General features: G+C 37.9%; 6 protein-coding genes, 1 long non-coding RNA gene and 1 pseudogene across 7 annotated transcripts in view; 2 read left to right on the top strand and 6 right to left on the bottom strand.

The window, feature by feature from the left end:
- On the bottom strand, window positions 2,682–7,073 carry LOC18780513 (ubiquitin-conjugating enzyme E2 36). Its single transcript, XM_007212129.2, has 8 exons — window positions 6,835–7,073; window positions 6,705–6,732; window positions 5,802–5,888; window positions 4,908–4,966; window positions 3,644–3,685; window positions 3,482–3,555; window positions 3,214–3,311; window positions 2,682–2,956 (listed from the first exon to the last, which is right to left on the bottom strand). Exons 1-8 carry the CDS (start codon window positions 6,868–6,870, stop codon window positions 2,919–2,921), a joined length of 462 nt encoding a protein of 153 aa, XP_007212191.1. The 5' UTR covers window positions 6,871–7,073; the 3' UTR covers window positions 2,682–2,918.
- Window positions 19,198–19,599, bottom strand: LOC109948005. The gene has a single exon (XM_020559895.1). It carries the CDS (start codon window positions 19,597–19,599, stop codon window positions 19,198–19,200), a length of 402 nt encoding a protein of 133 aa, XP_020415484.1.
- On the bottom strand, window positions 29,184–33,310 carry LOC18778952 (bifunctional riboflavin kinase/FMN phosphatase). The gene is made up of 10 exons (XM_007213821.2): window positions 32,762–33,310; window positions 32,459–32,648; window positions 32,001–32,131; window positions 31,447–31,516; window positions 31,015–31,080; window positions 30,549–30,700; window positions 30,387–30,464; window positions 30,097–30,233; window positions 29,740–29,832; window positions 29,184–29,454 (listed from the first exon to the last, which is right to left on the bottom strand). Exons 1-10 carry the CDS (start codon window positions 32,862–32,864, stop codon window positions 29,293–29,295), a joined length of 1,182 nt encoding a protein of 393 aa, XP_007213883.1. The 5' UTR covers window positions 32,865–33,310; the 3' UTR covers window positions 29,184–29,292.
- On the bottom strand, window positions 34,580–40,380 carry LOC18780619 (14-3-3-like protein D). Its single transcript, XM_007211811.2, has 7 exons — window positions 40,159–40,380; window positions 39,338–39,644; window positions 39,136–39,223; window positions 38,414–38,523; window positions 38,186–38,334; window positions 35,096–35,151; window positions 34,580–35,013 (listed from the first exon to the last, which is right to left on the bottom strand). The coding sequence occupies exons 1-7, from the start codon at window positions 40,229–40,231 to the stop codon at window positions 35,011–35,013; spliced, it is 786 nt and encodes a 261-aa protein (XP_007211873.1). The 5' UTR covers window positions 40,232–40,380; the 3' UTR covers window positions 34,580–35,010.
- LOC109948243 lies at window positions 46,575–48,084 on the bottom strand. The gene is made up of 2 exons (XR_002270848.1): window positions 47,759–48,084; window positions 46,575–46,770 (listed from the first exon to the last, which is right to left on the bottom strand). It is a non-coding gene; the product is annotated as an uncharacterized LOC109948243 (long non-coding RNA).
- On the top strand, window positions 61,335–62,330 carry LOC18780749 (mitogen-activated protein kinase kinase kinase 5). The gene has a single exon (XM_007213110.2). It carries the CDS (start codon window positions 61,335–61,337, stop codon window positions 62,328–62,330), a length of 996 nt encoding a protein of 331 aa, XP_007213172.2.
- On the bottom strand, window positions 69,154–69,761 carry LOC18779922 (annotated as a pseudogene).
- The window catches only part of LOC109947958, a 2,440-nt gene continuing 562 nt past the window's right edge, over window positions 69,956–71,833 (top strand). The window contains exon 1 of the mRNA XM_020559833.1: window positions 69,956–71,769. Coding sequence (XP_020415422.1) covers window positions 70,887–71,769 — 883 coding nt within the window. The 5' untranslated portion in view covers window positions 69,956–70,886. The remainder of the gene's footprint in view (window positions 71,770–71,833) is intronic.

Here is a 71,833-nt window from a genome sequence, read left to right as displayed (position 1 = left end):
AGAGGTGATATAGTCCCCCAGCACCTCCCCAATCTGTCTTCCCATGGCTGCGTCATGAACTCAGGAGGGAGCCCCTGTAGCTGGACCCAAAATTCCTGCTTAATCAACTGAATTCTAGAAGGTTGAACCATGCCATCGGCCTCTGCTAAAACCAAAAGGAAATGGTTGAAAGTCCATGGACCTCCACCCAGTATCCGCAGTCTGTCTTCCTTTGTCAAGAATGAGAACATGAACAAGTTTTCCTCTAGCCTCCCAATTTGAACTCTCACCTTGGGTCGCCATAAAGCCGTCATCGTGAGCATGAAGGCCTCCGGATTGAACGCCTTCTGTGTAAGCAATTTGCTGATAAGAAGGAAGTTGGAGGTCCTCAACTTATGCACTGAACCTTGTTCGACTACCACCTCCTTTTGCTCCTCCGCTCTTAGGGCAAAACGATTAGCAAAATCTGTCACCATTTCTTCCATTAAGCACAGTCCCGAACCCACTGTGTTGCACACCTGAACTAAAGCCACCCAAGCGTTTGTACCAGCACTCTGCAGTCTTGACATGAAATGGAACCACCTTAAACCTTGTACATAGCCTACACAGCCGACGTCAAAGAGATTTATCTCCTAGCGTATTCTAGGTAGTCCTAGAAACCTAAACTCCCTCCAAAATTTATTAATCAAGAAATTGCTCATTCCCATTTCTTAATAACAATGATGAGCACATATATTGTTTATATGGATAATTCTCTCATGCCAAAAGTTTTTACAAGTTCTCATAATTGGTACTCAGCCATCATTCTTCACTTGAGTTCATAACATTCATCTCATTAACTCATTATTAGGGTGAGCATCATTTGGTTTGGTCCGGTTGATCTCTCGAATTGGAATCGAAACCAAAACAAACAAAGTTTGATTTGATTTGGTTTTCATACAAGTGTCTAGAGGAACATAAACAAACTAGATCTATACAATTATGGTTTGGTTTGGCCGATTTTCAGTGTGGAAGAAGAGAAAAAGAGGAAGAGGTGAATAAGAGAGAAATAGATGAAGAGATAAAAGAGGAAGAGAGAGATATATATATATATATATAAATAAATAAATAAATAGGTGAAAAAGAGGGAAAGATGACGGCGCAACAAGAAGAACGGCTATGGTTCACCAAAAAGAGAAAGAAATAGGTCTCGAGTTGTTATTTAGTTGGGTATAAATTGGGACTAAGACATTTGGGTATCACTTGGGTTAAGGTATATCCAAATATTACTTGAGGTTACTAATGTTTTTAAAAAATATTAATTAAGCTTACTAATAAATTTGGATATAAATTAATAAGTAAACTTAACATAACCAGTCCGTTTTAGTTTGGATCGATTTTCCCAGGCAAGAATCAAAACAGGAACTGATCCAAAATGATTCAATTCGGTTTTTGAGCCTAAGTTGACTTTTTTGGTCTTCACAGTTTATTTTCAATTTTTTTGAATCCAGTTCGGCTCGCTTCACCGATTCATTGGTTTAAATGCTCACCCCTACTCATTTTCAACCACCATCATCTCCTTTATACACTTATGAAAATTCTATTCGTGGCTTGAGTGCAATTTTGTCACCATATCAACCAGATGCCTTAAAGAAACACCATTACTTCTGCAACTACGTATACACACCTAAGTTCTTTTCCCTTTAGTGCAATATTGGAATCATTGACTCTACAAGTGGAAGGGATCATTCGTTGAAGGACAAGAGTTCAATTCCTCCCTGTAACTTCAAACTTATTGGGGCCAAATACTTCAACAAACAAAAGGTCTAATAGCTTTTTTTTATTTAAAAAAAAAAAAGTCATGAAAATAGACATGAATCCTGCTAGGGACTTAGGTTATGGGATCTTTATTTCCACAGTTTCTGCATGGGTAAAAAGAGGTACTGATCCAATCAGTTTCACTTCCAAATAAAAAGTTCGAGGGGCTATAATAATCATATCAAATTATTACTATTTGAAAGATGTATCATAATCCAGTCAAAGGATGGATTGGAGGTTCTTAAATCTATAGAATCTAGTGACGAACCCAATACAACATGCTCCATGGGTTTTAACTCTAACAAAACGCGTGCCATTACTGGATCTGAAGAATATGAACTCCAATAAAATTTGCCATCATATTCATTCCAATTTAACTAGCCAGTGGAATTTAGAAGAACGGTAACCTATGCATGAACGGCAATTCTACTTTTGAAGTTGTGGTGGAAAGACGCGTTTGGAAAGACTTTCTGAGAAAAAAAGAGCAAACCACTAGAGCCTGTTCTCCCCAGGGCCACAAGCTACACAACCATCGCCATCACTACCATCACCACCACTACCATCACCACCACTGTTACCAAATACCACCACCAGCGGCACTACCCAGCAATAGCTCCGCCATGGCGCCTAGACAAGCATAAAAAATAAAAAATAAAACAAAACACGCTCAACAGTGCATCCACTCAACAGACGAGATAATATACTTTGCCGGCTTGGTATTTTCATTTGAGCACCTTAGTACAAACCAATTGACAAAAATTCATTTCCCAATAACCAGAAGAAAAAGAAAAACCCTAAACCCTCTAGAAAATATCAATCACAATCTGTCATCGGCCTCAGTAACCAAATGTTGTTTTTTCAAAACAAAGAACTTACGGTATAATTGAGATACTAATCAACATTGGCAACAACCAACACATTTTGAAACCCATGATTCAAAAAATAGCAATTGAGATCTATCTTGGCATTATGGTCGAACAAAGTTTAAGCTAGCCTTTGAGGAGAATGAAAGTGATTATCAACAAGGACTGATGGGCTTGAAAATCTCCATGTTTAGTAGTACATATGTTATAAGACTAAAGGCATACATTTTGTTCAACATGCAATCGAAAAATGAAATTCTGAGCAATAAGCTCTCGTCATTATTCACCACTTGCATACAAACGGGTCCACTCCTTTGCTGCATAATTCAAGGGAAAAAAGAATTACTACACGTAACAAAAGTATTCTGCAAATACAGGTTAAAGGTATGGAATTTATGTTCAACAAATAGAGTAAAATGACAAAAGGATGAAATAGAGAAAATTTTCGAAGCTCTGTACAAAGTGACAGATTTGTTAAGCCTCTGCTGCCGTTAGCCATGAAACTTTTAAAATTACACGGGGCTAATATCCCAATATAAACCAAACTCGAGAAGTGGAACATAATTGATAATACCTGTTTCAACAGCTTCTGCTTCATTTGTCTTCCAGTGCTTTGCAATGTTCTCGGAAAGTGGATCATCCGGGTTTGGAGCACTCAGAAGTGCTTGGACACTGATCCAGTGACATAATAAAATTGTGTTACTAGTCAATTTATATATCATGATACAGGAACATGAGAATACAGAGATAACATATTTTAATTTATTGTGAGAATTAACTTCTGTGAGATCCCATTTCAGAACAGAGCTGAAATGTTGTATTCTGGTAATGCAAAATGTCACCTCAGCAATACTGTTCGGATTTGGAGGGCTGGACTCCATTTGTCCTTCAGGATATCAAGGCATATCCTCCCAAGCTGCCAAAAGAAAATCCTTCCTACTAAGAAACATAAGAGTTGAAACAATGGAAAGGAGTGAAAGGAGTGAAAGGAGAAAGCTACTTGCCTTATCAATGTTGGGATGATATATTTTGGTGAGGAAACGAACCTGTCAAGGGGAAAAAGAATAATAGAGGACAAGACACTGTTCAGCATTTGACATTACCAAAACACCTATGGTGAGCTGACGTAGTGCTAAGAGAGCAATATTTTTATGGAAACAAAACCAACTTCCTCTTTACAAAATTTCAATTACAATTAAAATGTCTATAGGCCAAAAGCATGAAACTCAGCAACTGAAGGTTAGAAGATATGTAAAGTATCACTTTCAGTAAAGTTATTAGATAAACCAGAACTTGGACACTCAAGTCTACTTTCATATTCCCAAATTTAATAACGTTTTGCATGAATCCATCCACAAAGCATCTGGGGCTACGTGCACAGGTCAACTTGGCAACTGGAAAAGTTCACTGTAAGAACATAATAGAGAACATACATATATATTTGCTGACAATAAAGTAACTGTTTTTTATACAAAAGCTGTACATCGTACAAATTAATGGAAGTGACCTGCCAAAACCAAATTGATCACAAGAAGTATGTTTTCCAATACCATTGGCATATTACAAACCTATACCATAAAAAACCCTTCCATATTATTTTTTTTATTTGGTGTAAGAACCTGATTTCATAAATAAAAAGAACATTTCAAACAGGGAGAAGTTGTCATTGGACATGCTTGACTACTCAAGTACAACTGCGAAATATTTTTGTAAAAACATCCTCACATTACATAAATGAATCTAAAACACAGCAGCAGTCTAATCTTTTAAGCTCGAAAAGAACTATACCCAAACTCATGAAGATACCAACACCAAGAAGAAAAGGCCACACTTGTTTTGCCAATAAATTAATATGTTCATGGAACATGCATCGGCGCACACACACCTATTATAAATTCTAGATGATGGACTATGAAACACCTTTTATTAGAATCTAGAGGCAGCACAAGCAAATATTATGAAGATAAAAATGTTTCAAAATATTATTCAAATTAAAAATACATAAATACATAAATCAATAATATCACATAAATAAGAAGTTTAAAAACAACTGAAACCACGTGCATTTCTAAGGGTAAAAACTCTTAACTGTAAAATGGAAAGGTTGGGGGATGCAAGTCAGGGAACAGTTTTACTTCCCAAAACTAGACAATCATCTGAATTAATAGGAACCCCATGACTGAAACTTTTAACATTACTAATAATGAACATCTATTAAAACACAAGTATCAACATATGATATTATTTTTCACCCAATTACATATTTACCTTGGGAGGTGCCATTGGATATTCTTCGGGCAAAAACAATTCCAACTTGAAAACCCCACCTAAGTAAATCAACAAATAAAAGAATATGAAAATGGCATACCATGAGGTGATTATAAACCTAAGTATCTAAGAAACAAAGTGATACAATTTGTTGTACAATTGCATAAAGATAGGTAACTGTTTAATGGCTATGTTTGATACAGATACAGTAACATGTTAGAGAAGGTTGCCCAGCAAGCAAGTACATACTATGATTTCAGAAAATTTGGTGGCATTTGAATGGCCAATGCAATTTGTTAAGAGAATTACAAAAGGAATACTAATATCTGGCTAGTCGATAAGTACAATTTATAAGTATCACCTGTATAACAATCAATAAAACTTTTGAACCAAGAAGAAAGACTTTCTCTTCCTCATAGAATCCTTCGGCACACACTCCATTATTTCAAAACAAACCCTTAATTTGAGTTTAAAGAAAAACAATTAGAAGAAAAAGGAAGGCAAGTGAAGAGGGAAAGACTAGCCATATCATCCTTGTGTCACAGCCACACATTCCCTCCTTATTCCAGAAGAAAATGTAATCCAAAATCCACGAACCTATAGAAACTTTTCATGAATTCTTGAGTTGCAATTTGTCTTGTGACAATCACTTACATTAGTCATGTGATGATCACTCACAAAAGCAGACAAATACTATTTAAGGTTATCATATGCAGAAATTTCAAGTTAAAGTTTAGATAATATTAGGAAGAAATAGCAATACATCAGCAGACATATTGAAGAACAAACTTTCAGTTTCTATCACAATAAAACAGAAAGTAAAAGGTGAAGATTAAAGGGGGAAAATCCTTCACTGGAAAAATTAAATTAGAGAAATAATGTGTGCCTAATCACCTTCATAAGGAGATTGAGCTGGACCAAGAATCATTACGTTAAAATATCGCATGTTTTCTTCTGAAGGAGAAGCACTAATGCCCGGAGCTGTAAAACAATATCATTAATTTGATGAAAAATCATCACAGAAACTTTGAAATTTGAATGTCAAGGTACCATAAATTCACAACCCTAAACTAGAAGGCTTAATTAATATTATTCCATCATTTCTAGACTCTTTTAAGATATATATGAAGTTCACTACTGCCATACGAGGGAGATCGTAAGAAAGAGAATATGAATCATAGCATAGTGATGACAAGGTTGACATAGGGTACCCAAACTTAGAGGCCAAGGTAAGCCTTAAAAGTTAAAAGGGTGCTGTCATACTATGCTCACAAAAGGGACTACCAGTAGTCATGACTCACGAGAACACCTACACAATTCAAAAATCAAACATACATATCTGAAATCTAACTCAGTTGGATCAAACACATAAGGTGAATGGGAATCCTTTGACACAAATCAATACATATGTATATCCCCTGAATTCTTATGGCAAATAGGATGCACAGTTTCCATGTGTCTGTAATTCGAAAAAGTAACCATACCTACTATCTACGGATTTGGTCTTAAGTTGCCTTTAACTAATGCAGAACTCAAAATAGAAGTGGTTAATTCATTTGCCAGAGGAGGCCCAGGAAACTCTCCTGACAAAAGGCATTTTTTCTTGTTTAACATTAAATCTAGAACCTACTTCTCATAAGGACTGAAGCACCCAAGATTATCCAAAATTACAACAATTAAAGTGTAAACCTAAGAACTCCACAGCTATATCTAAATTATTACCATAATTTAAGTTTAAACAACAATTTAATACATATATAATGTGTGCGAGAGAGAGAGAGAGAGAGAGAGAGAGACCCGGTTCACTGAGAAGCCTCTGCGTCTCCTAATGAATCAGAATCACAGGCAAATCATAAGCGCAAAATCAAAAACCGAAAGTGAAAGATTAATTAAATTAATGGAGAGATCGGAGGGTTTAGAAGTGAACCTTGATAATTCTTCGAGGGAGATTACTGTTCGCCATCAAGTCTCTTCTTCTCTTTGGGAAATTACTATTCCAGACGCGGAAACACAGAGATGCAGAAGAGAAGAAGACTCAGAAGACTCAGAAGAAAACGGAGATCTGGTAAATTGGTAATATGGTTTTTAACTTCGAACGAAAGCTTCAATTTTGCAACTCGCCTCTGCAATTAATTTTTTTTTTAAACTTCCAATTATACCCTTGATATGTTGACGCCAGCTTCTCAATGCAATTTGTACGAAGTTCTACAGCTTTTTTCCTGAAATAAAAATATAAAAATAATATTAAATGAATATTAAAAGGCAAAAAGATTTGGCTGGGCTGGGCATGAGTAACACTCCCTTGATAAAAATTTCGTACCATGAAAGCCCTCCTAACATTTAATATGATCATTGATCATTAATCATTACAAAACGATTCAGACCAAAAAAAAAAAATCATTACAAAACGATAAGGCCCTAAAAAATTCATTGTTACATTAGCTTAAAAAGATTATTCAAGTTGTTTAGAGTGAATATGCTCCTCACTCTACATCCGAGTTCGAATTCCCCTTCTTGTAGTTTAGATTAGTTTAAAGCAGATTATCCCTAACAAAAAAACTTTCAATATTGCATGGCTAACAAAATGATAAAAGATGAGATAAAAGCTTTTAATATTTACTCCCTCAAGCAAAGTCCTATGTTCGAGTCATAACATTCGTATAGTGTGTGTGAATTTAGTATACTTCGTCTCAATAAAAAAGATCCTTTAAAAAAAAAAAAAAATCCTAAGAACGGTTTCCTCAAAACAAAAAGAAAGACAATTTTAGTATAAAATCATGCGCAATTCCTCACAAGCCAGCCAAAGACTCTTTTCTTCTAAAATGATATGGATTGCAAGTAGAACATCCGTTTCAGTAATTTCCTATGTGCATTTTCTCCTCCATTTTTGCTTCATCAACATTCATTGCTGCGCTGCTGGATTTACCTTTATATTTTATTTTATTTCAGACCAATTAACTCACGAACTAACTTCCATTAAAAAACAAAATTTTTTGTTATTACAAAACACATAAAATTCAAGATCAATGGTTGTTGGGAGATTCAGGAATTTCCTCTTTTGAGGTCAATGTATAAAAGCTCATAAATTCTTTTAGACAAATCTAGATGCACCATATTATTACTAATCAATCTACAAATATTGAAGACCATATTATTATTAACCAATCTTACAAAGATTCAACACCTAAAGTAAGCAACTTTAAATTTATAGTAAATTGAGCTTAGACCCATAGAATTCATCTTAAATCACCTACAACCCTTTCCTTTAGTTTTCTATTTCAAATACCCAATTTTTTCAAATAATACCCGATGACTAGGATCCAACTAAGCAAGTTATCTAATATAACTTAAAATCTGATTTATTGTATTTTTAGGATTCCAAAACTACCCATATTTATAAGTTAATGTGTTATGGGGGGTGTAACTAATGACACCCGTTCAATTTGGAAATATCTCCAAATAGTTGTAATGGATGTAGGAACTAATTTAGAAAATTATTTGAAATTAAATACTAAATTCCACATTAAAGTATTAGTAATCTATTTTGACTAGTAATCTATTTTTGAATTAATGGTGTTTTCTTTCTATGAATTATGACTAGTAATCTATTTAAAGTATTAATAATTTAAATTCAATATTAAATTTAGGAATTAATTTTGTTTTCTTTTTATGAATTATACAACCAGTATTCTTTTTTATTATAGTTTAATGAATAATAGTGTACATTCTAATTATGTTGAAAAATAATTTGATAATCTGTTTATTGTTTTATTTTTAAAATATTTTTTTAATGAACCTATTTTTTCTCCAAATATTGTACCTATTTTTTTTTCTTTATTACTTGTTTTATGAAAAATAATTTGATTTTTTCTCTCAAAATAATGTACCTATTTTTTTTTCTCTAATAATGTACCTAGTAAAACAATTTACCTAGTATAATGAACCTATTTTTTTCTGTAATAATGTACCTATTTTTTCTCTCAAAATAATGTACCTAGTAAAACAATTTACCTAGTATAATGAACCTATTTTTTTTTTTTTGGTAATAATGTACTTATTTTTTCTCTCAAAATAATGTACCTTTTTTTTTTCTCTAATAATGTACCTAGTAAAACAATTTACCTAGTATAATGAACCTATTTTCTATCAATTATTGTGTACCTATTTTTAATATATGAAAAATGTACGAAAATTTCAATTACAAAGTAATTGACCTATTTTTGTTAATATTTTTTGGTAAATAATATACCTATATTTTTATAAGGATATATTTATATTTATGTTTTTCATATGTACATTATTGGATATGTCATTTACATATTTTTTTTTTATTTGTAATTTTAAGGGGCCATATGTTAGAGGGAATGGCAACCAAAAAAAAGGGGTGATTGATATGCTATTAATAGGGAGTTTTAATTACAATTATGGCAGTTAATGAAATGCTTGGAATAAATTATAAATAAAATATGAAGTCTGATGGCAAGGATGTAAAAACATAGGAATACTATGACCTATTATATCCTACTGGTCATTTAAGTTTGAAATTGGGTTTTACACATAGATTTATAGAATGATGGATATATGTCTAGAAAATAAAAATTGTAGGGACCTATATTGGACAAGCCCTTAAATTTATCACCCTACTAAGAAAACTTATAAATGTTGCAGCTACAAGGTAAAAATATGTGAAAAACTCCAATAATTACTTGACGAAAAAAGTGAAAAAAATTAAGACAAAAACTAGACTAGTTCTCGACCAAAAAAAAAAAAAAAGCCCAGACTAGCTAAATATAATAACCAAAAAAAAAAACTAAACTAAACTAACACAAAAACTAAACTAATTAACCAAAATATTGTTTATTACTTAATTAAAGCATACAAAAGCTAGGGATATATGACAATCATTATTAATTAATTAAAGCATAAAATAAAAAAAAAGGATAGGAATGCTCTAAGAGCACTTTCACCCCTATGAGCAAGGGCAAGAGCAATTACTATTCACTTTAATTTATTTTCTATTTTTTATATTTAAACGATTAATTTTGATAAGATTTTTGGTTGTCACATGTCACTATTTATTATAAAGTTCTCATATCAAATTTCAAATAAGATTTTCAGATTAAATTTTCAGATTAAATTTTAGGATAAGATTTTAGGTTGCCACGTGTCCATATTTATTACAAAATTCACATCTTACTCATCATACAATTGAAATACTCTCGGTCCTCATAGTCCGACATAATTGAGTACAAGGACGACTAATCATTGGTGAAGGTGGTTCTACTAGATCATGATGTGGGGAGGTATATTTCTTCGGAGGATGTAATAGTGCCATTATTTTCTACACAGAGCGCACCACAGGAACTGACTGCGGGCATATTGTTCACTTGAGGAGCCATGTGTAATGTTTTTCCTCTTTTTTGTTTTGCCTTAAATAATCTATTAAAAAAATTAAATTGTAAATGCAAGAAAAAAAATTGACATTAAATTGAATAAAACAACAATTTTTTTTTTTTATCTCGTTGCCAAGATTTTTACCTATTTGAACGTTTGTCCACGAGCCTCCTGCTTCGATGGAAGAGGCCATTTGTATTTTTACATAAATGTAATTTAGTAGTAGAAAATTTGGTGTGGAAAGTGAAAAATATTGGAAGGAGAAGAATTTGTATGAAGATTTGGTGTGGAAAGTGAATAATATTGGTAGGTATTTATTGAAAAAAATTTCAGAATTTTTTAAAATATTTTTTTTACAAATTTTTTCAATTTTTTTAGCCAAAAAAATGGGCAGCTGTTGGATTGGAGGAGATTTTCGGATCGGAGCCTCTAGGAGAAGTCACGTTGCTTGTAGCCTTTGGTTTCTTGCAGCACTGATGCAACGCTGGTGTCAGCGTTGATGTCATTTGCCTGAAGGCAATACGATGGGCCAGATCTCCCCATGGGCTTGCCCGATCTCGTAGGTCCCAAGACTGGGTCTTGTGCACTTCCTTCCATACCTAGGCCCCCTCATGCCTAGGGTACACTCTTGTAGTGGACTTGCTCTAAGGCCACCTTCATCGCAAGCCCAAACCCAGACAAATGGCAGCCCCAGGCCACAAACTCTCCCTCTAGCGCGCAAGGCCCAACCTAGGCAAGCCCACATGCAAAAATTGATTGGTCTGTTGCCCGAAGGCTGGTGATGTCAGCGGCTGATTTTCAAATTTTTTTACTGGTAGAGCGTGGTTTCAAATTATTTTTACTGTTGGCGCATGTATTCCACTCGCCAACAATAAATTTTTTTTGAAAATTAGCCGCTGACGTTAGCGTTGACCCACCGGCCCACATAATCCAATGGCTACAAGCCACGTAGCTTCTTCTTGGGCCTCTAATCCAAAAATCTTATCTAATTCAAAGGCTGTCCAATTTTTGGCTTAAAAAAAACAGAATTTATAAAAATAAAAAAAATAAAAAGGAAAATTTTTCTATAAATATCTACCAATATTATTCACTTTACACACCAAATCTTCATACAAATTCATCTCCTTCCAATATTTTTCACTTTCCACACCAAATTTTCTAATACAAAATTTCATTTGTGCAAAAATACAAATGGCTTCTTCCATCGAAGCCAGAGGGTCGTGGACAAACATTCGAAGAGGTCAAAATCTTGGCGACAAGGTAAAAAAAAATAATTGCCGTTTTATTCAATTTAATGGCTTTTTTAAAAATATATATTTATTGCATTTTCAATTTCATTTTTTTAAAAAATTATTCAAGGCAAAACAAAAAAGAGGAAAACCATTACACATGGCTCCTCAAGTGAACAATGCTCGTAGTCGGTTCCAGTGGTGCGTTCCGTGTCTGAAATAATAACACTATTACATCCTCCGAAGGAAAATACTCCCTCACGTCGTGATTCAGTGGAACAACCTCTACCAATGATTGACTCGTCCTTGTTCTCTACTATGTCGGACTATAAGGACCGGGAGTATTTCAATTGTATGATGAGTGAGTAAGTATTTCAATTGCATGATGAGTGAGATGTGAATTTTATAATAAATATAGACGCGTGGCAACCGAAAATCTTATCCGAAAATTTAATTAAAAAATTTTATCTGAAAATGTTATCTGAATTTTTAGGTGAGAATTTTATAATAAATAGTGACAAACCTTGCCTTGCCTTTGCCTTCCCCTTTGGGGTGTAGGTGCTCTAAGGGGGTTCAAACCCTTACCTCCAAGCTGCACGCGAGCTCTAGAACCACTGAAGTAAAACTTTTTGTTGTTTTAATTTCATACAAGTAACTTATATATATAGCGAGTATGTAGTTCCAAGGAAGGAAAAAAAATTTAAAACTCTTCATGCATGCAAAACTTTCTCCAAAGCCAGAGTCAGTCAAAGTCTGAAAATATATATATATATATTTTTCTTTTCCTTCTTCTTCCCACTCCCTCCCTTCCTCTCTGTCTTTGTCTCTGTCTCTCTCTGTCTCTCGGTCTCTCCCTCTCTCTTTTTCTTTCCTTCCTCTCTCCCTCTGTTTCTTTGGCCAGCCATCCAACCATTTGGAGGGGTCACATTTCTTCTCCCCAAGCCATGGTTTCTGGTTTGTAGGGGTCAATTGACCCCCCTTAACCCAATGCGGATCCGCCCCTTTAAATGCTAGTGGAGGTTGAGACGGAAAAGGCGACTTTGATTCAATTGAAAGTTTGAGGGGAAATGTTTAGAGCATCAGAAACAAAGCTAGGAGACTACTTTAGCATACGACGTGAAAACAAAACATAAAATGAAATCCTAATGGAAAGAACTTGAACTAGGTCCTTCTAGTGTTGGAGTAGGTCCTCCATGCTCATGATTGTGACATCGGCCTTATATCTAACCCTTACGCGCGCTAACCTGAAACCATAAGAGGATCAAAGATTAACGTCCCACTAGAAGACTTCACGGCATACTTTAACTTACAACAAAGAACCATGCTCTCTCTCTTAGATCAAATTAGAAAATGAGGGAAAAAAATTGGACCTGTCCATTTTGAACTTCCTCCGGACCGACAACTAAAATGTAGTTGTACTGTGCTATTTTAGTTTGTCGTACTTGCAAACACAAGAACAACATCAATAAACAAACACAAGGCTGGGTTAAACAAGGTTTGCTTCAGGTATTATGTCTCGGTTTAGCAAAGAAATTGACAATGTCGGAGCCATATTCATAACGAAAATGATAAGTGTTGCCCTCACTATGTTCATGCAGTGCAAGAGAGACTGAATCTCTAGGCTCATCAGAATGGTATTATAACAGGCGTCTTCATCTTGTCATCTTCACTCTCCGCTGAGTAATATAGCTTAAAGCAATCAGGAATCAAGTTGCAACCACAGCCTTTTTCCAAAATGGTAACTATGGGAGCAAATTTCCCTACGAGAATATTCGATTGGAAAGATTTCTTTTTTTTTTTGTCGCCGACTCTTTCTCCCTGCAAAATAGAACAAATAAGAGGACCACACCCAGGGGGTGTTGGCCAAAGGCCCTCCGATGCCTAAATTAGTTCAATTGAATCGTATAGAAAAAATAGCTAACAAGGTACGGAGATATGTTTATGGTGTAAACTGGGAGACCGGAGCCTCATGTAAAAGAGAGAGAGAGAGAGAGAGAGGAGGTGGCTAGGGTCTGTGAGGGGAAGATCTCTACAGAGTTTTTGTAGTAATTCTGACGTATCTCAATCCTTGTGAGTAACCAAATATTTGTAGGGGGCTTCGACGAGGTTGGTGTATTTAGGGATTTGATTAATCAAATCCCTAATTAAGTCAAATACACCCAATCTGAATCAAATAACCTCCCAATTAATTCAGGTAACTCCCAATTAATTAGGAATTGTGGTAGGAATCAAATCAATTCTTGACCTAATTAGGTAACATTCAATTTATTTAGGTAATCCCCAATTAAATTGAGTAACTCCCAATTAGGTTGAATAATCCCCAAATGGAAGGAATTATTTGACCTAGGGTTCTGATTTAATTCGGTTCCCACAAATGCCTCCCAGCTTCTACATGGCGCGTAGTGGCATGTAGGAGATGTGAATCAACTATTGGACTGTCTAACTGTACTTGGGCTTCCTTCTATGACTTGGGCTCCTGAGTGGAGGAGGTTGGTGATCTGCCCCCTTCTCTGGATGTTGAGAGAGGGGAGCAGAATGGTCCAAATTCTGATGATCTACTAGTTGGGCAGGAGGAGTGTTCTGCCAGACTCTTCTTAAAAAGGTAGGTTGTTGTTAAGTATTCAAGAAACGAAGTTCCTACTTCACGGGCGAAAAATGTATCTTCGTTGAGGAAGAAATAAGTAGAAGTTGCCCCCTTCATCTGCTAAGGTTAAGCACCTCTTGGGCGCAGACAATAAGAAGGTTGGCGCTATGCGAGACACTTGGAACGTTCCGCTCAAGCCTCCTGCTGACAAACTTGGAAATCATGATCTGTTCCGTGAAGTAGTTCGCTCGTAAACTAGTTCACCTTCTGAGAAGCAAAGAGATGTTGGTATTCCTCTCCGAAGTTCAAGTCATTTGCACCAATCAAGGGATGAAGATCAAATTGGGAGGTGTGCTCATCCGCCCAACATTTGCGATCCAGCTGATGAGTCACGAGCAGTCAAGCATGGAGTTGATTCAGCATCATCGACTCTTTTGGAGGTGAGGATGGCGGCGGTTTGAAAAGGCCAGAAAGTCATCTGTCCGGGTGAAGGGTTCTTCTACAACGTTAGCGGCTGATCCCAATATGGACAAGTCCAGCCTGCAGGGGATGCAGACGTGTCTGATCTGCTGAAGACGAACCTCTTGTCAAGCCCGTCTGCTTGCTTCAAGCTAGTTTATCTTGAGACAGTCTCAAATCTTTCCTTGGAAAAACAAAGGGAAGCAATATTTCATCTGCTTTAAAAAGGAGTAGTTCTTGTTGCTGAAACTATTTTAAACTCGTCTGCTGTGGCTCCCTCTTCTGCTGCTGACTTAGTTAGTTGAAATGATGCCTACTTCCGTCTTGAGCACAAGAATGCTGACGTCTACCATGAATGCATACAAGTTGGGCTACTTGGACTGCTCAAATGGAAATGATCCCTTTTATACTATTGGAGATGGAGACATCGGAAAGCTCTGTTCTGACTTTCTCCCTATGCAAAGTGATTAGGTTAATGATGTGAACATAGAATAAGCTGAGCAGGAGGCCGAAGAAGCGGTAGCTGAAGAGGATGAAGCATAGGAGAATGCAATAGATGAGGTAGTGGCGGACGTCGCAAATCAAGCATGTGGAGCTGCTGAGAGCGCGGCTGATCAGGCAGATGCCTAAGAGGCTGTAGATTAGGGATCTTCTGCTAGTCGTTGCCCTGCGTCTCTTGAAGGATGCTACTTATGGACAATTGTGTGACTATCCTGTCTCCCTTAGGAAACGAATAGGAACCTGGATACCTCCCTCAAAAAGCATGGTAACCTTCTTTTAGGAAATTCTTGGCGCACCCTACATCTCCCTTAGGACGCTTCTTAGCGGGCTGTGTCTCCCAAAGGGCGCTTTCGATCGTCGCCCTGCGTCTCCCTTAGGACGCACCTTATGGGTGACTATTTTGCGGTGATCTGCCTGCCAATGAACTGTGAGCCGTTGTCGGTAACCAGGAATTGTGGGTAGCCAAACTGGCAGATGATGTTTCTCTAGATGAATCGCTCTACATCGGCTTCTTTAGTAGAGGATAGATCTTCAGCCTCAATCCATTTAGTAAAGTAGTGTGGATGGTAAACTTTGATAGGCAGGTTAGAGATCGACTTGTACCGCTGACAGCGATCACACTTCTTGACATATTTAACGGAGTCATGGCGCATGGTAGGCCATAAGTAGCCTATGTTTAGAGCCTTCTAGGTAAGTGACCTGCCCCTAGAGTGGTTGCCACATTCACCATCGTGAATTTTGCAGAGAACTTCAAGGGTTTGAGGGTACTTTATAAGGTGAGATGAAGGCCGGAGTATGATTTGCGAATGAGCTTGTTGCCGTGCATGTAGTATCTAGCAGCTTTTTGTTGGATCTTTCTAGCTTCGAACTTGTCCGTTGGCAGATTTTCATTCACCAGGTAGTCGACGATAAGGTCTTGCCAGCTGGGGTCCTCATCAATCTGCATTGTGTCGATCGGCTTTATCTCTTCAATGCTTGGTCGGCCAAGGTGTTCGATTGGGATGGAGCGTCTAAACTGGGTATCCAGCGCTGACCCTAGGCTTGCCAGTGCGTCAGCATGCGCATTCTCTGCTCGGGGTACTTGTTGGATGGTGAAGGTAGTAAACGCCTTCAACAGCTCTTGGACTTTGTCAAGGTATAATATCATCCTTGGGTGCTTCACCATGTATTCACCTGACGCTTGATTCGTGATCAACTGGAAATCTGAGTAGATGGCTAACTTCTTGATTGCGAGCTCCTTTGCGAAGCACAGGCCAGCGAGCAATGTCTCGTATTCTGCCTCGTTGTTCGAGGCCGGGAAGCCAAGTGTGATAGCTTGCTCCAATAGTGTTCCATTTAGGGTGGTGATGACAACCCCTACTCCAGCTCCCTTTTGGTTCAACGCTCCGTCTACACGTAACTACCACATGTCTCTAGGTCGGCTAGGTTCAACGGAGGTCCCGTCTGCTTTTGAACTTTCCTTCTTTTTGTTGACGAACTTCTCTTCTTCGACTGATGAAGTGAATTCTGCAACTAAGTCTGCTAAAGTCTGGGCTTTTACTGCAGTTTTTGGCCTGTAGAGGAGGTCACATTGGCTTAGCTCTATAGCCCACTTCATAAGCTACTGAGAATCGTTAGGGCTTTGGAAGATTGATCTCAAAGGAAAGTCGGTCATGATGATGTCTCGATGAGCTTGGTAGTAGGGTCGCAGCTTTCTCGCAGAAACTACAAGAGCCAAAATGAGCTTCTCCAATTTTGGGTAGCGAGTCTCTGCATCGAGGAGAGCTTTTGACGTGTAGAATACCGGATGTTGGGACCCAGTTCTTCTCGGATGAGAGTTAAGCTGACGGCTGAGTTGGACACTGCCAGGTACAAGAACAAGTCTTAACCAAGAATTGGCTTTAAGAGCAGGGGAGGTGAAGTGAGGTAAGTCTTCAGACTCTGGAAAGCTAATTCGCACTCCTTATCCCATTTGTCTCTTTGTCCTTTCTTCAAAGCTTTGAAGAATAGTCTACACTTGTCGGTAGATCTCAAGAGGAGGTTGAGCTCTGCCCGTCAGACTTTGTATTACCTTCACTGTTGAAGGCGACTTCATCTCGCGAATGACTTTGATTTGACGTGGGTGTGCGTCGATACCTCGTTGTTTGACTAGGTATCCCAAGAATCAGCCAGAGGATACACCAAATGTGCATTTACTCGGATTCAACTTCATGCGATATTGGCAAAGCAGGTTGAATGCCTCGGTAAGATTTTTGATGTGATCTGCACATTCTGGGGCTTTGACCAGCATGTCGTCCACGTAGACCTCCATAGTTTTGCCGACCTGCTCCTTGAAGATTTTATTCACAAGCCTTTGGTAGGTTGCTTCGGTGTTCTTCAGCCCAAAAGGCATCTTGTAGCAATAGGTCCCTTTCTCGATGATGAAAGAAGTTTTCACCTTGTCATCCTCGGGCATCAGGATTTGGTTATTGTCGGAATAGGCGTCTATAAAGCTAAGCAGCTGATTGACAGAAGTGGAATCCATGAGTTAATCGATTCTTGGCAATGGGAAGTTGTCTTTAGGGCATGCCTTGTTGAGGTCTGTATAATCAATGCAGACTCTCTATTTGCCTTTTTCTTGTTTTGCCACCCGAGCAACGTTGGACAGCCACTCAGAGTAGGAGACCTCTTCGATGAAGCCGGCAGCTAGGAGTTTGTCAATCTCAGTTTCGATGATAGCGACCCGCTGGGGAGCGAAGTTGCATCTTTTCTGCTCCATTAGCTTATTGGCAGGGTTGACGTGGAGTAGATGGCATATGATGTTCGAGTCGATGCCAGGTATGTCTGACGGCGACCATGCGAACATGTCTTTATTGTTCTGGAGGAAGGTGGTCAACTCCACCTTCTCATCTAGGCTTAGGCGCGAGCCAATCTGCCCTTTCCTGTCTGGCTGGTCAAGATCTAAGGGTATTAACTCGACGTCCTCTTTGGGCTTCCATCCTTCTTCAGGAGAGACCTCTGGACAGATTTCCTCGGCTTGGTCCTGACGCTTTGATTGCTATAAGAAAGCAAGATTTGGTTGTTCAACCTCCTTCAAATCTGCCTAGCTCATAGGGAGGAACCATGCTTGTTTGTTTTTCTTCAACCCTTGGGCCGATCATTTCCTTTCCATTGCCTGATCACTGTTGATTTGGCCGACACCACCCATAGGGATTGGGTACCGAATTTTCTGATATGTAGCAGAGGTGATGGCGTGGATCTTGCCGATACATGGTCTGCTCAGAATGCCGTTGTAGGGTGAGACCTCATTAATGACCATGAATTTTTGCGAGCTAATTACAAGTGGGGAGTAGACATCGAGGTCTATCGTGCTCATGGTAACCGTTGTTGCACCATTAAAGTCGGTTAGCGATTTGGCTGATTTGTTGATCTTTGTTTCCAAGCCCATCTGCTGGATGACTGCCAGTTGTAGGATATTGGCCGCATTGCCCTTGTCTGTATGGATTTGGTCGACCATGGCTTGAGCGATTTGAATGCTGATGACAAGGGCATCGTTATGCGGCATGTCGAGGCTGATAAGATCTTTCTTTTGGAAGCCGATAACAGGATCGTCTTCTGCTAGTGGAAGGTCGGTCGAGATTTGGGAGATCATAGTGGCCTGTTTGATCTTCTTCTTCTTTTCCTTGCTAGTCAGCCTAGACTCCTCGGAGTCGGTCAGGATTGTGTTAATCCTTATGACCTTCTAGGGTGGCTCCTTGTCGGTGTCATGATCTTCAATCTGCTGGATGGCCTGCTTTGCAATGAATTTCGTGCAGTGACCTTCTCTCACGAGTTTTTCAAGGTGCGGTTTCCAAGCAAATCAGTTGTTTGTAGTGTGCATGTGAGTTCTATGGAAGGCACAATATTTGCTAGTATCCCTCTTATCCGGATCTCCTTTCAAGGGTGATGGTCTCTTTACCCAAGGTTTGTCCTTCACTTGGGCTAAGATTTGATGTATGGGGATGGTGAACTTGGTGTAGTTCTCTCCTGTCGTAGCGTCCCCTTGTGGGTGTGATCTATGCTTGTCCTTGTTCCTGTTGCTAAATCCGTTGGTTCTTTGGCTTGCCCGCTTAGTCGGCTGACTTTCCTGCTTTGTAGACTTATTTACGGCGATTTGATGGTCATCCTAGAGAGCGTAGCGTTCCACGGTCGCGTAGAACTCTGCCAAAGTCTGGATGGAAGTGATAGTCAGCTCGTGGTACAAGTCGTGCTCGGCTGGAAGGCCTGTCCTAAAAGCGGAGGATGTGATTCGGTCATCACATCCTGCAATATTGGCCTTTTCTGCTTTGAATCTCTTGATGTAATCTCGAAGGGATTTGTCGGACTTCTTGCGAAAGTTGTACAAGTGGTCAGGGTTCTTCTTGATTGTCCGGTAAGAGGTGTATTCTTTGGTGAAGACGTAAGCCAGCTCCTTGAAACGGATGATCGACCCGGATGGCAGGGTGTGGATCCAGTCTTGGGCTGCTCCTGGCAAGGTCATTAGAAATACCTTGCACATCAGCGCGTCTTCAGCCTTGTAGAGGATCATGACACTTTTGAAGTGTTTTAGGTGGCTCTCGGGATCAGAATCCCGTTTGAAGTGTGTGAACAAGGGTGTTGAGAATCATTTCGGAGGAGCAACATGCTCAATTTCAGCAGTGAAAAGAGTAGAGTTCGCCTGGTCCATCTCCTTACGTAGTGCATCTTCGAAGTTCCCACTGGTCTTCAAGTCTCCATTCACAAGCTTCTCAACGTCTTCCGCACACATTGCTGGTCGGTCATGTCGACGACCTTCACAATTTGGGCGATGCTGATTGACTTCCTCGTTGATTTGCTAGGGTCGACCTTCTCGCCTGCGTTGCCTAGGCGGCGTGTTGGTAGACTATGCTTGTGAAGGATTTTTTGTAGCTTGTCTACGAGAATCGACTCTTCGAGAGTGAGCAGCGGAGCATATTTTCTCATGATCCTCATTGTGAGGGTTATCTAGTTGACTTCCTTAGGGGCCTAGCCTTTCGTGAATGCTCCTTTGTGAGTGGAAAACTGAGCGCTTTTCTTCACGATCCTCGTTGCAATGGTTGTCTGGCTGACCTCCCTGAGGGTCTAGCCTTTCGCACACGTTGTTCCTTAAACTCAATCTGCTCTGAGTGTGGCTCGCAGATACTTGCGACATGTTGGCAGGATGATCACGTTGTTGTCCCTCGCCTTGTCTGCTCACTCCTGCTCGACCTACTTGGTAACCATTGAGCTGCCTATCGGCGTGTTCGTCCATCCTTCTCTCTTTGCCCGGTTGTCCAAGGCTAAGGTTTCGAGCCAAGCTTATTTGGTTGAGGAGCTGCCTCATTAGATTGCTTTGGTCGTCCATTCTCTGAGCTAGCTGGTCAACTTTCAGATTAAGGTTTGCTTGACTTCGTGGATCGGGATGAGAGAAGTGCGTGAAGCCCTATTGCACACGAGCTAGGGCTTCATGGGAGGTGTATGCGGGAATGTACGTCGAGCGTGGAGGCAATAGAGGGAATGCTTGACGTTCTAAGACTGGGCCTAAGTCGGCAGTGGTAATGAGCCCACTTTGATGGGAGGTTCCACTATGTTCGGCGGTGGTGGCCGGTTATGTGGTCTCAACTGCGAGTCCGGTAGGTGACACGGTGGTGAGAGGTGGTGGTGCCACCATGTCGATCGCGGGATCGTAGGTGAAGTGGCTTTGGGCCGTCGCGGATTTAGCCATCGCGACGGTTTTGCCTCTCGTCTTCTTGCTTCCAACCATGGTTGTTTGGAAGGTTTCGGTAGATTGGAAAATAAGTTTGGAGCACGCTTTGAGTATATCTCGTGCTCTCAATGAAAGCACCAATTTGAGAGAGCAAATTTCCCCACGAGAATATTCGATTGGAAAGATTCCCCTTTCTTCTTCACCGCCTCTTTCTCCCTGCAAAATAGAACAAATAAGATGGCCATACCCGAGGGGTGTTGGCCAAAGACCCTCCAATGCCTAAATTAGTTCAATTGAATCATATAGAAAACAATAGCTAATAGGGTACGGAGATATATTTATGGTATAAACCGGGCCGCCGAAGCCTTATGTGAGAGAGAGAGAGAGAGAGAGAGGAGGTGGCTAGGGTCTGTGAGGGGAAGATCTCTACAGAGTTTTAGTATTAATTCTGACGTACCTCAATCTTTGTGCGTAGCCAAGTATTTATAGGGGGCTTCGACGAGGTTGGTGAGGTCTGTGTATTTAGGGATTTGATTTAATCAAATCCCTAATTAAGTCAAATACACCCAATATGAATCAAATAACCTCCCAATTAATTCAGGTAACCCCCAATTAATTGGAAATTGTGGTAGGAATCAAATCAATTCTCAACCTAATTAGGTAACATTCAATTTAATTATGTAATCCCCAATTAAATTGAGTAACTCCCAATTAGGTTGAATAATTCCCAATTAGGTCAAATAATCCCCAAATATAAGGAATTATTTGACCTAGGGTTCTGATTTAATTCGGTTCCCACAGTAACAGCAACAAGATGAAACGTCAAGAGATCATGAAACAAAAAAACAAAAATGCGATCATTATATAGCTGTAATGTTGCCAACTGATGATCTATGCTCAATGCATCAGATACAATGATATCTATCAATTCGGTCCATAAAATGCACCATCCCTTTCATTCACCTGCGCATGCAACATGACTAACGATGTAAGCACGTCCAGACACATTCAAGAAATTATGGGGGCACAACTGTAGTGCTTTGAAATGTACAGATAATGGACCAAAACAGCAACAGCAATCACCGAATTTGACCATTCTATCCTCACCAAGTGAATGAGTATTGAAGAAACTGGGTTAGCTACTCCAATCCAATCCAATCCATCTGGCTCAGTTCCAGCTAATTCCATTATGAAAACTACACTGACCGAGCTTCGTCAAGTTTTTAACCCACTAAGTTTTTAATCCGGTTTTTCATCAAAAGACCAAACACATCAATCACAGATATCATTTCATTCGAGATGCTTTGGAAGAAGGTGTGGTGGATTTGAGATATTGCAAGTCTGAAGAACAAGTAGCTGATATATTAACAAAAGCATTACCTAATGATATATTCAACTACTTGAGACGTTTCCTGGGAGTTAAACCAGTCAACAATTTAGAAGGGAATGTTGAAATATAAATTCTTTACTGGTTTTAGTCTAGATGAGATCTAATGTAACACCCCGACCCCAAATTTTCCCAAATTTAACCCTTATTTAATTATTTAATTATTTAAGGGTATTTTAGTTATATTTTTAACCGGAGAGAGTTTGGGGCAGTGACTAGTATTTTTGGATAGGTCGTACTGAGACGAGTTCATAGACACGTAGTGGGTTCGAATCGGAGTTGTAACGAGAGAGATATGGTCAAAAGAAGCCCAGTGGCATAATCGTAAATATTTCAAAATGGAATTTTTATAAAAATTTGGTTTCTCTCTCTCTCTCTCTCTCTCTCTCTCTCTCTCTCTCTCTCTCTCTCTCTCTCTCCCGCGACCTCTCTCTCTCTCCCGTCGGTCTCTTCTCTCTCTCTCTTCGTAACTCCAGCCACCGGTCGCGGCTGCGGACGGGGTCGGTGCCAAAAGAACCGGCTCGACCTCGGCGTCATGACCCAGCCCACCCCCGACATCGGCCGCCGCTCCAGCCGCCGAAAAATGGCGATTTTCGCCCGGATGTCGCCCGAACTTCACGGCCGCCGATCTTCCTCCTCCGGCCGCCATTTCTGGTGATCAAGGTATGGAAATTCATCCCTTCTGCATGCTCTAGCTGATGGTTGGGTAGGAGTAGATCGATTCTTAGCGTAGGCAACTCGATTTTCGAATTGAAAATTGGCCGAAACTTCGGCCGCCGTGATCGTCCATTTCCGGCCACTTTTTGAGGTAGGTCCAAAACAAAAGTGGCTCCAAATAGGGTGTTATACCTAGGGTAGGAGTTTGGAGCCGTGGTTTTGAGATTTTCCGGCGAAGCGTTATCGCTTTGGGCACCCACGCGCTGCCGGCGCGTGGGCACTGTAGAAAAAGTAGCGATGTGTTCCGATGAGATCCTTAGGTTGTCACGAGTGCGTAGGATTTCGCGGATCTCAATTCGAACGTTGTTTGACTATCGAACGGATAATCGCATAGTGTGCGTTATCCGGGTTCGATAGGTTGGGACCGTTGGATGGTCCCAAATTTAATATATGTTAATCTAGGTATTTCTAAGATCGTGTAGGAATTCACGGATCGTGAATCGAAGCCCCGGATGTTCCGAATAATAATTTAAAGTTTGTATTTTATATTAACCGTCAGATCATGCGATCGTGAGAAGTCCGACCGTCTGATCTGAACCAAACTCGCAGGACAAGTGTCCTATACCTGGTAGAACCCATAGGGACTTCCGGATCAGAAATTGGAGGTCGTGGGTTCCGTAGGTCCGTTTGACCAGGGTTAGAGTAGTTTGACCCTTGGTTGACCGTGAGTCTCCCGGAGTAATCTCGCCCTTCCAGGGGGAATTATCGGGAGTTAGACTATTGTGGAGGGTTACACAATATTAGAATTATTTATATAATTATATATGGTTGTACAAGGGTACAACAGAGTCTAGAATGTCAGTTTGGAGTGCTATACGCACTACTTTAGGTACCTCCCCGGATGTTGGATTTACTACAAGTACCACCAAGTGAAAGTGAGGTCCCACATGGCGTAGGTTATCCGGCGTGCGGACAGGCCCCATACGTGGCGTTGGTTGTACCGGCGTATGGGGAGATTTGTGATATTACGTTCAGGTCTCACGTGGCGTAGGTTATTCGGCGTTAAGACAGGCCCCATACGTGGCGTTGGTTGTACCGGCGTATGGGGAGATTTGTGATATGAATATTGAGGTCCCGCGTGGCGTAGGTTATCCGGCGTTGGGACAGGCCCCATACGTGGCGTTGGTTGTACCGGCGTATGGGGAGATATTATGATAGTATGGCATGGTCGCACGTAGCGTAGGTTATCCGGCGTGTTGACAGGGCCCATACGTGGCGTTGGTTGTACCAGCGTATGGGGAGATTATATGAAATCCAGAGAAATGAAATAAGGTATCGCCCAAGTGTGGAATTGGATTTTAGGGAAGAACTACGTGTGACTTGATCCCTCAAGGAGGGTACGTAGGCAGCCTAAGGTTATTGGGTGCAGCCGCAGACTAAATGTTAGTCATAATTTGTATTTGAATGGTTTGGTAGTTGGTTAAGAATTATTGGAAGGCCGAAGGCCATTTATGTGAAGTTGCATGAAATTATATTGTGCATGCTGCCAGTTGGGAATATTAAATGCGTTTTCATGCAGGTATAAATTTTAGGAAATGTCCAACTTATAGGGGAGACTCTGCCGAATTTTCGGCAGGAAGTCTCAGTTTTTAATATTTGGGCCTGGCATCGGGAGGATGTCGGGAATTCCAAAGGGTTCGCCTCGGGTTCTGAAAAATTCGGGGTGGGTCCTTTCATCTAATTTGTAAAACTCATATGTCTTAGATTTGTGCCAAGTGTCAAGCTTATATTGCTGACACATTTGTAAGGCTAGGATACATTCTCTGCCCATGTAAAAGAGAATGTTTCTGTTAGAAAGTGTGAGCAATGTTTTGAAAGGCGAGACCTAAGCCTTTTGAACATTAATTTATTTTAATAAGAAAAATTTATGAATAATACAATGTAATTAAATTGTACAACTAATTCTTATTGAACCATAACAATCTTTTAAATATAATCAAATATAAGTACTAATTGTCATTCAAAGCATACTTGAATGCGCATCTCAAGTATTTTTCCCCCCTTTATTTCTTTTGCATACTTCCACGCAGAATCTTTTCGATTCATAGCTATAAAACAAAATCATTAATAAGTCCACGTGTTAATAAAATTATACAGAACTTCAAATTACAGTTGCAAAGAATTAGAGAGAAAAATAGAATGACTTACTTGCACTCTAAAGATGAAGAGAATTCTTGAAATTGATGGAGTAAGGGTAGAAATTAGGGTTGTACTATATATATACAGTCCCGATCTCTTGGACTCCTGTGGTCCAAGAGATCAGGACTGTATATATATATATATATATATAAGTCCATGTGTTAATATATTAATTTAGGAAAAAAAAAAAAAAAGGTAAGTAGAATAAAGGCTACAGCGGGAGCTTTCATTTTAAGACACTATATAGTTTACTAATTTGGAAGATAGGAATACAATTTCACCTAATTAGCATAAGGCCAAAGATCAAAAAGTAGTATTAATTTTACAATAATGTAATTAAAAAACATCAAAATTACACACAATGCCACTCCTTTAAAAGCAAGCACACTATGCCACATGTCCACCTCCGGCAATCTCCCTTCCGGTCAGCTACCACCGCCGCCGTCGCCGGCCAACCACCACCACCTACCGCCGGACAACCTCCTTCCGGCTAGCTGCCGCCGTCGCCGGTCAACCACCACCACCGGCCGCCGGCCAACCTCTGTCCAGCCAACCACCACCTCCGCCGCCGGTCAACCACCACCACCTGCCGTCAGCCAACCTCCTTCCGGCCAACCACCACTTCCGCCGCCGGTCAACCCCCTTCCGGCCTGCTGCCACCACCGCCGACGAGCCGCCGCCACCTACCGCCACCGCCCATCATTGGCCAACCACCGCCACCCATCTCCGACCAACCAGGGACTAACTCCATTGCCCTTTATTCACCCTAAAAAAATCGAAGAATTTGTGTCATTACAGGGACTCGAACCTTGACCCTTAAATGAGGAAGCCTCACTCACAAACCACTACACCAAACTCGTTTTTGTGATATTTATTCAATTACACAATATTTATATAAATAATCATCGATTAAAAAATATAAAAAAAATTTAAATTATTTCAACACAGATTCATGCAAAAACTGTATAAAAAAAAGTAAAACCAAAACTACAAACAAAACACACAAACAAAACCATCAAAAGGCCTCGTAGAAGAAGAATTACACAAGAAAATTGTTGTGGCAAACAAACCAAAGAAAGAAAAGGCCAGCACAAAACAAAAGAAGAAAACAAACAAAGGGAAAGCAAAAAAAGAAGTTGGAGAAGAAGAAGAGGAAGATGAGGTTGTTGATTACAACAATGATGTGGTCAACCTAATCTAAGAAAAAAATTTGTTATATATCTCTACTGTCATATAATATTATAACAAGATGCAACAAACGAAAATGGAACAGGAAATTGCATTGAAGTGTCTGATCAAAAACTACAACAAACGGAAACTGCAACGCAGTTTATGGCAACATTTGCTCAAATTTGCAAAGAAACCAAAAAGCAAATCCATGATCAAAGTACTAAAACTAAGTTCAAAACACATTTAAGTCAATGAGTAGTTCTAGCATTCCCATAGACTTGGAAAAATTATTCTAAAATTGAAATATGGAACAGGAAACTGCATTGCAGTTTCTGATAAAAAAATGCAACAAACAGAAACTTCAGTGCAGTTTATGAAAAAAATATGCCCAAAAGTGAAAAGAAACCAAAAGGCAAAGCCATGATCAAAGTACTAAAACTAAGTGTTTACCCTAATAGTACTGCAGTTTCTTATCAAAAATTGCAACAAACGGAAATTGCAGTGCATTTTATGACAAAACATCTGCTCATATTTGCATAGAAACCAAGAGGCAAAGCCATGATTAAAGTACTAAAACTAAGTTCAAAGCACATTTAAGTCGATGAACAGTTGTAATATTCCCATAGACTTGCAAAAATTATTCTAAAATAGAAATATGGAATAGAAACTGCAACACTTATTCACACAAAAACTGCAAATAAAAACAGAAACTGCAACAAAAATACAATGTAGATATCAATTATGTTTATAAAAAAAAAAACTTAAAACAAAAACAAAAACAAAAACAGCAACAAAAACAATTGTAATTAAATGGAAACTGCAATGCAGTTTCCAGTTTCCAAAAGACCAATTTTGAGTTCCCTTGCTATTGGATAGTTCTACTCTTCTCTTGCCCACCCAATTCCTCATCTGGCTAGCCTCTACTCTTCAAATTGGTGAGGTTGAAGGCCGAGGAAAGAACAAAAATCAAATTGTAATTAAATGAAAACTGCAATGCAGTTTCCAGTTCCCAAAAGTCCAATTTTGAGTTCCCTTGCTCTTGGGTAGTTCTACTCTTTTCTTGCCCATCCCATTCCTCATCTGGGTAGCCTCTACTCTTCAAATTGGTGAGGTTGAAGGCCAAAGAAAGAGCAAAAATCCAATTGTAATTAAATGAAAACTGCAATGCATTTTCCAAAACTGCAATGCAGTTTCTAGGTTCCAAAAGTCTAATTTTGAGTTCCCATGCTCTTGGGTAGTTCTACTCTTCTCTTGCCCACCCAATTCCTCATATGTGTAGCCTCTACTCTTAAAATTGGTGAGGTTGAAGGCCAAGGAAAGAACAAAAATCAAATTGTAATTAAATGAAAACTGCAATGCAGTTTGTGCAAAACTACAATGCAAACCTGTACAATGTAGTTTTGCAATACCATTTCCAAATCAAAAAGTTCAAACCCATGCACCAAAAAGTTTTGCAATACCATTGACAATAGATATCAACGACTAAAATAATAAGGATGCAAGGTCGAGATTTAAACAATAGATCAAAATATTGATGTGAAGTCTGATATGAAATTAATATCACAAGAACTGAGCAACTAACAAAAAAAACATTACACGAAAACTGGAAAATCGACTCCCTACAAACAGCTTCATTTCAATATTACCTATTATCTTGCAATACCATCAGACCTATTATCTTGCTGTAGTTGAACTCATTAATCCGTGATTTCTCGATGTTCTTCCACATATCGAACAACTGTTTAGAGTTCCCAGAGTAACAATTTCAATAAGAAACATAGACAACTACTTCTCATGATGCTCATTTTAGATGCTTAGGAAAATAAAAAAGAAACAACGAAAGAAAAGAACAATAAAAAAAATAAAAAGATAAAACATATGAATACACAGTGAACTTTTTCCTAAATCCTCAGTTCTATGAAAAAAAATCAATTTAGTTGAGCTTAACTAGGCAAACATTTTCACCATTTCTAGAACACTACAGAACAGAAATCATAGCAACCATTTTTTTTCTTGCATTACTTTTCTGGCTTTCTTGGCAACCAAATATACCACAAGTTCCCAGCTTATTAAAGAAATTCACACCATATGACCAAAAATAAATTCTCTATAAAAAAAATATGATAAAAAATAAAATAAAATTAAAAAATTCCATTGGTAAGCCCTCAAAATTCAAAACCCAGAACCCAATATCCAAATTGCAAATCCTAGACTTATTGGAATTAATAAAGCAAGAAATAACGAGAGAGGGAAAAAAACAGAAAAGCACTTGAAGAATTTCATTGAACCTGAAAGTATGTTTAAGGAATCTGATGGCAGCCCAAAGTTGGTCTTTGGTCCAATCACCGTCTTCTCCAAGCAATTGTAGAGGGCAAAAGCCATTGATGAGCTTCTGAAGTAAGGCTTTGAGCCTCTGGTGCTCATGGAAGGTCTCAACAAGGAGGGTGGTGTGCTTTGTGGAACTGCTGTCTGGGGCTACATCTGGTTGTAATGGTGATGGAAGGCATTGGGCAAAGTGAAGAGAGGAAGTGAAAGGTTCGGCTTTGCAGGAGAGTTTTGTGGTTAGGGTTTTGGGAAAGAAGAAGAAGGGTACTATGATTGATGATTGATTTTTCAGCGAAAGAAGAAGAAGAGTTTTGTGCTTTGCAGCGAAAGGTTCGTCGTAGTTTAAAGAGTCATTTATTTTATAGGTTTTAAAGACAGGGCCAGGTTTTTTTAAGGAAAAAGGTAGCATTGTCTTTTAAGCTTTTAGTTTTAAGCTGGCCCAATGAATTTGGGCTTCCTCTTTGGTCTAATCCAAAATAACAATTTTTTTCTAAGTATTAAAACCCAAACAAAAATACATAATATCTCAAATACTAATTAGTAAAGTTACTTATGTTTAATACCTAATTTTTCTTAGAATATTTCCAGGTAGCTTTATCTTGGAATCTATAGCATTTTGAGCACCACCAACAAATGTGGCCATTTTGTGCACAAGATCACATGGTGATAGAAGTGGGCAATAACAATCATGGAAACAAAATGAAGCTAAGAACATTTTACTTCCACCATTAAATCAGTGTAAATTTATCATCAAAGTTGTAATAGGGTACATAATCACTTTTTCTTTTTCTCCCAACAAATCAGTATTGTTGTATCTCATCACAGCCAATCACGTCCTCCACAGAAAAAGGTTCTGGATACAGAGGCACACAACCATGGTGACTAAATATTGGCAGATCCAATGAAGCACTCGCAATAGACTTACATTCCTTGAGTGTTTCTGCATCCATGGATGTAATTTCCTGCAATACATGCATAGTTTTGCTTAGAACATATACTAATTTGACTAATGATACATTCATTGCATTAAAATAACAAAATATCAATAAGAATTTAATGTTTGTTATACTTCATGAGCCGAAACCCCAGGCCAATTCACAGCCAGAGAGTTTGGAATTGAACATTGTGAAAGTGGTTTCATCGATTCAAATTAGAGGCACTACTCAACAAAAAGAACAGAGCAGTACATAAACTATATGATGTCCTCCATATCTTTAAACTGTATCAGTTTACAAACATGCTGTTACCTTGGTATTCAATCCCCGGATGTAGCCGACAAGCAGCAGTTTCATTTGCTGATTGGATATACAGCAATTGTTTCCATCAACTGCATACATTTGCTACATCAAAGGGCAAAAACATCTTCATCAATATAACTTTTTGAATTGATAAAAACATAGTGCGTATCAAAATGGAACTAACCGCAACCATGCAAACTTAGGAATCAACATAGAAATAACTTGTTTTAGATAAAGTTTGAAGAAGGCAAAACAGAATCACTTTATAAAGTGGCCAGTTGGTAAGCTAATTCTTTTCAACAGATTCCAATTACAGAATTAATAAACAGATTGAATTAAATTAACTAGTTAGGGTAGAATACTCACAATGTTTTTATTAGGAGAACAGGAACTGTAATCTAATCCAATTCCAACCACTACTCTGTAGGTCTTCTCCATATCAGCTACACCCCAACCAAAGAAAACTCCCCAAACTTGGTCAGGGAGAGTTGATCTTCCATCCTCTGGTTATTTTTAGAGTTTTGATTCAGTTCAATCGAAATTTCCACAAATCTTAACCATAAACTTAGAATGTATTAAACTCCTGCTCAGTCAAACAATTTGATGAACAGATATATTACATCATGCTAAGTTATGTGATAAAAAGATTCACCAACCTGTGATTTCACTGACAAACCCATTGACATTGAGACCACTGAAATAAATTGGTTCAATTGGCAGTGCATTATCTACCCCTGCAACCATTAACCGACCAATTATTGAGCAGGGAAGGAAAGCCCTATTATAAATTACATGCAAATATTTGAAGAGAGATATACAGTCTTCAAATGGAGGAAGACCCCAATGCGCAGGCTGAAACTCCAAAAGTGAATGAAGCACAGTATTTGCAAGAGAAGAACAAGTAGCTTCACCGCGAGGTGGAACAGCGACTACCTCCATTCGGGCAGCATTGGCAGCTTTAACACCAACCCTGTTGAAATATATTTGATTAATTACAAATGTTTGTGACTAATATAGACTACAGTCAGCAAAGCTCTCTCTCTCTCTCTCTCTCTCTCTCTCCCTCTCTCTCTTGGCTGCATAAGGAACATGAATGACCTGGCAGCACATGCTGCATCAGTAACCACCACTTGAATGAAACGTTTAACGAAAGACAGCTTAAATTAATCAGCAATGTATATCTGTAAATATCAACTCTACTTAGCATACCGTGGAATCTGATGGACTATTGATAAGACTGAAACAAATTTCATATCAGATGTATATGTTTGTGACTAATCTTACACTGAGTCTTCAATCACAAGGCAGTGAACTGCATCCACGCCCATTTGCTTTGCTGCCTCTTCAAATCTGTAAAAGTTTGGGAAGTACATTAATATCAGCTAAAAGGAAAATAAAATGTATATGAGATGATATTTTCTTCTTAACAGAAAATTGAAGCGAACACTAGTGGAAATGTTATCATTCTGATACTAGTGATCATTCTGATACTAGTGAACACTAGAAAAAAGGAAGTACAGTAATGAAATTTTTTCTGCCACAAGTTTTTGCTGACATCATTTCAGCAGATGCATTTCATAACGGTTTCTTTTTTTATTTTCATGGAGACTGATCAGGCCTTTAGATGCCTTCCATGTTGAAGGGGGTTGAGAATTCCAAAGTTCCATTTGTATATGTTCAAGGAAGCATTAAGTTTTCTGTGAATTCACTGCTTACAAATCTGGCGAGGGCTTCCCCGCTTTAACCTGGTCACTGCCAAGAATCACCGAAAACCTTTCTTTCCAACCTATATCGATGTTTAAATAAATAAGACATGAGAAAAACAGAGAAACCACAGGCCATCCATTATGTTAAAGAAATTTGAATGACACACAGACTTGAAGGTTATTTTAGAACAATTTAACATGAGAGAGAGAGAGAGAGAGAGAGAGAGAGAGAGAGAGAATCTCCATAATTACTACAAAGATCAAATTGGCTCAAGTAATGAAATAAGTCAACAAAATCATGCCAATTTGCCATTATCAACAATAATTAATTTTTTTTAATTACTTAGCAGCAGTAGCTTCAATCTCAGCTACCTTTATTCAAGACTACAATTAAGAAAATAAAAGTAACAATCAAATAGTAGGGCAAGAGGCAGCAACACAATGACTTTTCATTTCATTGTCAAATTTTGGCTCAGCAAAGTGATATTATATATGTTATTAACAACAACAATCAAAAGCTAAGTATTTAGGAACCTGGAGAGGTAAAGAGGAAATTGTACAAACCTCGATGGTGAGAGATCTTTGCATCTATGTATTCTCGTAAGGAGTTCGAAGCAAGAGCTATAGGCACGCCACGGTCATGGAAATGTTTGATTAGGCGATTAGCACCAGGAAGAGCTTTCGAGTACAACCACCTAAATGTACAGAGTCAACAACTTAGCACATAAGGAGACAATTCAAAGGCCAGCAACAACACATGCACATACAAGTAAATCATAAAATGAGAATGCTTATCAATTATCACCTCGGTGAAATCGGTACTAAATAGCTACTATTTTAAAATGTGGGGCTTGATATCACAAAAGCTCTTTGCTTGCTTCCAGAGAACTTTCAAATGTGTTAAGACATCTAAATGAATGCTCACATCACATGTACACTAATGATATGAGATAAATTTGAAAACTGGGAGCAGCTCAAAGATGTATAATTATGGTTATCTGTGGCATAGAGAAGAGCCTTACTTTTCTTGATACATGGGGATGATTTCTTGGATAAACTGATCAGGGGTCAATGGGAGATCATAGTCCTTAACAACAGAAGTTGCTGAGTCTTTCAATGTCATCCCCAAACTCTTCTTCTCTTCCCTTTCCTTATCCAAAACTTTCCCATACCTAGCCAAGAATTCCTGGAAAACCCCCTTTGTAGCCCGCTCTGAACCACAGGTACAAACAAAAGACATAAGAGTTTGATACTTAAACAAAAAAGAGAGTAACCGAGCAAGCCAAAACAAATGGGGTTTTGAATTAGGAGAAGATATTTGAGACCTGTGTCTATAAGGGTCCCATCCAAATCAAAAATGACAGCCAAGATCTTGGGTTTTGGGGCCTCTGCATTGCAGTGTTTGGAGGCACAGTCACAGCAGCTCATGGCTGGGCCAAAAGGGTCAGTCTTTTTTGTGTGTGTGCAAATGAGGAATTGTCAAGAGAGATTTTCCAAAGATTGCGAAAAACTGAAAACCAAGAATTTGATTGGAATTGGTTTTCTTCTGTCTGTGTATGTCATTATATAAACCATCTGGGCAGGGCAAGTTGTGAGTGGTTAGGCCAAAATATCTTTTTTGGGTGTTGTGAGGAAGAAGGTGGGTTTTGCTAGCTTAATGGGCATTCGAATGGCATTGTTCTAAAGGTGCCTGCTAATTGAATGCAAGTTGTGATCGAGATGCGATATTGTAAATTGAAGGAAGACAAATTCACTCTCCTCTGTTTTTCCTTTCTTTCATTTTCAGCAGAACAATTCTTCTGCACTCGAGCAAACAGTGTCCTTCAGTCGTAAATCACAATACGAACTTCCACATGATTTTTTTTTGGGATCAATTTTAGTGCTACAATTTATAATATATATTTTTTCTTTTGGTGAAAAAACGATGCAAAGTATTATTTTTTTTCTTTGTTTGGTAAAATGGGCCTGGCAGAGTCTTTCTTTTATGTTTGGTAAGCAAAACGTTACAAAGTGTTCCAATTCTCTACGGACTTGGCATTTTCTATGGCGCATCCGGATATGCCTTCTCTTTGTTTTGATACTATGCCGACGGATAAAACTATAAACAACTCCAATAAAAGATAAATAAATAAATGAAACCAAAAAAAAAAAAAAAAAAAAAAACTCAAACTAACATTTTTGTTTTTATTTTTATTTTTATTGATGGACCAAACTTAACACCGTTGCACTTTCGACACCGAAAATGGCTCTTTAATATTTTAGCGAAAAATGTAAACGTTAATATTCGTCTTTAACAAAAAAATTAGAAGAGCATAATGAAAGTCTATCTATGCTGATAGCAAAATTTTAAATTCAACACAAGGATATAGCCGGCTGGCTTGTTATGCCAATTGGAGCCATTGAGTTGAGAAGGTGCACGTTGGCATGATAAACTTTTGATTGTAATGGCAATTGGAGCCATTAATTCAATCTTGTATTTCTTGTTTTGAAAAAAAAAAGTCTTGCAATCATGTTGACATCTCTGATAAATCAGCCGTTTGGTGTTTATGATTAGCAAACAAATACGCAATTTTTAAAAAAATACATAAACGATATTGAGGAATGTTGAATTCGAACATGGCGCGGCATTATTATTGTTAAAGCGATGCATGTTTAAACAGTGATTGACAAGTGGATACAGAGGCAGTATCAAACATGCAGGTACGAATATATTCTTTAATTACAATCCCACTTCAAACAACAGCTTTCAGCTAGTAGCCAGCCCTGGAACCTGTTCATCTATACTTCAAGTTCACACCATTCCAACGTTCGAGCACAACAAGACCCATACCAAGAAGAAGCTACTAGGGTTGAAGGGTTAAAGGGGGTGCCAATTGGATAACTCACAAGATCCGAGGTATGTTTTAATACGAAATGAACGTCGACTTCAAGGAACTACACTCCAGTGAGTTATCTAATCGGATCCATTCCTAGGCGCCAAACATAGCCTCAACGTAAAAAAGCGGATTACTTTTGTCACCATATTCTTCCATGTCATCATTCGATGGCTAGTAATGTCTAAAGTGCATTTTATAGATTGTTGCAAACAGTATCCAACATGAAACAATCAAACTAGAGACCACTTAACATACACAGCTAAAGCATAACAACAAAGTAAGAAGCACGACCGAGTGGACTTTTAACATAACAGCGTCAACATACATTCAAATTTAGTACACCAAACAGCGCAAATCAGCATGAATTCGTCCATCTGGGCTATGGCATTTTCACTAATACAAGAAAATCACCCTAAGCAATCAGGTCAAATCCTCTATACTTAATCCGAGATCACCGAAAAGGGAAAGCTAGTGCGAATGCAGCTCAGACCATGTCCAGATACAATGCTATAATAAACCACACCACATAACACGGGACTTGACTCAAATGGAAAAATAAAAAAGAAGAAAATCAGTACAAAAATAAGAACATAGGTAAACAATGAACCCCTAATTTTGTCCAACACCAAGGTACACAAGACTCAGATCCATCCTTGATCCATAATACACAGTGAGCGCATTCTAAGGTGCTACCTGCATCACTGCCAGAGAGAAATAAATGAGCAGAGTGGTCAAACAAATCAGAATACTAATTGACAGCTAAGAAATATGCGAGATACTCACGGCCGCATCTTCCAGCCCACCAACCTTGGCAGTGCCATTCACCTTCTGGGAATCTTCTGCAGCAGAAATACGAAAAACGATAGTAAGAATTAAAGAAGGTGCTTGGTATTTAAAATTGATCCAATTTGCTACCCATCAACAAGCTTATATTTCATACTTGGTTATTTATGGCAGGTCAGTTTTCTATTATGGACTTCAATTTTACAAAAAAATTTGGTGCCCTCAATTGCTACTATACAAAAAAGGCATCATTCAAAGCAGCAAATAAGGGTGGAGAGATCTCTTATTAATCATTAGATTCCATTCCATCAAAGTGCCCCCAAAGAACCTCTAAACATCAAGGATAACAATTTTTCTCAACTCTACATATCATTTCAAAGTGTAGAAAAACAAATATAAACTAAATGCTTGGAATGTACATCAGAAATGCATGCTCAATGTTAATTACTGAATGAAAGTTATCATGGGTGAGCTTACTGAAAACTTTGTTTGTTCTAACATCCACTCACTAAGTCATAATTAGAGATAGAAGCTTTTTTGCTAGTCAAGAATCAACGTATTATTGTAAAACATCAGAGAAAAGTTGTCCCACAAGCAGCCAAGTTGTACATAATTTATGTTTCCTACCCTATTCTGCTATTCCTAAATTGTTCACACAATAAAAAATTCAGTGACATGCTATTTAAACCACTAAGGAAACAAATGTTTGTACACTTTCCTAACCCCACCATTTCCCCACCCTTTTTCCTCAATATGTGCACATACGCACATACGCACACTTTGTGAAAAAGATGTGTTGAACAATAACCATAGATGATGGTAACATTTTCTTTCCTTCTGTTTTTTTTTTTGGTCTAAGATGATAGCATTTTCATAAGCTAACTTTCTTGTAACTGATATGTTTTCAATGCAGAAATACCTGCCAAGATACCGAACAATTAAATGCATGCACACCAGGCCTTCTTACAATTTAAATTTCTACTCTAACAAACTTGATGCGAACCAATCCAATTTTGTTTACAATGTTACAAACTCTGAATGCTATATAGTGCGTTTCGTAATCCAAGCTCATAAAACTATTAACACATTCATATCCATTCATTATAGTGTTTAATTAATTATTTAAAGTTCAGATGACACAAACTTACTACCAATTCTGATCTCTAACATGCAAATATATTTCCTTCCAACATGATTAACAGGGAGACTATAGAATCAATAAAATATGTCAACATGCACTTCAACAGCCATTCCTTTAAAACCTTTCTGACACTGACATTACTGCAATGTCTCTTCATTTATAGATGATTTTTACTTATCCATTCCGACTGGTAATTTGAGCTCTCTATTTATGGTCAACTTGTCCCACTCTGAAGAAAACTCAAGTCTTCTTGTCATAGTTAGACCAGTATATTACTGGCCTTCACATAGGAAGTTATTTTGGAAAACTACCATGATGAAATACAATACAAATTCAGAAAATAAAAATAAGGTCACAACTCAAAGGGAGCGTTTTCACTGGTTTTCCACCTTCAAGTACCATTTATCTAAAATTTATCTTCTATAGAATCACATCATCACAGTCCTCCCATCAATTATTTATTTATTTTTTCATTTAACTTATGTTCACCAAAATTCATCAATTTCAGACAAACCATGTACATTTTAATTTATTTTTCAAAGCAAATTTTTTAAGAGCTTAGAAATCTGGGCAAGTTTAATTTTCAAGATGATGGTGGGATAGTTAATGCAATGCAATGCACTATTGTCAATTATCATTAGTCCATTGGCACATTTATTGTTTTACAATTTTTTTTTAAAAACCAAACAAGATCCCTCAAAATCAACTATACTGCAACAAGTGCCATCCTAGAACTTACACTTCCAAAGGCTAAGGTTTACATGTTTTGTTCTTAAAGTTTCCCTTTCATAACAACCTTGATCTCATTGGCTGTGGTGGGTGACTGATGAGTTGCGGAAGAGGCAACTCACTGAAGGACAGAACGTGCACACCTATATTGACCCAAGGATGTCAAAGGGTCTAACCCAGTGGAAAAGGGACTTGACTTTAAGACTAGTGGTCTCAGGTTTGAACCCATGGCATCATAGTACCACCCCCCCCACCTCCCCTCTCCTCCTTGTAGTTTAGACTATCGCTTGTACTAAAAAAAAACTACTGACCCAAGGATAATTGTGATACACTTGTTTGTCTTTTTTGGTCAACAATACATTTGTTTGTCACCAGAAACATTCTCAGTCCCAAATTAGGAAAGGAGCATTTCCTTTGAGGGGTATTTGATTATAAGAATAAATATAAAATAGAGATATTCTGCTAGCAATAAATGAAATATGAGCTAGGTTTTAGATAAGTGACATTTAACTCACAAGCCAAACAATATTTCACCAACCAAGATGCCAAGTTTATCAGTTACCAAACTAGCAGATTTTTGCTTAGAGAAATCATATGCACACTACATGACCATTTTGCCCATGAAGTTTATATGATATTCAAAATTCCATTTAAAAAATCCTAGGTCTTTTAATTTAATCTTCTTTCCATAGTAATTTTTCACGAAATTAAAATTTGACCAGAAAATTTTGAAAACAATGCAAATGTTAATAGCCAATTCCTTTGAACCATGAAATTTGAAGAGAGAGGAATGGCAGCAAGTCTATGATTGTAAACCCTAATAAACAACATAGTTTCTCAACTAGCTTATGCAACCTTTTAAAGCGATTACTCTACAATAGTGGGCAAGACTTGTGCACGCACACCATTGTTTTCCCTTTAGGAAGATCGTTGAAAAGTACACACACACACACACACACACCACAAGCATAAGAATAGTAACATCATGTAACTTTATAAAGCATATAGCAAGATACCCTAAGAAATGCAATTAATTTAAAATCCAATCCAACCAAAGAACAAATAACCAAAGCATGTAGCCTGAAGCAAATCCCGAAAATGGGGAAAGCAATAATAGGAGGGGAAGGGGACTAATCCAATATAACATACTAATCCTCTAAACTTTCCTACACATGGGAATTATTTGCATGATTAACTCCTGAAATGATTAATACTATCACCTCCATCCTCTGGAAGGTCCGAAGTCCACAATGTGAGGTTGTCCCTTAGAAGCTGCATGATTAAGGTGCTATCTTTGTATGACTCCTCATTCAGCGAGTCAAGCTCAGCAATAGCTTCATCAAAAGCCATCTTTGCAAGGTGGCAAGCCCTGGAAAACAGTATTCACATCAAGAAGGGTTTATAACATAAATTAACACTAATCAACTAGAAGATGGCATCCTACAAACCTTTCTGGAGAATTCATGATCTCATAATAGAAGACTGAGAAATTCAAAGCCAGACCCAAGCGGATGGGATGTGTAGTTGGCAACTCACCTTCAGCAGCAATGGTGGCACTCTGCAAAGGGCATAAATTTTAAAAAGATAGGCAAGTGAGAGAGAGGGAGGGAGGGTGAGAGAGAGGGAGGGAGGGAGAGAGAGAGAGAGAGAGAGAGAGAGAGAGATCATGGAGAGAATTTTTTTTTTTTTCAGGGACAATGTTTGCCATGTTAAGCAGATGAACAAAAACTCCATGAGACAACATCCATATGCAAAAGTAATTCTGGCAAACAAATAAGTTATGCACAAATGCAGCTGACATACATTTTCAATTAACCAAAGATGAGAAACATTTTCTTTTATCAACCAAGACGATAAGTCCTATAAAAACAAGTTGAAAATCTGAATTAAAATAGAGGAAAACAGTGCTATTGACAGAACAAGAAAAGCCAAGATGTATAAAAGAAAATGTATAAACAAGAAAAGCCAATTTGTCTTCCAAAAAAATCCTCAGTTGATAGTTAAGAAAGCATCCATTAGTTAGTGTGAATCCTTTTATGTATAAACAATAGAGGGCAAGAAAAACGACCTTTCCAGATAGAACACAACAGTAACAGCCATCAAACAACATAGCATCACAGAGAGAAGAGGGGGGGGGGGGGGGGGGGAGGAGGAGGAGAGAGAGAGTAACCTCATATGCTTTCTTCGACTGTTCAGCAGCCTCTTTTTTATCATCACCGCTCTTGAATTCTGCAAGATACCTATAATAATCTCCTTTCCTACAACCAAATTATTTCAAGGTCAACATTAGTTACCTTCATGATGCTCATTTCAAAACCAAATGAAAAGATAAAAGAAAAATATTGCTTGGGTTTGGAGAAATGTAGTCTCACATCTTATAATAGAAAACAGTAGATTCACCAACTGTAGCTGAAGGAATTAGATGCTCATCGATCACTGTCATGATATCACCACAAATGGTCGAGAGCTCTGATTCAACCTTCTGCCTATACTCCTTGAGTTGCTTCACATGATTCTCATTTCCTTTTGCTTCCTCTTTCTGTTCTATTGATGATAGGATCCTCCATGATGCTCGACGAGAACCAACAACATTCTTGTACCCAACAGAGAGCAAGTTTCTCTCTTCAACTGTCAATTCAACATCAAGATTTGCAACCTTCTTCATTGCATCCACCATCTCTGTTAAAATTTAGAGGAGAAGTCACAAAAAATAATCACTGTTTCAATCTACGATCGAGTAAAAGAAACCACACTTTTCACCACGGCATAAATATATTGAAGTAAGTGGAGCAATTCCCATATTTAAAATCTCCATGGAGTTTTACTCTTTCACATTGGAGCACCAAACAAAGATACAATTATAATAAAATCTTCTGGAAATAGATGAACTATGTTAATGGGTAATAAAATGCACACAAAATATAAATAACAATAACTATCCCTCCTTTACACTAACCATCTGAACGATCCTTAGTTCAGATCAACATACAACGCAAAAATTGAAAGATTCTCCATTTTCCTTCACTTTCTCACCAACCAAACACTGAGTTAGCAAAAATGAAGCGACAGGAAAATAATATCAAACTCCATAACACACAGATACAGCAAGGAACGTGATTCACAAAATAAACACAATCAGTATCAAACAGAAATGTGTAGCAGAAGAAGCCAAATTAGAGGGAGAAACCCTAACCATCGTATCGCTCTGCCTGCTCAGAGAGCTTGGCAAGGTAGACGAAGTTTTCACGCTCTGTAGCGAAACCCATGGCGGATCTCAGAGAAAGAAAATCAGAGAATTCAAGGTTTTTCACAGCGTCGAGTTTGGGGTTTGGGCCTCGCGAATTCTTTGTCCTTTGATCTTACAGTCGACTCACAGACGCGCAAACTCTTTTATAAAAAAAAAAATTAAAAAAACTAAAACGGTCCAAGATTTAGTTTTATTAATATTTTTTAATTTATTTATTTTTGTCCCTTTATCGCTAGAGTTGGATTTCTTCGACGAAAAAAAAAAAATGAAAAAAGAATAGAAATTTCCAGACAGTGTCTTAGACGTGTGGCGTATGAAAATGTGCCACGTGTGGTTAGGACGAAATATCACAAGTTTTTCCCGGGACGAATCAGACTATGCCAAGTAATCGTCTAGGGGACCAATGCGGATTATACTTTTGATTAAAAAATATATATATATATTGTGGATTATGGTGTAAAGTTAATAGAGACCAAGCCCATATGTTGGAAGGAAAATTCTGTGGTGCCTCAGCTGTATCGGTACAGCCAGTTATCCAAGGGTCAGTATTGCATCTTAAAAATAAAGGGCTGAGATTGAATGACCTGAAGACTTGTTGAGCCCTTTGTTATTAAATATCACGTGACATACACGTGACTGAGAAAACAAGTGAAAAGCTTCAACGTGCGGAAGCCCTGGCGTGCATTGGACCTGCTTATCTCTGCGATCGATCTCTCTCTCTTGGAAATCCAATCCTCATCTATGTCCCCAAATCAGAATCTGGGCGTCTCACTTCTGCCGACGCTGAGATGCAACTGTCATCGGACATCGCGTGCACTGGGAGCTGCTTCATCTTTGCAATATATCTCTCTTTCTCTCTCTCTCAAATCCAATCCTCATCTTTGTCCCCAAGTTGGAATCTGATGCATCTCCTCTCTGCCGACACTGCGATGCAAGAACCATCGGAGAGGAGACAGAGTGGGGTGATTCAGTCGAGTTCGACGGGGGTGGTGTGAAAGGCCTTTTTTTGGGTAGAAATTCAACGACTTAGTATTGAATCTGGAGTGAGGATGTCTGTGTTGCAGAGCCTTTGATGGGAGAAAAAATTCAACGCCTTGGACTGAATCTTGGTGATTTTTTTTTCCCTCTTTTAATAATTTTTAATATTTTAATATTTTAATATTTTCTCTTAATTTCATCACAGCATCAGACCCACTGTGATCCTTTCTCCATCAAACCCATGTAATTTTCGTTTGATGGAGGATTTGTTTTCTTCCATGTGTGAGGTTATGGATTTGTGCTTCAAAATAAGGTATGAAATTTTGAACAATCAGGTTGTTGATTTTCTTTAAAGTCTTGGATTCTTGAATTCCTACTCTTTTTTTTTTTATTCAATTTGAGATTTGTTTTATTACTCAAGAACTCTGGTCATGATGAATCCAATTGGAGTTTTCGGGCTTGTTAGTGGAGAACTGAGGTTGGCATCAAAAGAGAAAGATGAGTTCTTTAACTAAGAAACCTCATAACTGGTTTTGGTTTTGGCTATATTATTTCTTATGTGCAATTGCATATAGTTTTTGTGCAATTGCATACAGTTTATGCAATTTTTGACCCCCTGTATGCAATTAGCGACAGTGTGATGTTTAAAGAAACGTTTGACTTGAATGCTATGTCATTGAGTTATTTACCCATTAACAATCTAGTAACAATTGAGGTTTCGTTCGTTGAGTATGTTGCGTTCATTTGATAAATTTAAATGTTGGTATGTTCGGTAAGAAAAAATAAGAGTTCACGAGAAAGAAGAAGACATGATATATATATATATATATAATTTTTTTTTAGGTGAAGTGTCTTGGGTTGCCATTACCATTTCAAAGATTGTATTGCTAAATCTGTAAGTGTATGGTTTAAATGTGATGTTCATGATTGATATTGGTTGTTGTGATTGCCGTAATTGCTATATATTGGTTGCTCTGGCTAAGGAGTCAGGAAAAGAGCAGTTAAGACAAGTGCATTTTTGTTACACTGAAATATGTGTTTTGAGATACCATCACAGTGTTTGAATAATCTCTCTCTACCTCCCTCTCATTTGCAGAAAGGGGTATGCTCACTTGGACTTTTCATGCATACTTGGTGAGATTCTCACCTTCTTCTGAGAGCCTAATATTTAGGGGCTAACATTTGTGTACTCTACAAGTTATAAATTGAGCTAAACGTATTACAAAATATTTTAGGTGAAGTGTTTTCTTTGTTTATGTTTCTTTTTTGAGATCTTATTTCTTATTTATGTGACATGTAGTCTTGGTTAGAGAAAATAGATGATATCACATATAATTTTCTATAGCTTTTAGGTAGTAGTAGATTATCCGTATTGTCATGCAAATGAACACACACACAAAAGAGGCCCTCTAGCCAAAAAGAGGAAATTTGGTGATCTTTGCATACGTTATAAGAGTGTGAGCCAATGAGCCTTCTAGTAAAAACGAAAGAAGTTAAAAACCAAAAAAAGGGCGGAAGGCAATTGCATATTGTAAACTAATAATTGCAAATAGACGTTACGAAATTGCGTATATATATATGCAATTGCATATTGTAAAATGAGATTGCACATAGATGCTACGAGATTGCATACAGGCATATGCATATGGATACTATAAATTGAGAATTGCACACGTGCTATCAAATATGCGATATATGCCCACAAAAACCATTAACATGGTTAAATTGTTGATTTAGTCCTTGAACTTGTATCCAGTTTTCAATTTATCGCATGACCTTTTTTTTCATAATATTACGGATATGAATTTTCTTTATCACCAATGTCTCCCCTGCCGTTTAATTCCCTAACATTTCGTCCAATCTGTCATTAAATATGAGGGCACATTGATCATTTCATACGTTAAACATAATTGAATTATGTAACATTAAATAATATGAAAGGATATTAAATATATGCCTTAAAGCCAAACATGTGATATTGCGTTCTTTTTTGGATATTTCACCATCATTTATGGGCAAAATCATTGTTTGCATCTATGTTATTTAGTCTACAATCATAATAGCACAACAATCCTTGGAATATGATTCGTATGTGGGCTAAGCAATGAGATTGGATATAAGAAGACTTCTCATATTTCCACTTCACTTCGTGGTCATATATTATCAATTGGGCATTGATCATAATCGAAAAGGTCCAATTTTCTTTTTCGTCAATTCAATGTGACTCAATCAATCGACCATTAAGTAATAATTTTTGTTGAAAGCTTTTAAATTTATATTTGTACCAACAATCATATGTTTGATTTTATTGAATTTTTTTTTAATTAACAATATAGGAATAATTGGAGATAATCAACAAAGTTCAATTTTATTCTCAATACTTCATTGGGTTAAATTAGTAGTAAATCATGAAAGTTATATTCAGTAATTTATGCCCAACAAACCTACCTAAAGAACGCTAAGCGACTCGTTCGTCGGGTAAATAATGTTGTTCGTTGACCAAATTACCCAACGAACTCCTTGATTTACTCAACAAAAAAGGTATTTTACTTCGAAGACGCAAGGGGAGCGCTCGGTGAGTAAAGCTAGTCGTTCCCCGAGAAATTGGACTAACTAAAATATTTTATCAAACAAACGGGGTGTTTGTTCTAGTGAACGCAAGGGTTGCGTTCGTTCAGTAAAGTTATCTGTTCCCCGTAAAATTGGCCAAACCAACTTACTTTTTCAAACAAATGGGGAGTTTGTTCAAACGAACGTAAGGATTTGCTTTCGTTCAAAAATACTCGACGTTCTGCCGAAAAAGAAGGCCAACATAGCTAATTTTTTAAACCAACAGGGTATTTGTTCAAACGAACGCAATACGTGCGTTCCTTAAAAAAAGTTACCCGTTCGCCGAAAACATGCCCCAACCACCTTACGTTTTCAAACAAACGGGGTATTTTTTCACACCAACGCAACAGGTGCGTTCGTTGAGGAAAGTTTTCTGTTCGCCGAAAAAATATATCCAACCAACTTACTTTTTCAAACAAACGGGCTATTTGTTCACGTAAACGCATGAGTTGCGTTCATTGAGTAAAGTTGCTCGTTCTTCTAAAAAATGGGCCAAACTAACTTACTTTTTCAAACAAACGGGCTATTTGTTCACGTAAACGCATCGGTTGCGTTCGTTGAGTAAAGTTACCCGTTCCCCGAAAAAATAGGCCAAACTAACTTACGTTTTTAAACAAACGGGCTATTTGTTCATGCGAACGCAGGGGTTGTGTTCGTTGAGTAAAGTTGTCTGTTCCCTTGAAAAATGGGCCCAACTAACTTACTTTTTCAAACAAACAGGCTATTTGTTCATACGAATGCAGGGGTTGCGTTCATTGAGTAAAGTTGCCCGTTCCCCAGAAAAATGGGCCAAACTAACTTACTTTTTCAAACAAACGGGCTATTTGTTCACATAAACGCAAGGCTTGCGTTCGTTAAGTAAAGTTTCTCGTTCCCCGAAAAAATGGGCCCAAATAACTTACTTTTTAAAACAAACGGGCTATTTGTTCACGCGAACGCAATGAGTTGCGTTCGTTGAGTAAAGTTGTCCGTTCTTCCGAAAAATGGGCCCAACTAACTTACTTTTTCAAGAAAACAGGCTATTTGTTCACGCGAATGCAGGGGTTGTGTTCGTTGAGTAAAGTTCCCCGTTCCCTGAAAAAATGGCCAAACTAACTTACTTTTTCAAACAAACGGGCTATTTGTTCATGTAAACGCAGGGATTGCGTTCGTTGAGTAAAGTTGCTCGTTCTTCGGAAAAATTGGCCCAACTAACTTACTTTTTCAAACAAACAGGCTTTTTGTTCACGTGAACGCGATGGGTTGCGTTCGTGGAGTAAAGTTGCCCGTTTCTTGAAAAATGGGCCCAACTAACTTACTTTTTCAAACAAACGGGCGATTTGTTCACGCGAACGTTGGGGTTGCATTCATTGAGTAAAGTTGCCCGTTCCTCGGAAAAATGGGCCAAATGAACTTACTTTTTCAAACAAACGGGATATTTATTCATGCAAACGCAAGGAGTGCGTTCGTTGGGTAAAGTTGCCCGTTCCCCGGAAAAATGGACCCTACTAAATTTCTTTTTTAAACAAACCCACTATTTTTTCACGCGAACGCAAAGATTGCGTTTGTTGAGTACGTTGTGTTCATTTGATAAAGTTAAATGTTGGTGTGTTCGGTAAGAAAAAAAATAAGAGTTCATGAGAAAGAAGAAGACATGATTTTTTATTTTTTATGTTGTTTTGTTTTGTTTTGAGTGAAGAAATTATTATTATTATTTTAAAGAAAAAGCGTATGGGTGTGATATATAGTATTGTTAATTTAATTGGATCTTTCCCCTGATATTTTTCAGGTGCTTCTTTTTTAAAACTATTTAAAATGTGGTTCTTAAAATTTTTCATGTAAGCCTTGTACCAAGGGATATGCACTAGAAACCAACTCCACTAAATAAATTTTTGTGTCAATTTGTTGCACGTTGGAGTATATATACAGTTGTTATAATAATAATATAAATTATGTAAAATAAATAATTTTAGGGGGTCCTCAAAAATCAGGGGCCCTGTGCATTGGCGCCACTTGCACTATTCAGGGCCGCCCTTTTCTACTAGTTGGGTTAATCTTAACTATCTCATATATGGGAAGATAGTAGAGAGCTCAAGAGAGACCTATGTGCACCATGTTCAAACATGGCTTACAAACTGCTCGGGTTACGTAACTTGGTATGACTATTGTATGAATCTAGATGGTTGTTCCTCATTGTTTGAACCTCATTGGAGCTCTTCATTTATGTAGATGGACACTTATCTAAATTGTAATTCAATGTTAAAACAAACTATGGATTTATGCATGGTTTATTCATTCTAATCAACATTTTATTTTCAAACTTTTCATTAACACACATTACATACCACTTATATTTCATCATATGTATATCTTATTATTAGTAAATTTTGAGTTTTATTTGTTCAATACATTCATTGATAATGTACATAACATTTATGAAAGTTTTATACCAAAATTATGTGTTTCAATACCTATATCTGTCTTCTTCTTTTTTCCGGTACCTAAGACGATAATAATATATCCCCCGAAATATCCGTAAATTGGAGGCCCTATATTATTTACATGGTTGATATTTTAATCCTTGGCCCACTCGAACCTTCCAAGGCTGAACCATATGTAGCCTTCTCTTTAAGGTTTAATTTCCTCCATTTATTAGCAATCTCTTCTTGTACCTGGAAAAAAAAATCTCATTAAAAGAGCCTTTTTAATAAAATAATTAATAAACTAACCCAATCCATTGCCATCTCTCACCTTATTGTCCAACTTTGCATTTGCCACTTTCCCCATTTTATGTCTTTTTTTTTTTTTTGTAAATCATTTATTTTTAATCAAAAAACCATCATAATATTAAGCAACTACATTTTCGATTTTTAGATGTACGTGTAACTTACATGAAATTAAAAAATGCATCCTGGCCAACTCTTGATTGTTGCACATTACTGTCGACTTTGCGCTTTCCTTTTGTTGATCCCCTTTTTTGAGCTTCCATAACTTGCACAAATCAAGTACAAAACACTATCATGCAATTGTCTCTAGCGCCGAGAATTTGAATACTAATCCAAAGCCTAATACCCCCTAAACCCCGTAAACACCACAACATCACATTGCTTAATTAAAAACATAGGGGGACCTGGATTTGCATACAGTAGCTTAGTAATTGCATATACTGATATGCAATTGCTCGATACTACTTGCAAGTGCATCAGCCCTCGATTATTACATTGCACAGATAATGCACACAACCCACCCATGCATTTCTCTATTGGGTCGGGATTCTTACTCATTTCAAATCCCAATACAAATCTTAACCAATCCTCACATTACACTTTCGGAACACTTTAATCCCCATAACAAATTATTCTAAAGCACAGTCAAACCTACCTACCTACCACGAAATCACCTGAGTTGCATAATTTGAAACAAAAACTATATACTGTCATTGCATTCAATGACTTGGATTTGCATACAGGCTATTAGTAATTGCATATAGAGATATGCAATTGCATATTGAGCTATGCAATTGCATATTGAGCTATGCAATTCCACGAACATTACAACTATGAATGTGAGATACGTGCATACTTTGGAAAAAAAAAACTATATACTCTAATTGCATTCAATGAATTGGATTTGCATACACGCTATTAGTAATTGCATACAGAGATATGCAATTGCATGAACATTACAGCCATCAATGTCAGATACCCACTTCACCTCACGCCACTTTCAGAATCACAAACCCACCACAATTAAATCATACACAATCAGAGGCCTCATGGGTATTTATATATACAATCAGATCAAGAGGCACTATAACAACCCAGCAGAAATGCAGAGTGGGAAAAGAAATACAAAATTTGAATCATTAATTTCTGGAATTGTTCAATGAAAAAACTGAAACAATAATTCAAAATCACTAGAAGAATAAATTAAATAGAACCATCAATTACACATAACGAAAATCAACACACGAACTTACCGAGATGGAGGAAGCAGCTGGAGAAGACGAAGTGGGTTTCTGGGTTTTGGCTGAAATCTGCTCCTCAGATGGAGAAGACGAAGTGGGGGGAGCTTCTTCAGGCTGTAGGAAGCTGTGCAGCTATGAATTCACCGAAATAGAGCTGTGGCTGTGCAAAGCTATGGAGGAGGAGATAGACGAAATCGATCTGTGTGCAGCCTAGGTTTTGAACGAGCGGGAGTTTTTATTTTCCTTAGTTTAACTGGTTAACCAAAAGAACCAGTTTTCATTGTTTTTAAAAAAAGGCCACGTGATGGGCTGTACAGGTACACCCGGCGCACCACAGACAAACTCATGTTGGAAAGAGGCATCATTATGCCTCCCTTGACTTACTACTTGCAAAGACGCAACCGACTGGGAGAAGAAAGAGAGTCGGGCAGAAAGGAAGGAAATAAAGGGAGAGTGAGAAGAGAAGAAAATGAAAGAAGAGAAAAATTTTGCAAAAGAGAAAAATATAGTTACTGTTGCTACTCTTTGAGGACGTAGGCATGGCCGAACCTTGTTAAATATTATGTCTTATTTACTTTACATGTAGCTCAATATTATTGCATATTCCATCCATTTTACAACACGTTATCAGCACGAATCCTCTTCCAAATACCAACTGAGTTCTCCGATCAAACTCCTCTACTTTATCACCCTTCTTTCTCAAGCCCCAACAACCAATCTCTACAACTGCAGCAGAGGATATAGTCCTCGAAAGAAACTTACCAAGGATGGAGACTAAAGCAGTGAATTATGCAAGCAGAAAGATCAAACCCACCAAAACATGATAAACTCTCTGCCTTTTTATCTTCTTCATTTATTTTATTAATACTCTACACCATTCAATACCACTTCTATGTATGCTGACTAATGGCAGGTGAGAAAGCAACAAAATTGAAGGCATGGGCATATGCATAATAATCACTTCAATATCATTTTGACCATGACTCACTTTTAATATATGGTTGCTTTATTAAAGGATCATTAACTATTTTGGTGTTGGTATAATATATTACAATGAAAAGTGGTAATATAATACGTTATATTATAGAGTAATTCTGTGGTGCATCGGTTGTACCAGTACAGCCCATCACTTGCCAGGCACGTGCCTTTTTTTAAAAACATGGGAAACTTGCTGCTAAGGTCAACAGGTGAAACGATTTCACACGCGCCAGTTGACATATTTTTTTTCCTTAAACTGATCTGGTTCAACTTCAAACTAATTTCTTCGTGGCCTTCAAAGTCATCCAACTCCTTTCCGCAACATCTCTCTCTTCTTTGTCATCATTGTCAAAAACCCCCCATTTTAGGGTTTGAATTTTGGTGATAATTTTAGAGGTTGGCATTTCGGGTTGATAATAGGAATTGGAATTGAGTTTTTCCAATCACTGGTGGGTTGTTGGCACTCCTCTCTTCTACAATCGAGCCCTTGTGAAAGCATTTGGTATTAGCTCCTTGTGAAAGTAAGTAACACTATGTTTTATGTTATTGTTAATTGAAATTCTGTGGTGATACCTTGGGGCAAGAGGGGAAGTAGGTTTCTCACATTCATGAGATGAAGTGGGTTTCTCATTGTCAAAGTGTGGTGAGGTGAAGTGGGTATCTCACATTCATGGTTGTAATGTTCGTGCAATTTTAACTACTGTCATGCAATTGCATATGTCTATATGTAATTACTAATAGCCTGTATGCAAATCCAAGTCACTGAATGCAATTACAGTATATAGTTTTGTTTTTAAATTATGCAAGCGAGGTGATTTCGTGGTAGGTAGGTAGGTTCGACTGTGCTTTTGAATATTTTGTTATGAAGTGTAAAATATTCCGAAAGTGTAATGTTAGGATTGGTTAAGATTTGGATTGGGATTTGAAAGGATTGAGAATCCCAGCCCAAGAGAGAAATGCATTGTTGGGTTGTGTGCATTATTTGTGCAATGTTATAATGGAAGCTTGATGCACTTGCAAGCAGTGTCGTGCAATTGCATATTAGTATATGCAATTACTAAGCGACTGTGTGCAAATCCAAGTCACCATATTTTCGTAATTAAGCAATGTGATGTTGTGGTGTTTAGGGGGTTTAGGGTGTTTAGATTACTATTCAGATTCTTGTCGCTAGAGACAATTGCATGATAGTGTTGTGTACTTGATTTATGCAGGTTATGGAAGCTCAAAAAAGGGGAGAAGCGAAAGGAAAGCGTAAGGCCGAGAGTAATGTACAACAATCAAGAGTTGGCCGAGATGCATTTTTTAATTTCATGTAAGTTACCACGTATATCTAAAAATAGGAAATATGGTTGCTTAATATTATGATGGTTTTTTGATTAAAAATAAAAGATTGACAAGAAAAAGAACAACATGAAATTGGGAAAGTGGCCAATGCAAAGTTGGACAGTAATATGAGAGATGGCTATGGATTGGGTCAGTTTATTAATTATTTTATTAAAAAGGCTCTTTTAATGAGAATTTATTTTTTCAGGTACAAGAAGAGATTGTTAATGAGTGGAGGAAATTGAACCCTAAAGAGAAGGCAACATATGGTTCCGCCTTCGAAGGTTCGAGTGGGGAAGAAGAAGGTTCGAGTGGGCAAGTAAAAGACTCAGTGAATGAGATGGGTTTTATCAGTAGATGCAGCTCAGACCGATTCCATCGTAAGGTGGAAAAATTGTCGAATGAGAAGATTTTAGTGCTATTGGGTTCGGTAACATGTCATCTTTGTCCTGCACTCGTTTACACTGCCAACTATGCCAATTTTTGATTAAAAAGTTCAATCCTGATACGTCTTCTATATAACTGCACGGCAATGTGTTTGGAATAAGTGCCGTTGACTTCGGGCGTGTTATGGGTCTTAAGAACACCGGTGAGGATGTTGAACTCGGTTGTCCGGTAGAAGATTAAAAGGTGAAACAGTTAGTGAAGAGTTTCGGTGGAAATGGTAAAAGAGTATTAGTAAGGGGTTTAGCTGAACATTTGGAAAAGTGCAAAAATGCGGATGAGGACTTTAAAGTTCGATTTGTGATGTTTGCACTTGGCACTGTACTTTGCCCCACATCTTCACCATCAGTGACCGGGAACTATTTAACTTTCTTGATGATCCTAGGGAAGATAGAGAGCAAGAACTGGGCCGACCATGGGTTCAACTTCTTACGTGAAGGTGTTAGGCCGTTCAAAGTGAAGAAAGTTGCATATGTAAATGGCTCACTGCTTTTTCTCCAACTATTCTATTTCGATTCAATTGTCCATGGTGGAGTGTATGTTGATAAATCTTTGGATCCCATTGTGTCATAGGACAATAACTCGGCGTGGAAATTGATTAAATGGGTTAGAAAGCAAGGTGGGTTTGATAGTCCTACTGTTCGGGTTGTTTCAAAGCACAGTACAACGAATGAAGTGTCCGAAGTAAACCTTGAAAGAATTGTTCAAGAAGTTGCTATTAGTTTGGCGCTAGTAATATAGGCCGAGGTGAAGCGCTCAGTTGAAGGACTTGCTATCAGGGGCCAATAATACAGGCCAAGGTCCAACGCCCAGTGTTGGAACTTACTGAGAAGGTAATGAGTAAAGTGAGCTTTTTTATGAAAGATGCAAGACAACATCTTCTTCCGGGACATGGATATGTAAATCAAACTAAGGAGGACGGGGCACTGAAAATACCCGATGAAGGTGATGAGAATGTTGTGACGAAGAAGGGTGAAGAATGTTGCAAATTAAATGAGAAAGGTGCAGTTGATGTGAACAATCATTCGACGCCATTACCGGATGGACAGGGTTTCATTGAACCTGAGGTATAAGGAGCGATTAGGAGTTTGAAGATCGAGTTTCTTGTTATCATTTACATTTATTAAGTATGCATTTATTTACATAGTTGTAAAATACTTAATTATTGTTTTTTCCTAAATGTAATATTTCAATTCCCTTTTCCAGAGTTGAAAATTGGCGTGGAAAAGAGGAAGTTCACAAAATCGGCCCATTGTGATCGAAGTGGAATTAAAACACATCGTACGGCCGAAAGGTGTTCAGGGCTTCATTGTAGAGAGTCATGGGTTGACTCGTCAAATGGAAAAGGAAAGGCTGTGTAGAAGACAGTGTCTAAGATTAAAATTGGGTCATTCAAATTAAAACCTGGAGACTTAGAAGACTCCGATTTGGAGTTATTTAGTTATACTTTTAGGTCTAACGACCTTTCAAGGTAACTACTTACAACTGTTGAATTAAGAAATCGACCAAATTCCATGTATGTTGGCGCGTACGTGAATTTAATTATAACAATTGATTTCTTCTTTCGTTGTAGTGAGGAAGTTATAATTCAAATTCAAAACGAACATCATGTCACCAGAGGTGAGTTGATGTGCTTAAGGCCCGAAAAGTGGATTAATGATGGAATAATGAATGCGCAAGTATATTATCGACAAGAAAAGGGATCAAGGAATTGGTATTTCCCCACATATATATCGGTATGCATTCATATTTTTCAAAGTGTTATACGTTGTTATTTAGTAAATGAATTTAAACTTACACTATATGTCAATGTAGGATAAAGTTGATGATACAAGTGATGGTAAACTTTATGAATTGGGTGTCAAACTGAGAAGGGAAAACTCAAAGCGGTTCACCGTAGGCCTTAAGGAGTGCAAGAAGGTATCAATTTAAGTTGTTTTTTACAACATCTTTAGCTAGCTTTTGTATACGCAAGTTTTTCTAAGCAAGTCATTGTGCTCCTAGATTTTCATCCCCGTTTTGGATCGAATCGGGAGTTATTGGTATTTGCTAGTGGTGCTTATTGGTGATAAAAATGTTAAAAATATGGGATAGCCTCCTTGGTCCTAAATACAACGCATCTCGTTATCAACTAGCGGACCGAATTGTAAGTTTAATTTACTTAATTTTAGTTTGTATTTTTATTCTCCTAACATCTCGACTAAGAATTGATTTGAATTCATTATGTTGTAGATAAAAGTTTTGGATCACATTTACATTGATGAGATTGTCATCGATTTTGAAAAGGGATGGCAGTTTGCAAAATTCAACATTGTGCTAAGTGACAAGGCCCGCAAACAACCAAATGGATGGGATTGTGGTATCTTCATTATGAATTGGCTAGAAGACATTCAATGCACATCACATGGTTCAAACAAAGTGAGTCGGCATATATATCGTTTCATAGTTTTGTCTTCTATGTTGTATATTTTTGTTAATCATTGAAGGGTTGTTTTTTATTTGCAGTTCCAACATGCAAGTGAGCAGGTTCGTGTTGCACTATCATTGGTGAAGAACCCAAAAAACACGTGTCTAAAGGAAGTAATCGAGTCCACTCGAAGAGTAGTCGACAAAGAACTGAACAAGTTGGCCCAACATGGTCCCTTTATCCCTCATCATTCCATCGCAAAGAAGTCAATGACACGCTCCCAGACAAAGTAAAAAGTTTGGCAGTAGGTCATAAGGGATTACAGTTTAGGAATTATGTGTAATTGCATGTACATATCCCTATTTGCGCACAATCTGGGTTCTTTTGTAATATAGCAAGTGCAATTGAATGATATGAGTGTTAATTGCACGTCATGTAATTGAATTCCATTATTTGCTTACAAATGCTTTTTTGTTTTCTTCATGACATCGAAACATTTGACCCTTTGAAAAGCCCAAAAACTGAAATGTAATTACATTTAGTGTAACTGCATGCACATAGGGTTGATGGTTTAGGTAGTCCAATTGCTTGTACTTATCCCTTTTTGTGTACAAGAATGTTGTTTTTGCAATATATCATGTACAATTGCATTACATGACGGCCGATTACACGTTATATACTTCGTATAATAGATTGCGCACATGGGTTCTTTTATTGCTACAATGGGAACATTATAGCATATTTGGGGCCCATGCATCATTTACGAAATAGGAGTTCCTAGTTTATTGATAATAAAGGAATCCTAACCATATTTAGGGGTTTTTTTGTAACAAAACTAAACCTTCAAACTATTCTACCATACAGATTATAACATATAACATTCGATATTATGGCCGAAATTATAACATCTGAAATTACATCCGAAATGATGACAAAGAACACAATGCAAATCTTCAAATACCGGTGCTTCACGGAGCTCGCTTCTCCAAAATATCAATTGCTTCGTATACCTTGATATTGTCCCACTTAGTTGAACCAGCATCAACAAGATGAGCGTATTTCCTAAACATCTAAAAGCCGATCTCAATTCCGCCATTGTAAATGTTGTACTTGGTCACTGAATCTCCTTCACGAAAGATGTTGTTACTAGCCTCGATGGGAGGCTTCATGACATCATGGGCTCGTTTCACTTGTTGGCGGCCATAATTCGAAGAATCATCATCATCATCATCATCATCACCCACCCTCTTGTTCTTAGGCGTGGAGGAGCCTCTTGAGTTACGAACCATTGAATGTGACATATTGTTGGGTTTTCTTTTTCATCTTTCAGATTGTGGGCTAGGAGTGTAAGTATGAGCAATGTTATTAGTTAAAGAGTTGGAATTTTTTGCGTTGAAATGTAATGTCTGTTATAGGAAGTAACTCAACTTAAATAATCCTTGGAATGTAGTTGGTACTTGGTACTTGGTATTTGGTAGTTCGTAGTGGGTTCCCTTTTCGGGGGAGCGTCAAAGTTTTTTGAACGAACGCACCCTCTTGCGTTTGGTTCAACATATACCCCGTTTGTTTGAAAAAGTAAATTAGTTGGGGACATTTTTCCGGGGAACGGCCAACTTTCCTCAATGAACGCACCCCTTACATTCGTGTGAATAAACACCCCGTTTGTTTGAAATGTAAGTTGTTTGGGCCATTTTTTTTGGGGAATGGGCAACTTTACTGAACGAACGCAACCCTTGCGTTCACTTGAACAAACCCCCTGGTTGTTTGAAAAAGTAAGTTGGTTGAGGATATTTTTTCGGCAGATGGGAAACTTTCCTCAACGAACGTACCTCTTGCATTCGTGTGAACAAATACTCCGTTTGTTTGACAAAGTAAGTTGGTTGGGCACATTTTTTCAGCAAACGGGCAACTTCCTCAACCAACGCACCCCTTGTATTCGTGGGAACAAACACCTCGTTCGTTTGAAAAAGTAAGTTGGTTAGGGTCATTTTTTCTACAAACTGGCAACTTTCCTCAACGAACAAACCCCTTGCGTTTGTATGAACAAACACCCCGTTTATTTGAAAAAGTAAATTGGTTGGGGACATTTTTTTAGTGAACGGGCAACTTCCTCAACGAACGCACCCTTGCGTTTGTGGGAACAAACACCCCGTTTGTTTGAAAAAGTAAGTTAGTTGGGGTCATTTTTCAGGGGAACAGACAACTTTACTGAACGAATGCAACCCTTGCGTTCGCTTGAACAAACACCCCATTTGTTTGAAAAAGTAAGTTGGTTTGGGACTTTTTTCTGCGAACGGGCAACTTTCATCAAGGAACGAACCCTTTGCGTTCGTGTGAACAAACACCCCATTTGTTTGAAAAAGTAAGTTGGTTGGGGACATTTTTTCGGCGAATGGGCAACTTTCCTCAACGGACGCAACCCTTGCTTTCACTTGAACAAACCCCTTGGTTGTTTGAAAAAATAAGTTAGTTGGGGATATTTTTTCGGTAAACGGGAAACTTTCCTCAACGAACGTACCCCTTGCGTTCGTTTACCCTCTCTTTTTCATCATTATTTTCTCAATCCAACAATTCCAGCCAATTTTCATGACATGATATAATTATACCTTTTACATATCCTATATATTTCACAACAATGTAATAATTTAAAACATCACCAATGTATATATAATTATGCCAACATTGTTCAAATAGTTAACAACATGTAAACACCCAACATGAAGAACATTATAGAATGTCAAGAACATCCATCAAATTATAATATCACACATAATATAATACTCACAAAATTTAATTAAATCAATCCTTGTAAAGGCCCCGCAAGAAACCGCCTACCTTGACACCCAAGCTTTTGCTAGAAATGTAAGGTGTTTCCCAATTTTCTACCACATCCACAAACTCAGTCTCCCACTCTTTTTCTTAACACTTCTACTTCTCTCTACCTCTCTTTCTCTCTTGCTTTCTTTGTTCCTTTGCTATGCAACTAATGACTTATATATATACAAATGATAGGTCGACTACAACTCATTTTCTATTGGATGGTTACTGGCAGTTTATGTACTTACTATCCAAGTAATGTATATATATATGGTCTTGCAGATAAGAAAGAATTTCTTATAAGACAAGTTGTGACTCCTCCAATTCCTCCGATCCTAATTTGACATAGCATGCTTTATTGACACCTGACCACATTATCAAGAACCATTTTACTAATGTACATATTTAGTCCTCTCCTATTGAGGGATCCCTCAAATAATTTTATTTGAGGGACGTCCTTTAGGGTCCCCTACGAATTTTTTTTAACGATCCAAACCATCTATTTTTTAGGTCTTCATTCATAAATCATCCTTTCAAAAAATTAGACAAATCGGAAACTGTTTCGACATCTAATTGTATCCTACAAAATCAATGAACACGGTGCTTCAAGAAAGTACTAAAATTTCAATAATTCAATTGAGTGGTCAAATGATATTGGATTCAAATAATTTTTTGTAAAGATGATCTTTGAATGAATATCTACAAAATAGACTATTTGGATTAGTGAAATACAATACGGAGTAGGCCATAGAAGGGTGTCTCTCAAATAAACTTATTTGAGGGATCCCTTAATAGAAGTTTACTATATATATATAGCAATTATCTTTCTTTAATCATCATTTAGGAAAACGGACTCTCACAATCTATCCTCCTTAAAGAAATTTTGTCCTCGAAATTTGAAAAGAAGAAAAAAAACTTATTGGAATCAGAGAAAAATTTCTGGGTACTTCTTACACATTTCAGTTTCTAATTCCCATGTAGCTTCCTGTGTATTTCCATGTAACCAAAGAACTTTGACCTATGGTATTGTTTTTGTTCATAACACTTGTTCCTTGTGATCCAAAATCTGTATTAGTCTTTCCTCAAATGATAGTTCGTCATCTAAATTGAGCTCTCCCCAATCTAGAACATGGGTTGGATTAGGCTTTCAAAGGAAAGAAACATGGAAAACATTATGTATATTCGAAAGTTGAGGTGGTAATGCTAACTTATAAGCTACTTCACCAATCCTGTCTAAGATTTCAATGAGGTGGTAATGCTAATTTATAAGCTACTTCACCGATCCTGTCTAAGATTTCAAATGGTCCAATAAACCTTGGTGCTAATTTTTCAGTTTTCCCAAATCTTTTTACTCCTCTTCGCGGTGAGAATTTAAGAAACACATAATCACCCACATCAAAACTTAATGGTTTCCTTCTTCGGTCTATGTAGTTCTTTTGCCGACTTTGAGCAGTTAAGAGACGTTTCTTGATAATTTTAATCTTTTCAGTTGCCTCTTGCACAAATCCGGTCCTAGCAATATAGTTTCTCCTACCTCAGTCCAATACACAAGTGATCGACAAGGTCTTCCATATAAAGCTTCATAAGGTGCCATCTGAATACTACATTGATAACTGTTGTTGTAGGCGAATTTTGCCAACACCAAATGATCTTCCCAACTTCCCCCAAAATCTAGAATACATGCTCTCAACATGTTCTCTAAAATTTGAATAGTTCTCTCTGACTGTCCATCAACTTGGGAATGAAAAGCGCTACTAAAATTTAGTTGCGTACCCAATGCTTTTTGTAAACTTCCTAAAAATTTAGAAGAAACTTAGAATCTCTATCTGACACAATCAAAATAGGAATCCCATGTAATCTTACTGTGACCCGAACATAAAGTTTTCTAAGGTTTTTAGTGGAATCTGTTGTTTTAACAGGTAAGAAATGTGCAGATTTGGTTAAACGATCCACTATAACCTATATTGCATCTCGTCCCTTTGGTAAGATCCCATTTCCATTCTGCAACTGGTAATTGCTGTAATGGACCTGACGGTTTATGATGTTTAGCTTTCACCTGCTAACATCTTAGACACTTCGCTATAAATTTTTCTACATCTCCCTTCATGCCACTCCACCAAAATTACATCTAAGATCACGATACATCTTTGTCCCTCCAGGATGAATTGTGTAGGGAGAATGATGACTTTCTCTGAGAACTTCATTTCTTAGATCAGAAATTTTTAGTACATACAACTTATTCAAATATCTTAACCCAATGTTTGCATAAACCTTCCATCCATATAGTGTTCTCCAATTGTAATCTTACTTCGAATGTCTTTAGATATAGAATCATATTCTTGTGCCTCGATTATCTTTCCAATCAAAGTAAGGTGAGTTACTAAATTACATAGATATGCACAATCCTCATGCACACCTACATATAAGTCAAAATCATAAAGAGGCTCCATCATCTTCCACCTTTGATCATACAAACTGGCTACAACTCCTTAGGGATTTCGACTTAAAGCATCTGCTACCACATTAGCCTTTTTTGGATGATAATGTAAGTTAAAATCATAATCTACCAGGTATTGCATCCATCACCTTTGTCTCAAATTCAAGTCCTTTTGAGTCAACAAATACTTCAAACTCTTATGATCTAAAAAGAGTTCAAAACATTCTCTATACAAATAATGTCTCCATATCTTCAATGCGTGAACAATGGCTGCAATTCTAGATCATGTGTCAGATAATTCTTTTCATGTGATTTCAATTGATGAGAGGAGTATGCAACAACTCTGTTAGCTTGCATCAAAACACATCCTAAGACTTCCATCACTTTTCTTCACAAAGAGTGCAAAAAAATCCCATGGTGAGGTACTAGGACGAATGAAACCTATACTTTCAAGTTCTTGAAGTTGTGTTTTGAGTTCTTCATCGAAATCTTTCACTATTGGGTTAAGCTCATAATTGGTATTACTTAGATCTTCAATGACCATGTCAGCAATCAATCTCAAATAATTACAATTTCTATTATCCAAGATTGATGTGAGTATTCTTACTTCCATAGAACTAAATGTTTTCCCTTAGCTAAGAGTCATAGTTACCATATTTCTACCACAATAAAAAATAGCTTTAAATTGGGTAAGCAAGTCCATCCCCAATATTACATCATACTCCATTAATTAGGTCAAAAACAAGTTTATGATATGATATTTCTATTATGCATGATCTACACACCTTATTAACTTCGACATTATCCAATGGAGATCCAACTATTAATGAAGATTTCATCAATTCATATTCTAATCCAAGAATAGATGCAAACGAAATAGATATGAATGAATTTGTAACACCGGGGTCAAACAATATCCTAGCCCATGAGTTGAAAACTAGAAATGTACCTTCTACCACAGTAGGTTCATTTTGCTTTGCCACTTGTCCTTGAGTGAGTTATTCTAGTCTCCTTGCTCCTCCCAAATAGGTAGAAGCAATGGTCACTGTCAAATTTCCTGGAACTCTTTGTTCATTCAGCGTTCTCCTTTAACACTCATTGTTTGAGCATCTTGAGTTTCCTGATGGGCTTTTTGGTTATGTTGATTCGTTTCACGTATTGCAGAGGCCATATCCTAAATGGCTAGTATTACCCTCATGCTACCATTCTTATCATTGTCATGTTGCCCATCTACTCTAGCTATCTTAACAATTGAACATTTACCAAATGTTTCTACCAGATTAAACCTATATATATATATATACTAAACAATTATTGTAAACTGCACTTAATCATAAAAAGAAATATGCTCCTGAAAAGTTATGTCACTAACTCACTTCACCAGTTCAAACTTATTTTGTAGTAATACTATACCATAGTTCCCAAGGGTATCTAATCCTTAAAGCTTTGATACCAACTTGTCACTCCCCAACCCACAGATTTACGTAATCTTACATTAAGATGTGATTCACACCTTAATTATAAAATTTAATAAAAATTATAACTAAAATGTGAAGAACATTTAAATAAATATTCACATAGAACTTTCAACGGAAACGACAACATCCAAAATCTCATGTCTGGTAACGTTTTCAGAAAATATTTTCAAAGGATATTTTCAGAGAATGAAAACAAGAAAACAAATTTGCATTTTCATGATTCGAGAATGCGTCTGGTAGATTAATTGAAAAGCAAATTCAGAAAATAAAAACAGTGAAAACGTGTTTGGTAACATAAACAATGAAAATTGTATAATTTAACAAATAAAATAAATTATGATATTTTTAAAGACTGAAATTATCATAAAAAAAATAAAAATATATTTGAACAAATTCCAAAATTAAAAAATTAAAAAAAAATCAAAAGTAGTCTTTCAGCTGACATCCTCCCTTTCTTTTTCTTTCTTCCTCTTCTCTCCTTTCTCTTTTCTTCTTCCTTCCCATCCCAGGCCCCATTTCTCTCTCTCTCTCTCTCTCTCTAGCAGTTTGCTGAGTGGGTGGTGGTACTTCGATTTGGTATAGGTGGTATTGATGGTAGGGTTGATTGGGTTCGACTAGGTGGTGGTGCGATCAGCAGGTGGCTGGTCTGTTGTGGTGATTGTGGTTAAATTGGCCTATAGTGCCTATTGGGTGGTGTTTGACGATGATGGTTATGATAGTGGCTTATGCACTGTTCTTTTCCCAGTGAATCTATATTCTCTGAAAATGAAAATATCCTTATGATGTTTTCTGTGTTTTCAGTGAATTATAACTAAAAGGTTGAAAATGATTCCTAAAAACGTTTTCTGTGTTTCCTCAAACTCACCACCGAACGCAGAAACCGTTTTCTACCTTGACACTAAAGCTTTTGTTAAAAATGTAAGGGGTTTCCCAATTTTCCACCGCATCCAAAAACTCAGTCTCCTACTCTTTTTCTTAATAATTCTACTTCTCTCTACCTCTCTTTCTCTCTCGCTTTCTTCGTTCCTTTGCTGCACAACTAATGACTTATATATATATACAAAGGATAGGTCGTCTACAACTTATTTCCTATTGGATGGTGTCCAGGCAGTTTATATGCTTACTATCCAAATAATATATATATATATATTTCTATTTACCGTTTCCTTGTATATAAATTCCCCATAGAAAAGAACTTGTAAGTAATTTTTTTTTTAAGAGAATGTTTAAATAAAAAAAACATACAGCAATAGTTTTGGTTATTGAAAAAAAAAAAAATTGTCTAATGCACCCATAATTATTTTGGAAAAATTGGCAAAATTGGTTTTATGTAATTACTTCGAGCAAAACAAAATTTTTTAAAATCAAACTTCATATTGATATTACCCAACGATAATTTTGTTTTATTTGATTTTTTCTTGCCAGCCTCCGTAATATTAGAGTCCTAATCCTTGTGGGTTAAAAATAAAAAGTTTCTAGATTTAAACGCGTTTTGAACTAGCACTAGTTGTAGTTTTCTAGCTGTTATTTAGTAGCTTGGCGTCCAAGTCTCAAATCAAGGAAACCCCACCAACTTATCCCCTTATAAAACCCCAAATTCACCTTCCTTTCATCTCACTGTTGTTATAGCAGAGAGAGTCCAAGAAACACTAGGGCTGTGAATTTTGTTGTGAAGAAGCTATCATAAACTAATCATCATCAATCATGAAAAGAAAGGCAGAAATAAAAGTAGAAGTAAAAATAAAGAAGCAGAGGAATTGCAGGCGTAATCATGGAGTGAACTGGGTAAGAGGAGAGCTGATCGGAAGAGGAAGATATGGGTCTGTTCATCTTGCCACTTCCGCGAAACCCATAACACGGTTTGGTCGTAGGCCTGAAATTATGGTGGTGAAATCGTCTAACGGGGTGCCGTGTTTAAGGTCTGTTCAGCATGAGGCAGAGGTTCTCATCAAACTTAAGGGCTGCCCTTCTATTATTGAGTGCTTTGGTGGACAATTCACCGCCGATGAGAATGGTGAGAAGGTTTACAATTTGTTCTTGGAATATGCCTCTGGCGGAAGCCTTGATCATCTGATCAAGAAATCCGACGGTTGTGGATTGCCGGAATCTAAGGTTAAGTGGTATACTAGGTCAATTCTTGAAGGGGTTAAGCACATTCACCAGTGTGATTATGTTCACTGCGATTTGACCTCGGAGAACATTCTGCTTGTGCCTACCACCACAAGTTGTGGAAGTACTAGTTTGGTGGCAAAGGTAGCCGATTTCAAATTGGCTAAGAGAACAAAAGAAAAGGTGGGTGGATCTGGATGTAGAGGCTCTCCTATATATCTGTCCCCAGAAGCTTTACTTGACAAGTTGCAGGATCAGCCCTATGAAATTTGGTCTGTTGGTTGCATTGTGCTTGAGATGCTCACCGGGAAGCCCTCATGGGATAAGAGTTATTATTGGAAGCCTCAGGATTTCCTAGACATGCTGGTTTTTAACTCTCCCAAGATTCCAGCTAAAATCTCAAAGGAGGGGAGGGATTTTCTAAAGATCTGCCTAGCCTTCAATCCCTATAAAAGGTTAACTACTGAAGAGCTCTTATCTCATCCGTTTGTTGCTCAGTCAATACCACCAGAAGAATATAATGGATCTTCACAATCTGATATTGCAAGTGTAACTTTGAGTTCAAGCAGTGAAGAAGTGACAGTGCTTTGATAAAGTGATCAGTTCAAGTTTATAAGTGTTCCGCCAAAGCATCAACCAACTGTGAGTGAAAATAAACAACTGGCAAGAGATAAAAAGAACATAACAACACCAACAAGAACACCAAGATTTATACTGGTTCGGCAGTGCCTACATCCAGTTTGGAGATGATGGAGTATTCCACTATAATCAATGAGAACATACAATAGTATTTATCACTCAATTTCCCAAATAGCCCAAGCTCACACACTCACAATAGGAAGAGAAAACTGAAAATACAAAGCAAAGACAACTTCAGAGAATTTTCTTCTCTCTGGCGGATGTCTTCTTGTTGTTTCTCTCCCTCTTCTCTCCTTCTTCAACTGCTGCCATGCTTCTCCTTTTATAGCCAAAGGATGAGTAGCTTTTCAAATAAACCAATTTATGAGACCAGCTATGAAGTCCAAAAAAGCCAACCATATTTGCATGGCTTTTGTCTCCCATGTGATGCTATCACCTCTACCAAAATAAATAGCATTCCACTTTTGACGATTGTTTGAGGCAATAATCAACAATATCCACCTTGGCTCAAACCCTCGAAGTAGAACTCTCAATAGTCGTCTCCCAATTCCCCAAGGGACAATCAACAAATTTTACAAATATTATTCAAGTATAAGCAATGCTTAAACTTGAGCAATGAAATTGGCTTTGTTAACATATCCGCAGGATTGTCTGCGGTCCCAATCTTATGAAGAAGAATATCTCCCTCGTCAATAATCTCACGAATAAAATGGAACCCTACGTCAATGTGTTTCGTACGTGCACGATGAACTTGATTCTTTGCTAAATAAATAGCACTCTGACTATTACAATGAACATCCACATGGTCCTGTTGAACCCCTGAGTCATCAAGCAGCCCTCGAAGCCAGATGGCTTCCTTTATAGCTTCTATTACCGCCATGTATTTTGCCTCAGTAGTCGATAAAGCAACTGTAGATTGCAGAATCGATCTCCAACTCGCTGGACCTCTAGCAATAACGAATACAAAACCTGTAGTGGACCTACGCTTGTCCAAATCACCTGTGTAATCAGAATCTACATATCTAACAACACATTGACTAGTAACTTTATCTTGCTGAAACAATAAACCAACATCCACAGTACCCATAATATACCGTAGAATCCATTTCACAGCTTGCCAATGCCCTTTTCCTAGATTATGCATATATCTATTGACAATACTAACATCTTGTGAAATATCAGGTCTTGTACACACCATAGCATACATCAAACTACCAACAACACTTGCATATGGAATTTGAGCCATGTAATGACTCTCTTCACCAGTTTTAGGAGACATAGAAGCACTAAGTTTGAAATGAGGGGCAAGAGGTGTACTAACCAGTTTTGAATTTTCATTCATCCCAAAACATTGTAGTACCTTCTTCAAATACTGCTTCTGACACATACTAATCTTGCCCTTTGCTCTATCTCTTTCAATTTCCATACCCAGTATCTTCCGAGCTTCTCCTAAGTCCTTCATCTCAAATTCATTACTCATTTAAGTCTTCAACCTTTCAATCTCCACTTTGCTTTTACATGCTATAAGCATATCTTCAATATATAAAAGCAGATAAATGAAGGTTCCATCTTGTAGCTTGCGAAAGTATACACAATGGTCGTAGTGACTTCTTTTATACTTTAGCCCGATCATAAACCGATCAAATCGCTTGTACCATTGTCTTGGAGACTGCTTCAAGCCATACAATGATTTTCGCAATTTGCAAACCCAATTTTCCTTGCCAGTAACCTTAAAACCTTCCGGCTGAGACATATAAATGTCTTCCTCCAAATCACTATGTAAGAATGCAGTCTTGACATCAAGTTAAGCCAACTCAAGGTCAAACTGTACAACCAAAGCCAACTGAATACGAATAGAATGTTTTACTACAGGAGAAAATACCTCATTGTAGTTGTGGGAACCTAATTAAATCAAACCCTAGGTCAAATAATTCCTTCCATTTGTGGATTATTTGACCTAATTGGGAATTAATCAACCTAATTGAGAGTTACTCAATTTAATTGGGAATTACTCAATTAAATTGAACGTTACCTAATTAGGTTAAGAATTGATTTGGTTAATTACCACGATTCCCAATTAAATGAGGAGTTACCTAATTGAATCAGGATTTGATTTGATACCTACCACAATTAGGGATTTGATTTACCCTAATTAATCAAATCCCTAATTAATCAAATCAATTCCAAAAAGGGGAGGAATAATTCCCTTCCATCTGCGGAATTATTCCTCTGAAACCCTAGCCTCCGAGACCACTATAAAAGCATAGCCACACACAAGGGTTGAGGTACGTCAGAACTACTACTAAAACCTCTGTAGAGATCTTCCCTCACGGAGCCTAGCTACCTCTTTTCTCTCTCTCTTTTACATAAGGCTCTGGCCGCCCGATTTATATTATAAACACATCCCATACCCTATTTTAGCTATCGTTTCTCTACGGATCGATTGAACTGACTTAGGCATTGGAGGGCCTTTGGCTAACACCCCCCGGGTGTGGTCCTCTTATTTGTTCTATTTTGCAGGGAGAAATAGGCGGCGAAGAAGAAAGGGGGATCTTCCGAACCGAATATTCTCGTGGGGAAATTTGCTCCCACAGTAGTCAATGCCCTCCTTCTGAGCATAGCCTTTAGCTACCAATCTAGATTTGAATCTTACATTGTCTTTTCCCAAAGATTCCATCTTCTTGGCATACACCCATTTACAACCAATTGCTTTCTTTTCCTTCGTTAACTGAACCAACTTCCAAGTCTCATTTTTATGAAGAGATTTCATCTCCTCATCCATAGATTTCTTCCACTCCACGCTCTCTGAACTTCAGACAGCTTCTTTGTAGGCGGATGGAATATCATCTTCAGTAACGGGAAATGCATATGCCACAATATCAGTAAACCGAGCAGGCTTTCGAATTTCCCTTCTCGATCTTCTAGTTGCAATAAAATCTTGTTGCTATGGAGGCTCTTGGGTAGATGCCTCCTCTTCATGATCCTCATCCGCATTATTAGAATCAACTGTAGAACTAGTGTCTGTAACATCAGATCTTATTGGAACAACTGGAGTCTTCAGTAACTTCACCTGCTTTGAACTACTCATGGTCTTGGTCGCTTCTGTTTCCCCTTGCTGCTTGTTTTGATTTACCATAGCAGCCTCATCAAAAGTCACATCTCTGCTTACAACAAATTTCTACTCATCTGGACACCAGAGTCAGTATCCCTTCACGCTAGTGCTAAATCCCATAAATAGAGCTTTCTTCGCTTTTGGATCCAACTTGCTTTCCCTGACATGATAGTAAGCAGGACAACCAAATATGTGTAAATACTTATAATCAGTACAAGGTTTACCAGACCATACCTCCATGGGCGTTTTGCCCTCATTCGCAGCAACAGGCAACCGATTAATGAGATGGCTTGCATAAGTAATCGCCTCAGCCCAAAACGCCTTGCCAAAACCAGTACTAGACAACATACACCCGACTTTCTCAAGCAAAGTACGGTTCATGCGCTTCGCCACCCCATTCTGTTGCGGCGTCTCCCTAATCGTGAAGTGCCTCATAATACCCTCATCTTGACAAACTTTCAAGAAAGGATCAGACTTATATTCACCACTATTGTCTGATATTGTCTGATCTGAGAGTCTTGATCTTTCGACCACTTTGCGTTTCAATCATCCTTTTTCACTTCAGGAATATTTTCAAGACTTCATCTTTACGCTTCATGGTGTACACCCATATTTTTCTAGAGAAATCATCAACAAAGGAGACAAAATAATGGCTCTCCCCAAGATGCATTCTTGGATGGTCCCCAAACATCGGTGTGAACATAATCTAGAATGCCTTTAGTGTGGTGAATAGCAGTACCAAATTTCACTCTAGTTTGTTTACCAACACACAATGTTCACAGAATTCAAATTTGCATGTCTTTGCACCTTTCAACAGCCTTGCTTCGCCAATCCTTGCAACGCTTTTTCACCAGCATGCCCAAGATGCATATGCCATAACCTTGTGGTGTCTGTGCTATCTGCATCAGCAACTTCGGTGACAGTTGCTCCACCAATAACTGTACTCCCCTTCAAGAAATACATGTTATTTCGTCTTGTACACTTCATCACCACCAATGCCCTGTACATAGCTTTAAGAACTCCACACTCTATGGTGATCTTGAGACCCATGTATTCCAAAACACCCAATGAAATGAGATTCTTCTTCATATCTGGTACATACCGAACATCACTCAATTCTTTGACTGTTCCATCATGCATCTTCAAACAGATTTTGCCTATCCCTTGTGTTTTGCAGGCATTATTATTGCCCATAAAAAAAACTCCACCATCCAGCTCCTCGAAGCTAGAAAACCATTCCCGAATGGGACACATATGATAGGTACAACCTGAATCCAAAATCCACTCCTTGGAGTGACCATCAGCTGATGAAGTAGCCAAAGGAAACTCGAAATTATCATCTCCAGATTTTACAATATTTGTTTCTGAACCGCTTTCTCCTTCTTTTTGTTCTTCAATTTGGAGCAGTCTTTCTTCCAATGACCCTTTTGGCGACAAAAGGCACATTCGTCTTTAGCAGGAAACTTCCTTCTCGACTTTGGACGAGATTTTCCTCACTTCCCAGATTTTCTTTCCTCTGTTCGATCCCTTGCGACGAGTGCCTCGGTTTGTGAATTGTGAGTCTTCTATTCGTTCTTAAGACACTCATGATTCACCAATGCCGCAGACACCTTACCAAGTTTCACTTTGGATTTTCCATACAACAAAGTAGTTGTTAAATGATCATAATCATCAGGCAATGAATTTAACAAACATAGTGCCTTATCCTCGTCAGGAATTATCACATCAAGGTTTGCTAAATCAGCAAGTATTTTATTATAATCATTGAGATGTTCGTGCATAGAAATACTTGAACGATACTGAAATCGGAAGAGTTGCTTCTTCAAGAAGAGCCCATTTTCTGCGCTCTTGGTCATATACTTCTCCAATTTCATCCATAACTTCTTAGCAGAAGTTTCCTTCATATACGGGCATTTCAACTCAAGGAACGATCGAATAGAGGCACAAGCATGAAGATTAATTCATGTCGACTGCTTGTCATCAATATCTTCGGGTTTATCCTCCAGAACCATATCCAGCTCTTGTTGATATAATACATCTATAACTTCACATTGCCACATACCAAAATTATTAGAGTTATTGAATTTATCAACCTTTAACCTTGTAGTAGCACTTAAATGTCTATTAGGTGCCGACGAAGACGATGCCGACTCCTTCTCCTTCACAGATTCGTCTTTATCTCCAGCCATCAAATCACTCGGCACTATTCACGGATATCGTAGCACAGCTACTATTCACTGTACTGTAGCAGTTCACTGTTCATGGACTGTAGTGCCGACACTATTCATGAACTGTAGCACAGCACTATTCACGTACTGTAGCTCCAATGAATTTTTTTCACTCATACGAAACCCCAGTTGAAAATTGGAGCTCTAATACCACTTGTTGTGAGGAAGCATCAACCAACTGTGAGTGAAAAATAAACAACAATTGGCAACTGGCAAGAGATAAAAAAGAACAAAACAACACCAACAAGAACACCAAGATTTATATTGGTTCGGCAATGCCTACATCCAGTTTGGAGACGACGGAGTATTCCACTATAATCAATGAGAACATACAATAGTGTTTATCACTCAGTTTCCCAAAGACCCAAATAGCCCAAGCTCACACACTCACAATAGGAAGAGAAAACTGAAAATACAAAGCAAAGACAACTTAAGAGAATTTTCTTCTCTCTGCCGGATGGCTTTTTACTGTTTCTCTCCCTCTTATCTCTTTCTTCAGCTGCTGTCATGCTTCTCCTTTTATAGCCAAAGGATGAGTATTCAAAGAAACCAATTTATGAGGCCAGCTATGAAGTCAAATAAAGCCAACCATATTTGCATGGCTTTTGTCTCCCACGTGATGCTATCACCTCTCTGCCAAAACCAACTACCAAAATAAATAGCATTCCACTTTTGACTATTGTTTGAGCCAATAATCAACGGTAAGGGTAGAGACTGTACAAAATTTCTGTGTAATGATCCTAATTTCTGTCCTTTTATTGAAATAGAATTAATTACTGAGATATGATTCAAACGTAGAAAAATGATTAGCATTTGTAGCAGAGGGGATTTATTCAAGAAATAATTTTTTGGATTTGTTTGAATGGTTTCTAAGATCTCTCTCTCTCTCTCTCTCTCTCTCTCTCTCTCTCCCCTTTGTGTTTCTACAGAAGTGGATGTTTAATGTGATAAATAAAATAATGTTGACAAGCACAGTAAAACCTGATAAATAATGCTGGAAACTAAGAATTGCACTAGTCTCCTGTTCAAATTTCATTTTCCTGCTTCATGTAGTCAATGATCAGTAAACCACCAGAAGACAAGGACACTGCAGCAATCTGGCAAACCAGAGAATCCCAGTAGAAGTAGCACAATAGAAAAATAGCTTCTGGTGTGAGAGTTTTAGGCCCTGAAACTCACAAATTCCTTTGAGCCAAGCTAAATAGAAAACTCACTATTATCTTCTATTGGAATATCATCTTCCATTATAATCAGTGCCTTGAGCCAATTATTCTCCCGAAAATATCCTCTCTCCAACCTCTCTCTCATACACTCCTAACCAACAAAATGTTGGTTTAATAATCAGAACCAACAAACTTAATTAAGAAGAGCACCGAACAGGCAAATCCAAAAGGAAAAATGGATTGCCAGTTCAGAAAACCACTAGAAGATTCTTCATTAACAGAAATGGATGGTTTACATCATCACCAATACGATCTTTATTAAGTATTACACTTACAAGTTCATACATATCGTTGGATATACCTATAAGGGGTATATATTATAGGAATTGATTTAAGATGATGCTAAAACTATGCTGAGGGGTAAGAGGCAGACATCGCTATGCCACAAAGTACTTCAGCTGCATCAATATCTCTTTGCATTCTTATGTACCCCTCTTCGCCCCATTCTGTACCCCATCAGTTCTTCACAAACCAATATTTGGTCCCATCATCACTCACTTCATAACCAACCGCAGTAACACCATGGTCTAGGCTCGTTCCACAAGTTCCTGTAAAGACACCACTTGAATAGAATTGGAAATCAGAACCACTAGCATCAATGGCAACAGAAACTGGTTGATGAGCAACAACGGTAAGAAGAGCCTTTTCACTGTTTGCAGGAACATCTTCATACCCAATTATCTTGGCTGCAATGGTGGCTTCTTCTCTTGGTGTTGCATGTACCATCAACAATGTTGTAAGGGTATCTAGCTTCCGTACTAATCCCATGATTTTGTTGAACTGAAAGGCATCGTCCATCAAGCCACCTTCACAACCTTGGTCTTCTCCACTGGTATCACAACCAACCAATTGTTAGAGTTATATTAAGTTTAGTCAAGTAGTCGAGTTATATTAAGTTTAGTCAAGTAGTCTGAAGCTGGTGTGCCAGCTGTCAGTTAGTTAAGTGAGTATGTTATTAGCTTAGAGTTTAAGTCTTTGACAACTCATGTATTCTGCAAAACCCAAAACTCTATAAATATTGAGTCTCAGCTAATATTGTATGGGATCAATAGATAGAATCAATAAAAAGAAATCCAGAACCTTTTTTTAGTTTTCTTCTTCGTTTCCTCTATTCATACTTGACTGGTTATCAAGGTATCGAGAGCCTCGATCGATCGCTGTGCCTCTTGACGTGATTTCTTGTTCGCTTCGCTCGCCATTCTCAGGTCTCTGATTCTTTCTCACAAATCTTGGTTCACTGTTTATCTTCAAGAATGGTGATTGTGTCTCCTTGAAGTGATTTTTCAGAATTTGGTGAAATTGATTTGGAATTTGTTGCTTATTCTTTGATTTCTCTTGATTCTTGGTGATTGATATCTGGCACGAAGCCGTACTGAAATTAATTTTGTTGATTTCATGGCACGAAGCCTTCTTTCTCTGGAATTTCTGTGATTTGTTGGCACGAAGCCTTGTGTGAAGCATTCTAGTTTAGGCACGAAGCCTTGTAGTGATTTCTTGCATCGATTGTGTTTGCTTTTGCCACGTTGTGTTTTGTGTGTGATTCTTTGACTCTGGTCATGACGGTGATTTCGCCCAAAATTGAGGGTTTGCTAGGGATGCTTACCATTCGTTTGAATAATGATAATTTTGTCAAGTGGTCCTTTCAATTTCAATCAGTTTTGCAAGGTTATGATCTTTTTGACCATTTGATGGCTCCTCAATTTGTCCACCGAAGTTTGTCATAGATACTGAGCTTGGTGTCACTACTGAGGTTACTAATGCTTATAAGAGTTGGACTTAGACTGATAAGGCTCTCTTAAGTCTCTTAATTGCTACCTTATCTGATGATGCGATTGAGTATGGCGTTGGTAGTAAGACCTTTTCTGAGGCTTGGACTCATTTGCAAGATAGATATGCCACAGTCTCTAGGGCACGTGTTAATCATCTTAAAACTGAGTTTCATACTATGCACAAAGGTGCTGATTCTATTGAAAAGTATTTGCTTCGGCTTAAGACAGCTCGTGACCAGTTAGTTGCGGTTGGTGAACATATTACTTATGATGATGTGGTTATCACTGCTCTTAATGGTCTTCCTCAAGACTATGACATGATTCGCATTGTGTTGCTTGCTCGTGATTCAACCATTGGTCTCAAAGATCTTCGAGCTCAGTTGCTTAATGCAGAGAGACAAGCTGAAATTCGTATGCTTGCTCTTTCTCATTCTATGAACACCATGATGGCTACGCGTGCTTCTTCTCAGCATACTTTTGGTGGTTATAATTCTGGTGGTGCAAAACATTTTTCTCAAGGTTCCAGCTCAACTCAGGGTTCTAGCTCAAGACCTCATAATGGATACAATGGTTCCCAGTTTCGATCTTCTCCTCAGTCTGACAGATTCAAGTCACTTGGATATCATGGTTCTCGATTTTATTCCGACAAGCATGGTTCTAACTCTTCTGGTTTCAAGCAACAATGGGGTCCATCTTCTGGTTCTAAGCCTCATGTTATCCTAGAATGTCAACTCTGTAGTAAGAGGGGTCATGCTACTGCCAACTGTTTTTATCACAATACTACTGATTCAAACTCTTCTCCTGTTATTCAGTGTCAGATTTGTGGTAAAAAAGGCCACGGTGCTCTTGATTGCTACCATCGAGCTAATTTTGCTTTTCAAGGACAACCACTACCAGCTTCTCTCCAGGCTATGACTGCTTACGCACAAGGGTTTGAGTCTCAAGACAATTGGATTGCTGACACAGGAGCAACTCATCACATGACACCAAATTTATCCGTGCTTGAGACTGCTCCTCCATATGATCAAGATGACAAGATAATTGTTGGCAATGGGGAAGGTTTGCCTGTTCAACATATTGGTCATGCTAATCTTCCTATCACTTCTTCTCAGTCCTTATTATT

The sequence above is a fragment of the Prunus persica genome, chromosome G3 (genome assembly GCF_000346465.2).
Source record: "Prunus persica cultivar Lovell chromosome G3, Prunus_persica_NCBIv2, whole genome shotgun sequence".
Classification (NCBI taxonomy): Eukaryota; Viridiplantae; Streptophyta; class Magnoliopsida; order Rosales; family Rosaceae; genus Prunus; species Prunus persica.
This window is presented reverse-complemented; position numbering and strand designations above follow the sequence as displayed.

Excerpts from the sequence above, each read along its gene's own strand:
- LOC18780513 (XM_007212129.2), bottom strand. The coding sequence starts at position 6,870 with ATGGCGAACAGTAATCTCCCTCGAAGAATTATCAAG. Across the intron at positions 4,967-5,801 it reads AGCTCAATCTCCTTATGAAG|GTGGGGTTTTCAAGTTGGAA; the intron begins GTGATTAGGCAC and ends TGATTTACTTAG. Across the intron at positions 3,556-3,643 it reads ATCATCCCAACATTGATAAG|CTTGGGAGGATATGCCTTGA; the intron begins GCAAGTAGCTTT and ends TTCTTTTGGCAG.
- LOC109948005 (XM_020559895.1), bottom strand. The coding sequence starts at position 19,599 with ATGATCCTCTACAAGGCTGAAGACGCGCTGATGTGCAAGGTATTTCTA.
- LOC18778952 (XM_007213821.2), bottom strand. The coding sequence starts at position 32,864 with ATGAGCTGCTGTGACTGTGCCTCCAAACACTGCAATGCAGAGGCCCCA. Across the intron at positions 31,081-31,446 it reads GGGAAGCCCTCGCCAGATTT|ATTTGAAGAGGCAGCAAAGC; the intron begins GTAAGCAGTGAA and ends AAACTTTTACAG. Across the intron at positions 30,701-31,014 it reads CTTGTGATTGAAGACTCAGT|GGTTGGTGTTAAAGCTGCCA; the intron begins GTAAGATTAGTC and ends ATATTTCAACAG.
- LOC18780619 (XM_007211811.2), bottom strand. The coding sequence starts at position 40,231 with ATGGGTTTCGCTACAGAGCGTGAAAACTTCGTCTACCTTGCCAAGCTC. Across the intron at positions 39,645-40,158 it reads GCAGGCAGAGCGATACGATG|AGATGGTGGATGCAATGAAG; the intron begins GTTAGGGTTTCT and ends AAATTTTAACAG. Across the intron at positions 38,335-38,413 it reads ATCATGAATTCTCCAGAAAG|GGCTTGCCACCTTGCAAAGA; the intron begins GTTTGTAGGATG and ends ACTGTTTTCCAG.
- LOC18780749 (XM_007213110.2), top strand. The coding sequence starts at position 61,335 with ATGAAAAGAAAGGCAGAAATAAAAGTAGAAGTAAAAATAAAGAAGCAG.